A 72,089-nucleotide genomic window follows, 5' to 3' on the forward strand; every position below is an offset into this window, starting at 1 on the left:
TTCTCCCGATCTCTCGGCTGCAGATCGAAATGGACGCACGGTGTATATATATATATACATGTATGGCAAGGATTTTAAGGTGCAAAATGATTTGACGGGAAAGAGAACAAAGGGTTCTGAAAATGTTTTCAAAAAGGTGCTGATAAAATAGCTTTATTCGATGCTCTCTTCTTCTGCGCCTTCTGTATATAATGCGCGCGGACCGCGTAGAGAACTACTGTTCTTCAGAATAGCTTTTGTTGAAGTTTGTGTTTTCTCTCGTGGGTTTTGGTGCATTATCTTGGGAACTATTGGGGCTGCAATGATTATATTATACCATTTCATAGCTCTCGTTCTGCTCTACAAAATGAGGCTATAGGGTTTTATGTAGCTGCTCAAGAAGAGTGAAAATCATTTATTTTTCTGTTCATTTTTTTTTAACAAAACATGAAAGAAGTGGAAGAAAAAAGGTGCTGAAGCATCAAAGAGGGTGTAAACATGGGATAAATGTGATAATCCCACGAAAAGGTGCAACAAAGTGTGATCATTTTACTTGATTTCATGTCCTAAAATACATATCTCAAACAGTCGGTATAAAAGCAGCTATATTTTTGGAAAGGTGCTGCACCTTAAAATCCTTTTCCTACTCATGAGTTGAGTGCATTGATTAAAATTTGCGGTGAATAAATCTTCATATATGTAGATCCACGTGAGAGAAATTTCCACACGAACATTAAAAGCTAACGATTTGTAGGATCCATGAGTATTACCGTGCAAATTGTCCATCACCATGTTCGTGCACTTTATTTGACCCAATAAGAGCTTCAAGAATTAAAAGAAAACTCAAACAAGCTGTTGACTACTTCTTCACCAGCATACATAAAAGTCCATGGCTTAAAACACATAGGATGTAAGAGAAAAATTAATGAAAATAGTCATGGACAATTTGCACGGTAATACTCATGGATCCCACTGTACAAACACCAGAGCCTGGTTAGTGTATGAGAGTTTAGCATTCATGTGCCTTATGAAAAGTTGTTATGTTCTAGTTTCTGCATGCCTAAATAACTTACTATGAATTAAAATATGGATTTAATGAAACATTCGTTCTTAATTTCTTAAACGATGAACGGAAGAAGTTTGCGAATATTTTATTTAGTTGCTCTACAAATTCAGATTAATTCAGTCCATAAATATTTAGTTTCAGATAAGTAGTTCACATTTTTTTCGTTGTCATATTTTAAACTAACGTAATAGGTCAATTAGTATGATGCTGTGTGCGAGGCGCTACTATTGGTTAGCATTTAAAGTTCTTTATTGAGCAGCCTTTATGGAGTCTAATGGAAACGATGAAACTACGAAAGTAATGTAATTTATGGTGTCGGTCTACCTGTGTTTAGCGACTTGACGGATAGGTACAGCTAGGGACGATGCTGGGGGGAAAAGACAGTAGGCAAGATTTAGATTTCCATAGCAACGAATCAACAACCTCATCGCTACGGAGCAGCACATAGACTGTAAATAGAAGTCAGAATCCAGACGAAAAGACACCAAGAATTATGATATTTATGCGTTGTCCAGGCGCCAGGCTCTCATCAGCGTGTAGTTGTGTCTTTGCCAAGAAAGATTACCCTTTACATCCCAAGCCTCCGTAGCATAAAGAGTAGATAGTGTGAGGATTGTTAAGAGCAGTGTGAGAAGTGAAGGAGGGAAGCAAGGGAATTTAGCCATCCCAGAATTCAACATTTGTAAATTCTTTACTTAAAGGAGGGAGAAAATTTCCAACTCTAAGAATATATGCCCTATTATCTTATTTTGTTACAATTCGTTAGGAATTTAACTAATATAATTAACTATCAGTTAAAAGAAAGGAGTAACAGTATTACTGGCACATGATATTCCTGGAACTACGACTAAAAGTGTTTTTTTAATGACTGTGGCATTTCACTAATATACGACAAATACCTACAATTTGCTATTGCTATTACATTGAAACGAGTTTGGTTATGCTCGTTAGGTTATAACACTTTACAGAAAACATCGAAAGTAATTTGCAAACTAAGTACTGAATTTCCACCACCATGCAGTTCCTTCAGTAGTAACGTTGGTAATGAAGAGACGCCATACATCTTTTGCTTACTTGACCAAAAGTTGCAATCTTATGGAATACAAGCAGATAATCATACCACATAGCGCATACCTACTCCATACCATTCATACTGACAAAGAAGCAAGCGAATATCTTTCTTATAATAATTTATTACATGTGTGACTGAAATGTTTGCAAAAATCATACAAATATTACAATGAGAATGCTCAGAGAAATTATTGAGTTCACTGGAAAAGAAGTTTCCGTAGGGTGAAACTTCAGTAACAAGTTCTATAAACTTGAGTTTTTCTTTAAATGGAAATAATTAGATTTTACTAAAATTTCAAAATAGTGCTTATTTTTTCATAGGTAATAACTTGCACAGAATTTAAATTGTTTGCAACGATCTGTAAATTCTGAGAATATATAATAAATATACATACTAAAATTACTTTTCAATTTTTAATTATGAGGTTTAGTTCGTTTTATTATTTTATTCACAGTAAAATTATGTATATTAGTACACTATGTAAACTTGTGCTTATTCAGGATAGATCACTATTGTAAGTTATGATTTAATACTACGTAAAAAAATCTCTCAACGATCTTTCTGATATTTAAAGTATATGTTCACAATGGCGTTTAAAAGGCACAGAATATACATTGAGGAATTGTCTCTTTCTTTTAGCGAAACAGATATATTTCACAATCACATTTTTCTAAAATAAACAAGGATATATTTAATTAAGTAGAATTAATAAGTTGAAACATTTTTATACACAAGATTGTCAGAGAATAACAAAAGGTTTATAGCGCGCTTTATTGTTGTAATTTTTGTATACGTCTCGTTGATTTTTAACTCGTAATTTCAAATTCGTAATTATTCTTTTTCCATCACGTAAGGTTTCTAAAGGAAAATATATTTCTGATATGAGGATGTCGAGGATTTTACCAAATTGAGTTACATGTTTGATTGCAACAAATATTGCCGATATTGGTCATTAATAATAATTCACCAGTAAAGACTAGAGTGTAAGTTAGACCAAAGAGAAGGGAAGGAATAAGACTATTCAATTAGCCTCGGTGAGCACAGTATGTAATCTTCTAGTAGTGTAGCAGCACACCAGCAGATGTCTCTGCCTGTTATCTTTCTTTTCTCAACGGTGAACGTGTAACTATTATGCACATATTCTGTTATAGGAAAATGGAAAGTGTAGGCTACTGAAAGATAAAACATAGAAATGTTAAATTGATGTTATTTCTACGTCTGTACATGAGAAATGGTAGCGGATCTTCCTTTGTAGTTGCTCATGAGTCGTCAGTCAGAAATGCGATCCGGATATAGTTTCGTGCCTCCACGCAGATGGCACCGCTGCAAATATGATACGTTTGGATATATGAAGTAAACTAGAATTGAATAGTCTTATTCCTTCAACCTTCTTTGGTATAAACTCAGGGATGGTGGGTGACATGGCCTGGATTTTTCGCTTAAGCATTCAGAATATATATATTCTTGTAAAACAATAAATGTTCGTGTAGTAATATTTTAAACCTCGCGCAATAAAAATTCAGACACCCATTTTGAATTCTTTACAGTTTTGTATAAAAAATAACGTTAAAAAAACAAACTTCAGACTTGTCTTACCAATACTGGCATATATTCTGGGTATAAATTATGAAAGTGCTTTTAAATCATAAACCTGTACAAAACAATGCACTTTTCTCATTATTGACACATCAATCTCACTATTTCTTGCAGCAAAGTTGTCCCAAGTATAGTCTTAAGTCTATCTACATTGTCCTTCGTGCTCCTTATGATTGCTTTAATACACATTTCTCTCGGCTCACTGTACGAAAGTCACCGAGTTCTACGTATTATAGGCCATTGGTTGTGTACTATCGTATAGTTCACTCGTTAATCGTGAGATATTAATATTTTATTCAGTTATTCACTTGGTTATGTCACGTTAGTGTCCATAAACAGCTTCTGCATGACCTTACAGAGACGAGTGACGTCAGCACAGCTGTGAAGAAAATGGAGGCACTGGTATGATGTGAAGAGGATCGTACTGTAAAGAGAAAGAAATGAAAAGTTACGTTATGTTTACACGAAGTTTGCAGATACATTTATAATTTTTCCTTACATATGTAATATATAAAAAAAATTATGTTTATTCTATTGTTCTAACACTGTATAACCAAAATATAGATAATGAAACGAGACAGTAACAGAATACATAAGAAAAAGAAAACAAGGAATTTAAAATTGATCGTTATGATAAAGATTAGTGGGAAGCTTCAAGCTAAAAAATCTAAAGAAAATCAGTTTTGTTTTTGTAGTGATTTTCTCATAAATAGATTCAAAACAATTGAGAGAGAATTCCATTCTCTCTTTCACAACTAAAAATACCACACTTAAGTGTCGTGTACTTTCCAAGCTGTGTAACGACATTGGATGATGACGTAAGTCTAGTGGCATAGCAAAGAATTCCATTTGGGGGTCGGGTAATGACGTTTATGTTATTATTTCTGACTTTAAACATAGTGTGTGTATTCTTCACAAATATATATTGTGAAAGGTTTTCCCGGAACCGTAAACTCTTTTGCTAGTTCCACCAAAAACGTTCATTCGGTTATTCCAAGTTGCAGCTTTTCACTTGCATGTTCATAATAGTTTACTAACGGACTTCTTATGACACTCGCATTATGTAATTAAAAATTGTGAAACTTCCCCCTGTTGTAAATTTTGTTATCCATGGAATATCAATCTCTAAATTTTTATGACAGGTACTTCTCATAGAGTATTCTTTAAATATTATATTTTCATTAGGTCCCCTAGCAGAGTTATTGTGGCTCAAATTTAAAAAAAAAATTAAAACTGGAATTTTCAGAGCTATAACTAAAAGAGGAGAGCAGTGACAGTGATCAAATATTTTCTGCTAAAACTTTGGATGTTTGAGTTTCCTCTAAAAAAATCTAGCTCTGATATTACATTAATTCCCTGCTACAAAAAGCCCTAAACAATTTCTCAACGCAGGAGCAATGCAAGCTGCTGATTACATTGCCCACTCTCTCTCCGTTCGCTTACGGTGGAAAGTTCGACTACAGCGCCACAGGGACATTCTTATCTTGGTCCAGCTGCAGAAAGTAATTTAACGTGACTAGCCCAGATGAAGCAAGGGACTTACTCTGCAACAAGGCTTCCCTGTTCCCGAGCACGTGTTCGCTGTGGCTGCCCATGACGCTGGCGGCGCTGCCCTTCCAGAAGTCGAAGGAGATGGTGGCGACGCACAGCACCTTCATGTTGCCGTCCAGGAAGTGGCGGGGCCGAGCGTGGAAGCGCAGGCCGAGCGTCGACGTCACCAGCCCCGTGTGGTGGTACACGGGTTCGTACCTCAGCAACGACCCAGGGCCGACCTGCGAAGAAATGGGGGGAAATCAGTGACGTAACATTAAGGTTTCGGAGTTTCTTCTCTGTTTACCTGGAACTAATGGCCCCACTGAACGAGGGTTTTCGTACGTGAATGGTTTGTGGACAAGTGGTAAGAACACTCTTTCGGTACAAACTTTGAAAGCTATGTCGATTAATAAGGTGACGTTTAAACACATGTGTGTAAACTTTTTACAAAATGCTATTTGAAATATGTTACAAGCATAAAAACACAGTTCTTGTGATGTTTCAGGAGAACGTATGCTCCCTTCATCAGACATTTATTTTTAGTTTGCTTAAAGATACAGGTATAACAATAGTTAAATTTATTTTAACAAAAAAGAATCAGTTATATAGTGGAACCACGAGCAAAACAACCTGCGCAGACCCGCGAGTCCTGTGCACCGTACCCCCGCGAGAAGGGGAGGGGGAGAGTTGACCATGTTTCCTTATGGCCCGAGGTGGAGGGAAGAAGGGAAAGTTGCGCGGGGACTTCTCGTCCCAAGGTTTTTTTCCTTGTGGTCGATCTATACAATCGATGTTGTCAATGTTACATTGTTTGGAAAGGAACAACTTAACTGTGAAATAAAAAGTCTCTTTTATTATTATTTAAGATGAAATTTTTTATCACATTTAAAAAAAAAAATAATCCCAAATAGGCTATCAGGCAATTCAAAATCATCATCCCTTTTACAGAGATTCTTAATGTTTTCCGTTAGATTAAATTTTAAAGATGGTGTCTTACTCCACTTGTAAAATTAAATCTCCATAGTAGGTCTATGTTGCCATTTTCATTATTTAATTTCTTCCATTGTTCTTCCGCAATGAACGCAGCTTACCAGACATTCAAATCTATGTTTCCCGCCACTTTTTTCAAAGCCCTTCTCTTTTTAATCAAATGCTGCTACTCATGACAAACCCGTTCGTTCATGTTATTTGAAAACAATGATGTACTGAAAAAGATTTTAAAAAAAGGTAAAGTGCTCCCCTCTGCTTAGCACCACGCCGTGAAGGCGTATAGGGGGTGTGGGGGTAACGCGCCACACTTTCTTGATCCGGTCGTGAGTAGGGGTGATGTGATCAGCATCACGCCCCTGACCGCCTTTACCCCGCACGGTTTCCCCCAGGTACCCATGTCATTCGACGCATCGAACCCGGGACCTCTAGAATGGTAGCCAGACTCGTTACCGACTGAGCCACCGCGGCCAAATATCAAATATCAATGAATGATTTCAAATTCTAAGGGACTGCTTGGTTTGCGTACAGTGTATATTACCATATTATGTAAGTTATTTATACAGTATATATTTATTTTATTAGTTTTGAAACATAAGTATTTATGGCGAAACGGTATATATTTTAAAATGTGTATATTTTGCAGGCCCGTTTTGCCATCAGGAATATATGACAAATGTCCGAGGCCTGTTGTTTAAAAAATCTGGTCACTTTAACTTCGCCAAATGTGACAGAAAAGCAAAGCGAAATTACTCACTAATGCAAATTCTACTGCAATTATTATTGATATTAATGCAATTACAATTACACAATTTATGTAACAGAAATGAAAACAGCATATGTTAAAATGATATAAAGTAGGAATGGTATAGAAAAGCACGTGACAATTATCTAAATATGCAATTATTCATTACTTGTTTTTCAAAGCAACGGATATTCCGGATGACAGGATAAAACTAATATTAAGATGTGTGACGTATACATTCTTATCTGGATTTAGATTTAGCCACAAGAATTAACTTTGTAAATCAGTAGAGATGACCACTTACCTCTTCATCGTTAATAAACCACTTCAGCTTTGATTCGGGGAAAGATTTTCCTGACGTGCAGTTTAAATTGACTTCCTGATCGACCTGCGACAGATTCCTCAGGCCTATGATGTGGGGATCATTCTTTGGAATTACTGCGAAAAAATACGGAAAATGCATCAGATGATTTGTGACACGTTGACAACGCACTACATTATTACAAGCACCAAAGTGTGGCACGTTGCTTAAACTTTGCAATTTAAAGAGTATCACATATTTTTTTTTCCTGTACTACGAGGGATGATCGGAAAAGAAGAATACAAAAGCCTACAAATTCCAGTAGGTATTTATTAGACGAATACAAACGGACTCACGTAAAAGAACACTTCCTATACTACTTCTCAACATAGTCCCTCCCAGGTTCCGGCATCTATCCCAGCGCTACAAGAGATTCATGATCCTTGTTTCATAGAACTGTCCTGATGCCGGAGCTCAACCCTAAGTTCTGGCCTGGCGGGTTTTGGGTGGCATGTGCTCCATCATCCAGCATACAACCCGGACCTTGCTTCAAGTGATTACCATCTCTTTGCCCCTTTGAAGAAGCATCTCAGAGGTTCCAGTTTCACTCTGATGATAATGTCAAGAACGAAGCAAGGGTTGGGCTCCGATAACAGGACCCCGAGTTCTATGAGACAGGCGTCAGGAACCTCGTGTAGCGCTGGGATAAATGTCAGGACCGCGGAGGGACTATGTTGAGAAGTAGTGTATGAAGTTTCCTTTCACGTGAGTCCTTTTGTATTCGTCTAATAAAGACCTACTGGAATTTATACGATCTGTATTTTTTTTTCTATCATATGTAGTACAAACTTCGACAACTTCTGTTTACCACTTGAGACGATATCAGCTTCAGTAATATTATCAATGCTACCATCATCATTAATATAATATCAGATTGTGTGGTTCAAGTACTTGCCTTTATTTCATATCATTAATCGAGTTAAATTTTACTTAGTTTAATGTAATGCTTTTTAAAAGTTGAATGCAACGTAACGTTCGTCCGGCGTTTGGTTTGGTGAAAGTTACATTTAGTTTAGTTTCATTGAACGCAATGCCATCTAGTAGAAATAAATTGAACCAGAAGGTTTCCGATACTCACCGACAACGACCATGTTGCCTTCGCCGTGCACCGACGCGAAAGAAGGTGCCTCGGCTGACACTTCGCACCTGTAGAGGCCGCTGGTTTTCATGTTCACGCCTTTCAGCGCCACCACGTTCTTCGAGGACAGACGGTGCTGCAAGACAAACAATAACCTATGAGTTCTTCCTGCAAATTCTTATAATTAGTTCAATACAGCAGCAGAAGCAACAAATACATAAAAATAGCAATTACAGAAAATCACTTTAAAAAATCTGTAATTGTTAAGTACCAGTCACAGTTTAACCCGTGATTTAACCCTTCTTGGACGAGTGATGGTTATAGCCCGTCGTTCACTATAAAATTCCATCGTGAATGAATCGGACCGCGTCTCTTGTGCAAGTGTGTTGTAACCGCCTATTTCAAATTTCCACCGCTAGATGTCACGTTTTCTTCCTTGCTGAATTTTACTTGTACTCGTGTCGAATCAAGTTGCGCTTTTGTTTATACTTTTGAGAACAGCTTTTAATAATTTATATCCACATTGTGAAAATTTCTTCGGATTCGCAGTTAGTAATGATTTCGATCCTAATAGAAAATTTTTACGTTATTCTCATGAATTAATTTTATTTTACATATGTCAAAACTTGTCCCGCACCGTGGGTGTTCGGTCTAGAGCGTCATGCTTTTGGCTCCGGCCATGGGACACGGCCAAGTTCGAGTCTCCTGAGATTTCGGCCAGTGTATGGGAGGGACCACCCATCATCGTGAGTAAATTGGAGAGCTACAACGGCGCCTGGGGGTTCGTCGTGACGACCACGCGTAACTGTTGTATTAATCTGCCACCTCGGTAGGTGGGAGTGAGCATTCGGTAGGTAGGCCCTCGCCCTCACGGGCTGTTCCGCCACGGGTTATTATTTAATCAAAATATATTTTCAGCAACTCTTGTGCGGTACACTTTTTTGCATCCTAAAATCATGGCAAATTGTTGCTTCCAATGCACCATACTGCTTGATTACGGCGTTCCACTATGCGTCCTGAAAGTTCACGAGCGATAGAGTCAGTGCTGTCCTCCAAATTCGGAAATACCTTTCCCGTTTAAGATCACCGAGGGTCAAAACTACGACAGGTGTGAAAGAATATAGAGTGCATTCATTTTGGTTGTGGGCCGAAATAACGCGTGACTGCAAACGGCGCGGCATGTTGCGGATGCCGGCATTTTCGACTCGTGACGTCCCGCTTATTTCTACGCACGTATTTTTAGCATGCAGACAATTCTATTTATATTGCATAACGAGTACTAACCTGTGTTATAACAATTGTTCGAAGTGATAGCCAACTGCATTCACACATTCCCGGTATGTTTTGATCAAATTTTTGATTGACACGCAAAAGTTCCCCTTCCGTAATTCTTGTAGTTCTCTTCGTATATTGTCTTTCAGTTCATCTGTAGTGTGGGGATTGTTTCTATAGATCTAGTTTTTAGGATTCCCCACAAATAATAGTCGCACACGGTGACAGTTAGTTCCTCAGTTCCGCTCCCGGGTAAATTTCATCCAACGCGCCCTCATACGTTTCAGTTTGGTATTCAAACATGTTATTTTTTCCTCCTTTTTTATGAAATTTGTGATACAATTCAAACGTTCAAAATTAATAAAATTATATTAATCAATGATGGTATTACTAATTACATGTCTTAAAACAATTAAAATTCGGACTTAAGAAGCAATTTTCTTCTGGGAATTTTCACCCAGCGCGCGTTCTGTCGGGTTAACAAAATTTCATCAAAAGATGCTGGGAAAGTGTGAATGCAGTTGGCCACCACTTTGAAAAACTCTTAAAACACAAGTTAGTACTCGTTATGCAATATAAATAGAATTTTCAGCATGTGTTTAAAAATGAGCGGGGCGTCACGGGTCGAAAATGTCGGCATCCGCGCTATGCCGCGCCGTCTGCAGTCACGCGCTATCTCGGCCCACAGCCAAAACGAACGCACTGTACCTGGAATACTGAGGAAGAAGAGGATTATATCGTGAAACGTAGTTAAATATAAGAATGATTAGTCGGCAACATTTAGCTACCACTAAAATCCAGCAGTAAAGATTGAGCGTAGTGCAGCAAATTCCTCATCAAGAGCTCTTTTCCTATTTACGGAAGAAGAGCAGACGCAGCTCCCTCTATCTTTCGCCGCCGCGCCGTAAACAGCAGCTCGCATCCCTTTAAGGCCCGGTCGATGGGAAGATGATGGGATTAGCTGGAGGTAAAACTGATGCAATTGCCGGATCATTCTCGAGGGAAAGCCGCTCCGTTACGTCACATCCGTCCCCATCGAAAGCTGTTCCGGAACGCCGGGTTTAAGACCGGCCGACCGTAACGAATCTCCGGCCCAGGTGAAATTTGGGGGAAAACTTTCGGACCCGTCTCTTAAATTCCCGGCAGCGGATTTGCAGAGGGACTTGTTATCGCAGCGTCGAGATAAGTCTCGCTTAGAGGAACGAACCGAGGTCTTTTAGGATCGATCAGTGGGTCGACAGGTACTTATAGGTTCTCCGTTCATTCCGTTTAAAGGGAGCTGACATTGTTCTTTGTCCGCCCTCTAAAGGTTGTGTTTCCTTAATGTAGTGCCTCCGAGTGGAAGAGTCGTCGCTTTGTAATCAAGGGGTCCCGGATTCGATACACATTAGAGGCACCTACTGTACGTAGGTTGTGAAAGTTCGGTCCCCCTTTTCCCTCGTTTCTATCCGGCTCTCTGGATTACTTCCTACTTTCATCCCTCAATCTCTCCTTTCACCTCACCCTGGGCGCCAAGGGAGCAGGAATTACAAAAGGAGTGGTTTCACACAATAATTTATATTTTTATGTCCCTGGTTCGTTTACACATGTACAGAAAATGAATGTACAACTTGTTAAATGGACAGTACCGTAGTTCTTTAAATCATAACATTCTAGTAGGATATATTGGTTTATTATACGTAGTTATATATATATACATATTTTACATAGCGTTTCCATGTGTGTCTTGCATAGACCAAATTAACAAATCTCTAAATCAATATAATTGCGCACCTATGGCATAACCATCGGCACTTCCTTTACCGCATTGTTAGCATAACTATCTCTGTGGGCCTATCCTCAGCTTAAATGATATTCCGTTCCTTACAAATGCGTTTCCTTACGCCTTCACTCTTTCCTTTGGGCATCAATTATTCAATACGGAAATATCCACATATTTAAAGCTTTTTCTAAAAGGGGACTTGGGACAGCAACAGGGGCTGGCATAACCAGATGCTACATTATTATATCCAGTTTAGCCACCATAAGTGGACTAAACTTGAGGAGACGTTCCTCTTTCGTAGGAAACACTGTTTTTGTTGCTAAAGCCCACTGGCCTTTTTTATAGTCGGGGTAAACGTCCGTGGACGTGGATCCCGTAGCGTTGGAAAATTCCACTGCCAACTGTTTTTTGAAAGACAGCTAGCTCCCCCAACCGGGGAGGTAAAAAACAGGGGAATCTAACATCCAGCAAAGCACAATCCAATAAGCAACATGCAATAATAACATAAAAGTATACTCATGCAAACATATTACTTAACCCTACACCTCGTAACTGACCAGCAATTAATAAACATATTACCAAAACCAGTAATGGTCAGTCCGACCGTTACAAGGTCCAGTCCCGATTAGCCTTACTGTGCACAAACTTTATCATTCTTTTTAGTGTCAATGTGCGTCTTCCATTTTCAAAACCTTTTCGCCGACCTCCGTGGCCGAGTGGTTAGCACAGTGGTCCCTGTTTCGAATCCTGGTCTAAGCATCGGTGTTCTTTGCGAGTCCCTTTATCAATTTCATCTTCGCGATCAGTCAAAAATGCCAGAAATGTGAAGTGAAACTAGCGAAATCAATCAATCAAATGAGTGATTAATTTTAAACATCAATGGACGGAATATCCCTTTATATAAAACAATCACTTGCGTACGCAGGATTTCTTTTCTGGAGGGGATTGAATTGTAACTGTTGATAATACCACAGATAATACTAGTCTTATACTCTCTGATAATGCATTGCTGCTCTGTAGGAGGGGTGGAGGAAGGAGATATAAAATATAAATAATAAAATACCTCGTATATTGAAGATTTTCCTCTCCAAAAAATGGCAAACGTGTATCATTTTAAGGCAAGTTTGCATTTACAGTACCACCCTGATTTTTACCCGAGTTTTCACTGCTTTTCTCAAATCTCAGAGGGGGGCTGCAGCCCATTCAACCCCACACCTCTACGTACGCCAGTGACAACAATGGAAGAATGCATTGAACTCTAATTTAATGCGCTCCCCAAAGTGGGCTTTAGATTCGATTAAATACGGTATTAAATAAACTAAATTTTCCTTAAGTTTTGGAAAGGGCTCAGTTGCCCACATCACTACCTCAAATCTCGTGTTTGCCTCCTAGTACAACAAGATATGTTGTTATGAAGGCCCCGAATGCAAAACATAATGTCGCTGCCCAATTATATCGATCCAGCCGTTCTGTGCTTGCGTGCAATGATGTATTGATGGACAAGCAAAAAAATCTGCTCGAATTCCTTGAAGACATTAAAAGAGAACACACATCGGGACTCAAGAATTGGATTTTAACAACGCACGACCATTTGTAATACATTTGGAAGCGGGAACATTTCCCCGAGAAGCAATGTTTGTCAAATTCTCTTTCGGGACGGGGAAGGCTTGCGTGCGGCATATCTAATGAACTCTCTCGCACAGAACCGATGCAGAAATATGTCTGGGGTCGAGAGTTGTGGAGAAGCAGAGCCAATCATCGATTGAGCGAGGCGTGACCAGATTCGAAATAAAGACATTTTGCTGCCGACGGTGACAAAGTCGCCCCCTCCTTTTTTCACGACCGAGTCCCGACTACACTGACAGGGAAAGACCGATGCAGGAAGGACCAGGCAATGATTCATTCCCCGTAATCGTGGCGGAATAGTGCTATTTCAAGACTTTTTTCTGATAGATCGGAAGTGGTGTATATTCTCATATTAACTTTCGTATCGTCATTCAAATCCTAGATGGCAGAGACGTCGCCATTGACTGCGCGAGGGCCACAGTTCGCCATTAACACTCGTATTTGAAATTCCTAACAGCAATAATTTAGATCGTAATGTTTCAGTGGACTTTTATAGTAAAACGAATGGTCTATTTCAAAATTACTTGTGTGTTTAGTACATTTTTGTAGTTTCCTGCTACAAAATTCTGTGATTTGTTTGATCTTATTAATAAATTAAATTATTACAATAAACGACAACTCAGACGTAGCATAAATTGTCATAGCAAAAACGGCCCTTCTCAGGACCACAACCTCCAGTTAATTACTGAACTGCCAACACAGGCCGAACCTCAAGTGACAGTTTCAGGGGTAACAGAAGCCCAGTCATCGCATTACGCCACTATCACAACTCTAAAGCAGATGGAAGTCAAGGAAACAGTACTTCAACATGAAACCTAAAGAAACATTCATTCTAATCGCAACGACATTACTTTTGTTCTGAAAAATCAGTTTTTATAGTAGTGCAGGAAAAATGCGAGACACGGGTTCGATCCCGGCGGGGAGAAATGCAACTTTCTTTCCACCTTCTCAAGTGGCTCCGGCGCCCACCCAGCGTCGCACAAAGTGTGTACCTGGAGGATACTCTGAGGAGTAAAGGTGGCCAGGGGCGTGGTGCTGATCACATCACCCCCCACCATCGGCCACGATCAAGAAAGTGGTGTCCTAACTCCCTATAACTATACGCCTTCATGGCGTGGTGCAAAGCACAGGGGAGCACTTTACTTTTTTTACTTTACTGTGGACAAACCATACTGCAATATGATGTACTGTGTATTATTGGTAGTTACAGTAGAAATTATGTATTAAAATTATGTATTTCAGTTAGAAAGAAACTAACGAAGGACTAAAATTAAACGGTGTGACTCAGTTGTTAGCATATGCAGATGATGTAGACTTACTGGAGGATGATATAAATACAATTAAGAATAATGCTAAAATATTTTTCAAAGCAGCTAAAGAGATAGGTTTGGAAGTTAGCAAAGAGAAAACTAAATATATGCTTACAGGCCGAAACCAAGCGTTAGGTAATAATCAAAATCTAATTATTGATAACAACTCGTTTGATCCAGTTTCCAAATTCAAGTACTTAGGATCAAGGGGTCCCGGGTACGATACCCGGTGGAAGCACAAGTGGTTCGGATCCCACTTTAAACTGTAGGTCCAGTCCCGATTAGCCTTACTGTGCATAAAGTGGACTTAAAACACCAAATCAAACAAACAATCAATTACTTAGGAGTAATATTAACAAATGAAAATTATATTAAAGAGTAAATAAATAAATGCAGGCTTAATTCAGGAAATGCATGTTACTTTTCTCTTCATAAACTTTTGTCGTCTCGTTTAAAATAAAATTTAAAACATACAAAACAGTAATTTAAAAAAAAAGTACAAATTAAAGTGCACCCCTGTGCATAGCACCACGCCATGAAGTAATGCCCCACACTTTCTTGATCCGGTCATAAGTGGGGGTGATGTGATCAGCATCACGCCCCTGACCGCCTTTACCCCCAGGTACCCATGTTATTCGACGCTGGTTGGGCGGCGGGGCCACTTCGAACTTTAGAAGAGTTCCCGGATTTGAACCGCCCGGGGATCGAACCCGGAACCTTTAGCATGGTAGCCAGACGACTGAGCCACCACGGCCACCAAATTTTGCCTGTCATATTATATGAATGGGAAACTTGGTCCCTTACATTGAAAGAGGAACATAAATTGAGAGTATTTGAAAACAAGATCCTTAGGAAAATATTTTGGCCTAAAAGGGATAAGGAGACAGGTGAGTGGAGAAGGTTACATAATTTGGAACTACATAATTTGTATTCATGTCCAGATATTATTAGAATGATTAAATCAAGAAGACTTAGGTGGGCAGGCCATGTGGCACGAATGGGAGAGGAAAGAGGAGTTTACAGGATTCTTGTTGGGAAACCTGATGGTAAGACACCTGTAGGAAACACAAGACGAAGATGGAGGGACAACGTTGAGATGGACCTAAAGGAAATCGGTAGGGATGGAAAAGAGTATATAGATCTTGCTCAGGATGGGGACAGATAGAAGGCCTGTGTTGCTGCAGCCATGAACCTTCGGGTTCAAGAAGGCTAGAGAGGTAGTTAGTTACAGTAGAAAATGTATGTTGAATACACTAGGAAAGTATTTGCCACTTACTTGCTTGTTGTACTTTCTGGGGCGTATTTGATATTTATGTATTATTTATGCTATAATTATGATTTTACAAAAATATAATTCTTAATCATTAGCTAATGGAAAAGTATCACATAATGCTGACTTGTGACACCTGCTTCCCTCCCCCATCCAATAGTTAGTTATTGCTGAGTTTCCGTTCTCTACATTGAAGTGGATGTTCTAAAACTTCGTTAAGTGGAATTTTAAGTGTGACTGTTTAGCTAAAATATAATGACCTTCTTCTAGACATGTTCGTGTAAACCACCAGCCTTAATGATTTGGTCGGGAAAATTCTGGTTCGTGGTCTGAGCATGGGTGTATAAAACGCCCTACCCACTAGACCACGGCGGCTACTCCCCCATAGAGTTCGTTGCAACAATCAATATCACGTGACCTTTCCATAGAGCATAAGCTATGACCAGGGCCGGATTATGCTGGGTGCTATTGATGCTGCATCATTGGGCCCATTCCTGAAATAGGCCCGGATGAAAACAGACGAGAATTTTCCGAAAGCTGAACAGTTTTCTTTTGCTATATTAACCTGAAAATAAATCTTAGAATGAAATTTGGAGTCCCAATTTCGGACGCCTAGGTACACCGTTACTTATTATACAGTTACTATTATTCTTTGTGCTGTGTCGTAACTATAACGTCGTTGTGTTTATTGTTCACCGAAGATTTCAAGTTAATGCTATCAATTTTACGTTAAACAGTTTACATAGTAATTTAGCTGCTATTATTGTTCGGTAAGTGCGACGTAGTAAATTTTTCACCTTGAAAGTTAGTTGTACAGAAAAAAATCGACGGTATGCAGCATCAGGCCCAATTTCGTCTTAATCCGGCCCTGGCTATGACTGTGTCCGAAAGGTACAAAGAGCAGGCCTTTAAGTATGGTCTTCACGGAAGTGACGTCACCTAGTGCAGTTTGAAAGGGCCAATTAAACGAGCAATCGAGCCCGCAGGACGCAGCCAGCTTCAATACAGGTTTGTTTGAAATTGTGGAAGTCGAAAGTCAGCCATGTGTTGGTTGAACATTGAATGTAAGAACTTTCAGAAATGTTATTTGATTTTTCTATGGGCGAAAGATAAGTGTAACGCGGGAAAAGCAACGTTGACTTGATTTAATTTGATTCATTTTACATCTCATTTCTTCCACCTTTGGTAATAGCGAAGATGAGGGTGAGTGATGATGTGATGAAATTGATGAAGGAACATTTACAAAGAACAACCTTACCCAGGCCTGGATTCGAACCCGAGACCCCTGGCGTCGTAGGTAAAAAAAAAACTGGTCTTAGTTTTATCTACTGACCGCAGTTGGCGCTCCAGTCGAAATGCATTTCGAAAGGTTTCCGCTTCCTGTCCCAAGGCTCGAATGGTTCACGCGCTACGACGCCAGGGGTCCCGGGTTCGAATCCCGGCATGGGCACGGATGTTTGTGAGTGTTCATTCATCAATTTCATCACTCATTCCCATCTTCACAAGAAGCGAAGTAAACTAAAGCAAATCAATCAATCGAAGGGTTCATTTCGGACACGGCCCATACTAGGCCAACGATATTGCGCACGTGACGTACTCACCTCGACCCTGACGCCGTCTACCTTGAAGCTGGAGATGGGTGGCTCGTCCCGAGGGACGAACCTGAAGAACTCCTCGTTGTCCTTGTACCACTTCACGGAGTAGAGCTTGTTGTTCCCGATCTCAAACTCGCACTCCAGGATGGCCAGCTCCCCCCTCTTCGGGTAGCGGGGGACGTGGATTTTGGTCAGCCTGAGGGAGAGCACGCCTGCAACGAAAAGGGGAAACCATATTTTTAAACAGCGCGGTGAAATGTGTGGCAAGTCACAATAATCGATAAGAGATGGCAGAACAACACCTTTAGAAACTTTGAGACAAAATTGAACAGAATCGAGAAAGAAGTTATATATAAAGGTAGAAATAGTTTGTGCACCATATCACATTATAATGTACGCTAAAATAGGATTCAAGATAGATGAGGAGCGAGGAACTAATAATGAACTATAAGTTAGAGTGCGCAAGTGAAAATAAGTGTTGGGCGTTAAAATTAGGAACTGAAGAAGAACATCTTTCAATATACAATTTTCTGTTTTTTTATGCATCTCGTTGATTAGAAAAATTGACATCACATGAGCTACAAATTTTCTTCATCATGTCTCAGATCAAAAATATAGGAAAGAAGGGTCAAGATAGGTAAAAATACCGAAATATGTTGTTTTTATGTAAAGCAAATTAGCAAATATGTGAAATATATAATATCCTGACAAATATGTAACGTAAAACTTATGCAAAATCATGTCAGTTATACAGGGTGTCATTTTAATGACGCCCACGGACCACGGAAACGTATAGAGGACATCAAAACAAACAACTTTTCTCAGTAACATTTTTCTCGTTGGTGCGTCGTTTCGGCGCTACAGTCGTTCAAAAAAGCCCGTTTTGCCGCCTGAATGCTGGCAACCACACAAAACATTTGATTGCATTGGTGACGTCATATCCCGTCATGAAGCGATGCGTTCCAGGGTTGCCAGGAACACACATACTCTTTGAAAAATGACATAGCTACAATCAACCACATTATGTACCGTAACACAAAACGAGAAAAAACGTTCTGTAACCTAACAGGAAGTAAACAAACGATACGAAAAATAGTAGAAACAAAATAGAATTCAAGTGGAAGTGGTCATATCGAATTTTGTCTCAGCTTACATGTCAAATATTTGCAAATCTAGTTACAAAGTTTGGCATCTACAATTTGGTCTATCCACTTCGTTTTTCTGATACTATTTTTATGTGACACGCTGAACAGATGACAAAATAGAAATGAAAGAACTCAAAATTCCAAAGGTAAGCAACAGATAATATAATGTATATTCAAAGCATTATGAGGCAAGTGGCAAAAATGATTGAAAATACAGGGATATAAGTAGTAGTAATACAAGCTCTAAGACGACTATGTGTTTATCTATGTACCGGATACACATGTGATAGTTTGCAACAGGGCAGTATATTCGCTACTTATTGATCATTACATTGTTACTGTGGTTGTACGTGTTTTAGCCGTAATGTAACAACTTGCACCTCGGATACTTCCGTCATTAGCACAAAAGTACCACAAGGCATCTGGACACAAACCTGTAGATATCAACCTTGCAACGAGATTTGCAAATATTTGACATGTAGCTGGGCGGAAACAGCCACGTGTAAGCTGTAAGTCCAATAAAATTTATTGTTGTTGATATTTTAGATCTAGGTGAGACAAAATCCGACATTGACATTTCATTTTGAATACGTTTTTTTACCATTTCTCATATCGTTGGTTCACTTCGCCCTTCCCCGGAGATTACTGCTGATCTTCTGGCTGGTAGGCTATGATGTTCGGTCTTCTGGACGCGTTTCTCGCTTTGTTTTACAGCTAATAATGTGGTTGGTAGTTTGTCATTTTTCACAAAATTTGAGTGTTCTTTGCAACCCTGCCGTGAGCTGTTTCGCCGCAGGATATGACGTCACAGGTACGATCAAATGTTGTGTTGGGTTGCCAGCATCCAGGCGGCAAAACGGTCTTCTTTGAACGGCTGTAGCGTCGAATCGACGCACCAACGAGAAAAATGTTACGGGGAAAAGTTGTTTGTTTTGATGTCCTCTATACGAATCTGTGGTCCGTGGGCGCCATTAAAATGACACCCTGTATAATTCGTTGACATTTCCCTGTCCAAGTTATGTATCTAGAAAGGAATAGAATATGTAATTACATACAAATCCGAGGTCTAATCATAAGACTGCTTATTGTTTCAAGAAATATGCCCTGAAACAGTTTACCTCCAGAAACATTGAGCAGCGTTATTTGTGTGAATACACACACACACACGCAAACATTAATATGTTCCTACGAGTAGATTGATCGATTGAAATGTTGAGAAAAGTACATGATTGGCTGGTTATAAAAACAACCCATAACCCTGAGATAACGCATGCTGAGGCTGGTAAAAGGGAAGATAGCAATTGTCCTGGGAAGATCCCGAGGGTGACAACTGCGTACTAACTTCATCTATTACACCGTTAAGCCTTGTTTCCATGATGTGAAAAACTCAATATGCTGACCAAGGCAGTAATTTATTTTATTATAAAACATAAACTAAACGTAACGTTTCAACCTTCTAGCAAGGTCCTCTTCCGACGCTGTACCAAGTACAAATGTAACAAGGTACAAAACAGGACGATATATATACACAAACATTACTCCCCTCCAGAGTATTAGAAAGTTGGTCTGGAACATTCTAGCATCCTTGTCAACTGTACTTTCACGTAAAAGGCTTAAACATATTTTCTTCCATCTAGAATGTGGTTGGACTCTTTATCTCCCACTCTTTTTCCTTCATTCTTCTTCCTTCTTCTCTCCTCTTTCTCTCTTGTCCTTTCCACTCTTCCTAACACCTTCTTCCATTCTTTGTTTATCTTCAGTCCCCCATTCCAGTTCATTGTGTCTTCTTCGCCTTTCTTCCCTATTTCCGTGGCCTCCTTCCATTTTCTCACTAGCATTCTCTTATCCCTTTCTATCTGCTTAACCTCATCCCACTCTGTCATGTCCTGTTTCTCTCGTGTGTTTAGATATCGCATTTCTCTCCCTCTCTTAAGTCGTACATCATCCCTATGTTGTTTCAACCTGTCTTTCAGCCTCTTTTTCGTTTCTTGTATGTAAACGCTCTGACATTCTTTACATTTTACTAACTTCATGTGCCAAATGGTCCCAAGTTTGGTGAACAATAGTTGAGGTTGGATGCTATTGACCACTTAACTTAAACTTTTGACAAGAATATTGGCATTCAGGGGATGCAGTCTCATTTTCGTCAAAAGATGGCGTTGGTCCTTTTAGATTTAAATCACAGAAATAATTAACGGAATCGACGGTACTCTTTATCCTGCAAGTTGCCTTATTCTCGTATCCTCTTGGAACACCCCTCCCCTCCCCAGTGTAGTACAGGCGTTTGACCCGTAAACAAATTAAAATGATGAAACAGCGAAATCCACTCCCCTATTCTTCCATCTTGATCATTTCCTTCAAGGTCAGGACAACAAGAGCATCAAATCGGGCATAATCCGGAAACCCTCTGACATCCTTTCTCGGGCTGAAGGGAAATTAATTAAACTCTTGGAGAATGACAGTAGGCCACGTGACGTTGCATGACTCGTCTCGCTTCCGTCGATGACGTAACGCAAACTAATCATTTGATGAGAACGGCTACGCTTCTAAAATTCAGTGGATGAAAATATTGTTTTGATATTCAGAGAGCACAAAACCACATTGTTTCATCAGGCACGTGCCCAGGGAAGGGGCCATGGAAGTCATGACCCCCCTCCCTCGAACTATGAAATATTTAAAGGTGAACTTATAAATTTGTAAAAAGAAAAATCAATTTTGTCCTCGCATAAATGAATGTGAGGGCCTCCCCGATGGCGCAGTGGTATCGTCGTCGCCTTGTAATCAAGGGGTCTCAAGTTCGATACCCTGTGGAGGCACATAGTGGTTCCGATCCCACTTCAAACTGTAGGTCCAGTCCCGATTAGCCTTACTGTGCATAAAGTGGACTTAAAACACCAAATCAATCAATCAATAAATGAATGGGTTTGTTGTGTAGAGAGGAAGGCTCCAGAAGTCTGCAGTCTGAAACATTGCGTACTTTAAATTTTATAACCACTGATGCAAGGCTGCGAGATTTACCGATTTAGTTGGGACAATTCCTTCCTTTTAATCCCTGTCCCGACTTTTTCGAACTACAGTTTATTTTCGTTAACTCGCATTTACACATGTTATTTTTTACAATATTAATTGCTAATACGTATAATTTAATTTATAATATACTAGCTAATTGCCCGGCGTTGCCCGAATATTTATTTATCCCAATCTTCTATTAGACAGGAAAATAATGAATTCTAACTATAGTGGAAAATGAACTTGAAGTTGAACGGCATCGGTAGTGTCACTATTCATCTTTGCGACCCCGAAAACTATAGATTCCACACTAATATCGGTCGTTTTACATGTCACCCCTTCCTACCCCCACCTCTAGGGGTGCCAGGGGTGTGTTACCCCCACAGTATTTCTTTCCATATTGCAAGTGATATGTGTACCAAGTTTGGTTGAAATCGCTCCAGTCGTTCGAGAGATATGGCTGAACAAACACACACACATCCATTTCTATAAATTAGATTACAAATTAAATCATACGCCAGGGGTTTCGGGTTCGAATCACAGCCTGAGCATAGATGTTCTTGCGAGTGTATTCTTTCATTAATTTCAACATATCATCGCTCATCTTCATCGCTGCGATTAGACACACTTGGCAGAAAAGCAACGTAAAATAATCTAATTCAATCAACCTTGCAGCATTTCTGAAATCTATTCCCTCCCCTTTAAACACGAATGTAAGACTAAGCAAGAATTAAATAAAATGTAACACTTAATAATAAAAACTTTTAAACTATTTTATATGCATATGTACATAAACACATCTGGGTGCGGGCCTGAGTTTTATTTAGTATCCATGATACTGTTGTGCCTATTAAAGAGCTGCAGCAAGAACGTTTCACTCGAGAGCCCGGTAGTTTGCACGGACGACATTAGATTGATTGATTTGCTTTACTTTACTTCGCTTTTTGTGCCACTTTTGGCTAATTTGCGAAGATGGGGATGAGTGATGACATGATGACATGCCCAGGCCGGGATTCGAACCCTGGACGGCAGTAGATAGCGTATGGGATTAAGAGCTCATGGGTTGCCATGATGTCACCAGCGAATGACTCTTGACCATGCACTCGAAGTCCAGTAGTACACGTAAGCTCACCTCACTTTGTACTCCGCCAGTTTGTTTATATGCAGATGATACAATTCAACCTACAATTGTATCAATACACGCTGTATAAGATACACCTTATTTCTAACTTCGTTGACCGTACAACCGCCATGTCCGTGGTATTGGGCATACAATAATAGATCGTGAAATGAAAGATGCAGTGAAATAGAAACTTAAGTGAAAATATTGATTGATTGATTTGGTGTTTTAAGTCCTCTTTATGTACAGCAAGGCTAATCGGGACTGGACCTTCAGCAGGAGCGTATATTCTAGGCTAATTAGGCTGTCTTCGAAGCCTGAACGCTAGAGAATAAAATACAGGAGAAAAATCGATCAGAAATTGTATATAAAATTATTCATATCAGTGAGATGATGATGGTGATTCTGGAGTTGGCAACATGATTTCCTATGAGTTGGCAACATGATTTCCTATGAGTTGGCAACATGATTTCCTATGACTTGGCAACATGATTTCCTGTGAGTTGGCAACCTGATTTCCTATGAGTTGGCAACCTTATTTTTTAGGAGTTGGCAACCTTATTTCAATTCATAGCCTAGGACCAGTGACATAGTGAGATAGCACAGATATTGGACTCAGTATACGCTACTGACCTTCAGTTTAAAGTAGGTATCGAACCCGAGACCCCTTGATTATAAGGCGACGACGCTACCACTGCACCATCGGGGAGTCCCCGAGCGTTCTTAGAGCATGCGCGACTAAGATGCTATTACGACCATCCTGCATTTTTTAAAATTTATGCAGGGTGCAAATTAAGGGGCCTGCCGGGGACCCCCCCCTCAAATAAATATCCCCGGCTACATAAAATTATTTTTATCCCTCCCAGCAATGTCTTTATCCCCCTGAAAGAAAATGAATTGAAAGCATATAGCACACCATATCTTAGCTATGTAGCAAACACAATTGAAAAATCATTCGTGCCCGTTAATGGTCTCAGTCCTAAAAGTTTTCCCTGCCGAAAAGTAGGCCTATGAAGCCTCAGGGATTAAAGGAGGACATCATTCTGCAACTGACCAACCTCACGGAGCCGAGACAACAGCTCATACTTTATATGTATTAAAGTGTTCACAGGAAATTGTACGTGGGTTAGAGGGACGTTAAATTTGAACTTGGGAAATTTTCAGTGTTACCAGTTCGATAGCTCTTTTTGTGTATGTGTAAATATACGAAAACATTAAAATGATGACCATAACGTATGAAAACGTATACAGTAAACAAATGTTTTTAGTGTATATTTTTATACAATAAATTTTTCCTTGGTCAGCATTTTAATGTTTTATTAACATGGAAACAAGGTTGAACAGTGTTATCATTGTAAATATACTGTTTATAAATTACGTGTATGTTATCATGCGATTTGATGGCTGATGTTAGAACCAATGTTCTAAGCTACTTAGAAGCAGAAAGCAATAGTTAAGTATATTCGCTGGTAACATACACAAAATTTGCGTACCAAATAAACATACTTCTCCCAAAATAAAATCACAATATGCTCCTGAGTGAGAATCCCTCCCAAAGCAAAAAAAAAAAGTAAAGTGCTCCCCTGTGCATAGCACTACGCCATGAAGGCGTATAGGGGGTGTGGGGGTAACGTCCCACACTTTCTTCATCCGGTCGTGATTGGGGGTGATGTGATCAGCATCACGCCCCTGACCGCCTTTACCCCCCAGGGTTTCCCCCAGGTACCCATGTTATTCGACGCTGGGTGGGCGCCGGGGCCGCTTCCATCGTTAGAAAAGTTCCCGGATTTGAACCGGCCGAGGATCGAACCCGGGACCTTTAGCATGGTAGTTAGACGCGTTACCGACTGAGCCACCCTCCCAAAGCAAAAAGCTTAATTGACAGTGAATTTATGTATCCATTTTTTCTCATCGAAAGCCAATAACTGCACAGCACATTCTGATCAGAACTAAAAGAAGAAAGTTTAGCTTCTTCCAAATCGTAAATACGCCACTGAAAGTGATTGATACATTTTCTTTTCGAGCATTTTTCTTTCTTTTCTGTCTTTTTTTCTTTTTCAAAAGAGGTGGGGGGAAGTCACACTAAAGGTCTCCTCGAGACCCTCTGGAGAGAAAGAACAAAGTGTTCCCCCAATCTTTATTCTCCGAATGTTCCTCAGATCTTGTTAGACCTACTTAAAAGTGATGTCGTAAACAAGTTTTAACGCGGGTCAAACATCGGAGCTGGCCTCTGTGTGTGTGAGAGAGAGGAGGAGAAAGAAACATCTCTATTGATCTCTTCCATAAGGTCGATTCCCTGGACGCAGACAACAAGAAAAACAATCCTAAGACCGTCATCAAATACGCGCCAAGAAATGCGAACAAAAGACTACGTGTTTTGTCTCCCGGCTGTTTTTTGTCTCGTTTTTCCGATAGATGTCTCTGTCGTGACCTGAGTCTGCGAGTTGCCGTTTAAACCCTCCGAGGGGGACGAATTTTGAAACTTTGTCGGGATAACTGCGAATTCTACCGATCAAAAAAACTTGCCTTTCTTCCCTCACTTTCTACCGCCTGTGTTGTGCGGCTAAAGATGTTGCAGGGGAATCCACACTCGAGTATGCAATATTTGAGATTATATATATATATCGTTTCGGCAGTGGTTGTGATAAACTTGAATATCATGAGTATTTCTGTTTAAGCTGAATTTTGGCCAGTTCCTAGAACACTACTAAACGCATGGTCACGAAAGTAGGCGGCTGGGCAGAATGGATGATATTCAGCGAACAACTTCCCCCACAATTTATTGCGCGAAAACACGCCCGCCGCCGTGATTCCGGCAAACGTTTCGGAGCGTGTTGGAAACGCGTTTGATAATCATTGCGCTCACAGCTTTTGTGGCAGTGATTCAAGGTACAAATATAACGATTACATGCCAAATGTAGTCTTTCACATTTTGCTAAGACTCGTAACAATGACCAGAGTATCTAAAAAGATGCTATTACCACAAAACAACGTTGTATAAAGCTACGTAACATACGAAAAAATACAAGACCGTTTATCATGGGATCAATCGGAACTATCCGAAAGTGCAGTGGCTAACGCTATCGCCTTGTAATCGAAGGATCCAAAATTCGATTCCCTGTGGAGGGAATATATTTTAAAGTGAATTAAAAACAAACTTTGTCTCGTGAAAATCATAATTTATAGAAATGTTCTGAAGTACAAAATTGTGTACTATTTTTTTCAGACCGTAACGTATCGTTGTCACTTTTCATATTAAGACAGGCATAGAAGAATGCTGAAATACAAATATACGGATACCGCGAACGCATCCGCTGATCGATAAGCATTATTTCAAATTTTCTGTAGACATTATTAAAAATCGTACAGCAACCACACGCATTGCAAAGCATGCGGATGTAAAGAGTAGCATAAAAATCATATAACGCTAGCCAGAAACACAGTAGCCTACTTGCCTTTCAAATACGACTCATATTTCATCCCGCATTGGAAAAATTAACCATCGAAGAAACTGTATGAAAGTATGATGTTCTCTCACAATTAATACATAAAGAATGATACACACACACACATACATACATACATACACAACGCATTAATTCACAAAATAACGAAAACTTCATTTGAAAATCTACAATAATACAATTAAAAATGTTAAGCATCGGGTTATTTCATGCACGCAGCATTTGCTTCGCTTCACGCAAGCCATGACTTGCCGAACCATGCGGTTTTGGCCAGATTTCCCATCATGCTCTGCGCCGCTGACGTCACATTCAATATCATCCATTCCGCTGGTGCCACATGTGGGATAAGCAAAGCGAGTGCGGGACAAACGTCGCTGGTTCCCGCGCAGTGTGTGGCAACGTCAACCGGGCTGCGTTCCCTAGTTCGAGCGTCAGACCGAACTCTCTCCGGGGCAGTTTTGTGTCATCCCTGACCTTTCGAGCAAATGTCAGTTTGTATCACGTGGATTACAAAGACCAACTCTACAACGAGATCATTCATTCTCTTAAACCTCCGAACACACGGGGTTGTGCTCCGACGTGGCAACAGCGCCAACTTCTGCCACCCGCCTCATTTCATGGCAGTGCGTATAGTAGTGCAAAATTCCAAAAGTCGCCGCCCCTCCCCGCGGTGCTTCACCCAAGCGCCCCCCCAAACATTAATTTCGCAGACACCCAGTTCCTGATATATATCTCCGTAATCGATGGTCGTAGGCAGATAATCTTTTTGTAGTCTTAATCCTCATCACGTGGGCTACAAAAAAAAGTTCTGTTTACTGTTTTGCCAGAATTTAAAATATAAACTTTAAAATGTGAAATTTTCCTAGTACTACTTTTAAAAGTTTTGTGCGTACTGTGATACCATTGCACGCACCAAAAGCGTTCAGTATTGAAAAACGGTAACAACAGTAACGTGGAATTATCGATCTTATAAAATGTTGTTTTAGTTATTCAAATCCCACGCGGTATGACTAGATACGCCGTCGATGCTACAAAATGTCAAAGAGCGGTCTTCACGAAAAACAAAAAGAAGTGGGGCAACTCTTGCACAACCTCCCCCCCCCCCCTTGCAGGAGAAAATTATCCATTGCAAAATCGATATGTGGAGTCACGGTCTATTTGCCGTCGTCCCCACCGGTGTGGAAAGGTCATTTTCCATAGATCAGCGCACACCCGGAGCCAGACTCTCGCCGACCGGAAGAAACTCCGGGCTAGGACTGGAAGGGGGACGCGAATGATGGAAACGGTTTTTCTTTCTTTTTTCCCCCCACCGGAAACGCTCGCAACTTCGTTACAGTCCAGTGAGCACTGCGAGCACCTGTTGAGTCCGGTCCTACCTTTTCTCCAAATTCACTTAAAAATATCACCGGAAATTTGTCAGCACCAGCTTCTGCAGTCCTTAAAAACACCGTTAAAAACTTTTATTTGATATATTTTCTTGATAGTCACATGAATCTCTCACCTTCTTTTCCGAATGCCCATCCGTTTCATATCTAAGCAGCAGGGTGTGGGGTGTAAGGAGTGACCCTTTCTAAAGGTACCCCCAGTTGGCCCCCGTGGCTAGTACATCGCGCTACGACGCCAGGGGTCCTGGATTCGAATCCCGGCTTGGGCATGGATGTTTCCAGACTAACGAGGGTCTGGCGTCTGGAGTCAGCCAGCAAAATCCTCTGTGGGGCTCGTGCCGTGTCGTCCCTCCATCAATGTCATCATATCGTCACTCATCCCCATCTTCGCGATTAGCCAAAACTGGCAGAGAGGTAAGAAAATCACGAACATGCGGTATTTATTTCTCGTTGTTGAGCGATCGATTTCGTGTATTTTACTTCGCTTTTCTGCCACGTCTGGCTAACCGCGAAGATGAGAATGAGTGACGATGTGATGACATTGATAAAGGGACATTCACAAGGAGCACCTACAGTATAACCAGTCTGGGATTCGAACCAGTGGTTGCTGGCATCGTATCGCGCTGTGGTCACGGAGGTTATTCCCTTGTATAGCGAAACGTCGAGAAGACCTACTATAACGGCTAGGGATACGTCGGGCTGACCCCCCGACTATTCCAATACTGGTTGAAGATCTCCACGCTTAGAGGTGACGAAGGAAAGTGTGGGAGGGAGACCAGCAGTCGGTAGGTAAGCCAAGGCCCTTCATGGGCTGTTGCGCAACGGATTATTATTATAATAACGAAACGTGGGGTGTAACGTTTTAAATTATTTACTTCTTGTTTATACATATTTTTATGATGCCTATAGCCGGCTCGGTAGCAGAAAGCGTTAGGTGATCAATTTTCGATCATTCCCTGTTAGTTTGCCCGGCCTGAACGTCTTTTCATCAATTCCATCTAATTCTCACCCTTCTACATCATTGCGACTAGCCAAAGGTGGCAGAAAAGCGACGTAAATTCGTTCACTCCACTAGGGGTCCCGGGTTCGAAGCCCGGCCTGGGCATGGATGTTTGTGATTGTCCATTCTTCAATTTCATCATGTCATCACTCATCCCCATCTTCGCAAATTAGCCAAAAGTGGCACAAAAAGCGATGTAAAATATAGCAAATGAATCAACCGTTCACTCCATAAATAGATTGCATAAATAGATAACACCTAAAAATATTGCATAAAGACGACCATGGTTCAGGCGCTCGAGGACCTCGGCCATCTAAAACCCTTCCCTATCAACAGTACGACCGAAACTCCCCCGCGAAGCCCCCCGTTACTCCTCCGCCTTTGCAAATGAGGATCTACATTTAAATCTCGCTCATTAGTATACTGCCTGCTTCACGAACCATTTCCGCGTGCATTTGCATAGTCGCTGCACGGCACGGAAGGATCAATGCAGTTTGTTACTCGAGATGGAAACCGCCTGCTTTATGTGGATCTGCATAACGGGACGCGTGCGAGAATAATAACTGCAGGCCGTAAACAACCGTGTACAACGGAAGCCCCCCGTTACTCTTGCAAACTTCTTTTTTGCATCCGAGAAGAGATAATAACATGCTTGGTGCTTCTTTAGTGGCGTGGTCGTGTAACAACACTTTGCTAACTGCTTGTAGGTACTAAAAATTAACTTTAGTAACTTCCCAACCAGCGCGATAAGCAAGAAAAATGCTGCAGCGCGTTGATTTTTAACAGCAAGTAACTTTTACATTGTTCTGAGTCGGGACGAGATAGTGTTAAGCCATACCTTCGAGAAGCACAGACTATAAAGTTGTAAAGGAACAGTTCTGCTCTTAAACTCGAAATTTCTTTCTGACCCTAACCTATAAGAAACATCTTCTTGACAGTCATTTCATTTGAAGAGTTTTCCGAATCTCGTTTCGAACTTTTTTCTATTTTAATTATTGTAATGTCCATTTTTTATTTCTCAAGCTGATTTAGATCAATTCGGTTTTCCTTTCAAACACAAGGTGAAATAAAAACTTTTAGTAAAAATATCACTTCTTCCCGAAATAGAAAGTTCCTTTTGTAGATCTTCACTTAATGTTACTACAAAATATTCTCTTGTGATGGACTGTGATAGGAAAAGTAGCTTTCTTGTAGTAATAATAATTTCCGATTTGTTGTTTGAGATCTTTTGTATATTATATCTGTATTAGAAAACTATGCTTCTGTGGGTCTATGGATTTCACGAATTCCCCGACATCTACCGTTGTTAAATTGAAATTTTCTGAAGCAAATGGTGTAGGTAAAACACATAGAGGTTCACCCGTCGGACGTTATTTTGAAGTTTTGTCCGTGAAGGCTTTTTAAGAATTATTCAGCGTGCGTTTAATATTAAAAGAGGAACATACCGTTAAGAGTATTTGAAAATAAAATCTTTAGAAAAATATTTTGACCTGAAAGGGATGAGGAGACAGGTGAGTGGAGAAGGTTAGAACTGCATAATTTGTAATCATGTCCAGATATTATTAGAATAATTAATCAAGAAGACTTAAGTGGGCAGGCCATGTGGCACGAGTGGGAGAGGAAAGAGGAGTTTACAGGATTCTTGTTGGGAAACCTGATGGTAAGAGACCTTAGGAAGGCCAAGACGAAGACGGAGGGATGACGTTGAGATGGACCTTAGAGGAACTCGGTAGGGATGGAAAAGAGTGGATGGATCTTACCCAGGATAGAGACAGAGGGAAGGCTTGTGTTGCTGCAGCCATAAACCTTCGGGATTAGCGTTAGTTAGTGTTGAATATGGAAATAATAACACAAAACTGAGAATGAAAACAGTTTTCTGTATACAATCAAGGACAATTACGTGACACAATTTAAACGCATGTCTTGAATGTTTGACACGGGCTCCCCTCTACATGTTCCTGCTCTGTAAATGATACATGTTTTACAGTTGAAGTGACGTAAAGGAAACGAGTGAAATAGATTTCAATGGAAGTAGATAGATTGTTGAATAATTGATTTAAATAGTAATCATTATCGCACAGGAATTAAAATATTCCCCTTCATTTTCCCACTTGGATGTCGCATCGAGCCACATCACTTTCACAGATTGAACGAGGCAACGGGACACATTGACAAGTCCATCTTTCCAACTTCTCTTTTTTTTCCCCTTTGTTGCAATCACCCGCATGACCACTCACAGGACGCGGACCGCCGCGAAAGCCGGCAGCTGGGAACAAACATTCCCCATCGTGGTTATCCTTTTGTTTCGTTTGGTCAATGTGTCACATTGAAAAATTGCCTTTTCCTAGTTTATCAAGGTCTTCTTCGCGCCACGTTCGATCTTTTTTATCCCTCTTCGTGGGACGAGAGGAGACGGCGCTTCCGCCCCCCTCCCCCCCGATCCCTTCCCACCTCGTGCGAGATCTACCGGCTGGGAGACCCTTATCTTCCGACGACTTTGGGTAGCAGTGTTTCCATCTCTGTTTGGACTAAAAATTACATTCGTGTAACTCGTCTTTACTTCCCAGATCTCTTTATCATTTTCGGTAAGCAATTTGGGAAGTTATAATCTTCTTCCATCTTGTATCATATTGTATAATTTTTCAAGTCTTCAAAAGTAACAGTGAATAATTAGTACACTGCGGAAAAGTAACAGTGTCCACCTCTATTTTCATTCAGTCTGTTTTCCACAATGCGAAGATCATGAATTGTCAGAGGACAACATCTGCTTCACAACAAGAGAATTCCATTCCTTAGAACAATACAGGATGTAGAATAACAAGGAATAGAAATAGTGATGAACAATTTGCAACTATTAATCTTTACCGCTGGCTGTACCAGGACGAGACATGGGTGTGATAGTTGAAGAAATATACCTCAAGGAATAACTGTACTTCACCATGCTACGTCATCAGTCAAAGCAAGTGATTATTTACATGATTATATGGAGATAGGTACATGTTTCCTTTATATTAATTACTAAGGGAAAATTGCAAGCCTGTCCTGCGTGGTTGTTCAAAGGTTCGTGGCGTGGAAACGAGGTGTTAATCGGAAACTTTATTAAGAAAACTGGCAAATCTTCCATGAAATTTTTTTCTCCACTGCCCTCGGGATGTGGACAGTTTTCGCTACTTAAGTTTGCACACATTCAAGCACATCTTTCCTTTTTGTTATGTGATAAATCGTATCACTGAATTAGCCCTAATCTTAATTAGTTAAAACGCACGAGGAAAAGTGTGTTGTACTAAATTTAGTTTGTTTTTTTAAACAATTTGAACTGCATGTTTACGTATTATTCTTTTTCTACAAAGCTTCAGAAATAAGCGAAACCCTTCCTCCTCCATTAACACCCGTGGCTCGACAGCCGTCGAAGGGCCTTGTCCTAATCTCCCTCCCACACACAATCCTCCCTAGAGGTGTGGAGCTCTTAAACCGGTAATGGGGTGACGTAGGGTCAGCACGTCGAACCCCCAGCGGTTATAGGAGATTTCAGAGACCGGGTTACGCTGCCCACTCGTAGCTCCCCAACGTGGTGGGTCCTATACACAGGCCGAGAACCCAGAGACTGAACCCAGGTGGACTCGAACCCATGGCGTCCCGCAGTCGGAGCACAACGCCTTAGATCGCACGGCCATGGAGGAGGAAACCTCCCCCCATTAAAATTTAAAATGTTTATGTTAGAAATCTTTGCGGCGGATGAATAAATGATACAGTGTATTAATTCAAAACTTAACAATGTGGTTATTAGGGACTTCAGTTTTGATATTCTGGAACTAAAAGTTTTTGTTGTTTCAAAAATTTGATTTTTAATATATTTTGAGATTAATTTCTTTCGTAGAACACCTGTCTTTATTCCAATTTTAACGGTCTTGACTATATATAAGTCGGATAACGAAACTCCATTTTAACTGTAACCTTAGTAACAGATGTATTCTTGGATCAAACCAGACAGCGCAGGAAGCAATTTTTTATCCGAGTTTGAGGAACAATTTGTGCAGTATCTCGATAAGGATAACAAAAGTTTAGGGTTCCTACGTCTGGAACATGTATCGCTCTGTCTTATCTACCTCCGATATTTGTGCGTTACCCCCACACTCCCTATACGCCTTCATGGCGTAGTGCTATGCACAGGGGAGCACTTTTTTTTTTTTTTAACCTCTGCCCACCATGATACTACAACTGGCAAGGATAATTCTCAAGGACGGTTTCTCCAGTACCAGTGGCACAGTTGAAGTGGTTGCGAATCTCTTTGTACATATTCAGACACGGTAGCTCCTAGTTACTTTACTTGCCTTTAGGAGTTATAGATTTTTACTAGTAATCGAATATAGGGTAGACCGGGGCTATATCGATCATTTCACATTGAACAATACATAAAAAATTGAAAAAAGCTTTTCCTCCCAAAACTATTAATTTATTCTGAAACACCATTCTTTTGGCTACAAAAATTCACAATTTAAAATTATATGTTTATATTTCTGATAGTTGTAAAAATGGAAAAACTGAAACACCACACATTGCAAGATTTTCCTAAAATACGGGGTAATTTTGATCATTGACGGGGCTATTCTGATCACTTGCAAAATCACATGTCTAGATACATTTTCCACAACTAAATTGTATCTTACCAAAGCCCCGTCACATATGTATTTCATGAAACCAAGTGTCGCATCGTTGACATCGTATCCAGTCACCTTTAAGAGCACTTTCACTAGTACAACTGACCGCAAAAACCGCAAGGGATATTGTCTTTATCGTTACCGACATTCTTAATTTGCTGTCGTTTTTTTTATTTTCTTCCCTACAGGCGTATGCTCGTCAGATAGCATGCTCCCACTTTTCTTCTACATCGTTTTGCCTTTTCTGACTGTTTGGTGAGAGATGGGATTATTTCAGAGAATGGTGAAGTGGAAGAGGATCGTAATGATCGTAAAAGCCCCAAAAGCAGATATTTCTTTCATCGGTTGGCTACATTGCGCTATACAACTTTGGCGCCACGAACGTGTATGACAAACAACTAATATACCTACCCCATTGTTACATATATAGTTACCCACTTACTAATAATAATGTGGGTGGTACAGGTTATGTTCTGAAGCTTATCTGTTTAACTATGCGAAAATGCACATGCAGAGTACATACCTTATTTCCAAAACTATTTTTTTACAGGCACATTAATTTACAAACAGCAGCAATGTCGTGCGCATCTCAACCATGTAGGTTCTCCTTCTCCACTGATGCCATGCAGTTTGCCAACCAGAGCATTAACAATGCGCTAGAATCGAATATTCTTTCGTCGATCGATATAGCCCCGTGATCGATATATCCCCGGGCTACCCTATATATAGCCCCAATCCCACTGACTCACTGACATAAATGTTCTCCATGAAGGAAGCCCCGGAGGCAAAAAATGCCCGATTACGAACCCCCATGAAATCGTCCCAAAAGGCCGGGAAAATTAAGAAAATCGCTCAATCGGCCCTTCCTTAAGGGCGATAATGTCCTTTTCACGTCCTTAGCAACCGTTGCCACGGGCATTTTTTTGCAGCACACATTGTTTCCTTCAATTCTTAATTGTCTAGCTACATTATATTTCTCACAGATCACACACAGATGAATCAACTCCTGCTTTTGAAAAAGTGCCTCAAACAAGGGTGACATCTACATAAGAAGAAGATTCAGTCCAGACACAATTACGCATATATTATTATACTCAATGCAAAAATATCTACATCGTGCTTGTTTTAACTAAATGTTTAGATCTAGCCGTGATTGTTGTTGTCCATGGAAACTGACGTTGCTAGGGAACTTGAAGAAAGTTTATTTTCAACCGGAAAACTACTGCAAGAGAATTATGCTAGACTTTTCGAATTTCAAAACATGAGCATCAGAATTTATTACAGAGGAGAGGTAGGAATTTGATGGGAAAAGACGGAAAACAATTATTTTTCAATTACGTTTACAAATGTCAAAATGACAAAAAGACGAATATTGCTTTTTCAATTTAGTGTCGCTATTGAATTCGTTTATACAAGAAATATAACTATCTTCAAACGGTTACTGCTTACTCACTTTATTATTAAGAAAATTGGCAATATTATTTTGAATATTTGTACCATATTAGAGCCCGTACATATGTAAAGTTACTTTAAAACTTTCCAAATAAGCGAAGCACGTACGCGAGTCTGTGTTATAGGCCCCCTTTTTGTTCATTTCCTGTGGTATTACATATTTGAAACACTTTTACTTAGGATAGAATTATGACATTTCTTTACGATTTGAATTGTTTTTGTTCCTGTTGTTTTGAAGGGAACTGAATGATGGTAGACATTCTAACAGACATATGAAAATATATATTTTAGTCAGTAAATTTGCAGAAACAAGGAGTGGTATTCCATATTTAGATACTTTCCTCTATTAATACGCCCGTTAACCTTAGTAATGACATTTATTATTATTATTAATATTATAATTATTACTTGTGGGACACTTGCTAAGTGTAAGTGTAAGTTTCGGAGCGACCTAAGGTTTTTCTTTAAAATAACACTCAGGAAGAATGTGGGCTTCAGTCTCAGAAGTTTCAATTTTAATTCACTGTAGTTTACTAGGTAAATAAGACAAGCCCTTACACTACATCCTGAAGTTGTAACTTCTATCCTTGATTTTTATTGTGTTTAATTGTATTTCCATATTTTATGTAATTTATAATATATTATATTAGTATCTTCTTATATATACAGTAAAACCTGTCTATCCCGGAACATGATGGTTCCGAGCAAAATTTTCCATTTAACAGTTTTCCTTCTTATACAGGGTTGACTTTAAATACAGTATAGAGCGCTGCAGGAAATAATGGAAAGACAGATTTACATTTCTCATTACTTATAATGTAGAGTACTAATGCATGTACGTACATGAATAAAAATGCGATACAGTCGCAATAAGCATAGCAGGGATTACAATTATGTAACTACACAACATGTTGGTACACTTTTTACAGTATTGTAAGAACGTACAGTATGTACTATGTATCTTTTCGAACCCGGGACACCTGGCGTCGTAGCGCGATGTGCATAGAGGGAGAGAGAAAGATTGAAAGATGTAATAAAAGAGAGTTGAGGAAAGATTGAGATAAAAGTGAAGAAAAAAAGAAAGAAACAAAGAGAGATAACGAAAATAGAAAGATGACGAAAGAACAGAGGAGAAACAGACAAAGAAAGGTGGAGAAAGAGGGTAAGAGATGAAAGAAAGAAACGGAATCGTAACAGCTATGAGTATTGTAGCGCATTCTTTCATATCGACAATGTTACCGATAAGCGATTGGCAACAGAGGCGTGTTCCACTTACAGCATTGCATTGTTTTCTTGCGAGCGAAAAGAAATAAAGGAAGAAATTTACGTCTTACTGAGAATAAAAACATCTCGTTGGTCTCTAAATGGTGTTTCGTTTCCGCCTTAAGCAGGTCATTTTCAGGTATAAAATCGGTCCGTTCTGGGGACTTTTTTTCCCCGTGTTTACAGGTTTCCTTCTTATAGAGGTTCCGGGATATGTAGTTTTTACTGTATATATTTTTACACGTGGTGGTAAAGATCTGAAATACTGAGTGTAATGATAATACGTTGTTCATTGTAATATTTGAAATATTGCATTCATGTAGGCTATTTTTGTACATAATAGTCTGATATTTCATTCCACTCTCTTCATTTAACATGTATTACTATAACTCGCTATGGTAACTATAATTTCTGTTGTACATACATTGAATTTAGCATTGACATGTTTTATGCTTATTTACATTTCTGCAAGAATATTTCTTATCATGAAATCCTGTGAACTTACAAACCCAAAAGCAGAAAATGTAGAACAGTGTAATTGGGCATTCACCTGTTGTGTTCCATAAATAAATAAAGCTCTTTTCGTGGCAGAGAACTTGGAGAAACTGCAAGAAGGTAGCAGTCAGCGTTTCGAAACTACTTTCTAGAAGCAACTCACTGATAGCTAAGTTACTCTTCTTTAAACGTGACTGAGATTTCGTTCTTTGAAATGGTACTTGTCTAAATGTAACTCGGTTGCCATGTTATTACAATGGCAATTACGTTATCTTAGTTAAGCGCACGTACGTGTCAAAATTCTATTCTAAGGAAAAGTGTTCCAAACATGGAATAGCACAAGAAACGAACAAAACGAGTTGCTTTTAAATAGTAGTTTCGAAACGTTGACTTACTTCTTGCAGTTTCTCCAAGTTCCCTGCCATCGGAAGATCTTTCCTTCGCCCCCCGCTTCTCCGAAACTTCCACGAGCGCAGTTTCCGATCCCCGCCGCTTCTGAAAAGTGTCTCTCAAGCAGCCTCCTATTTCACTCGTCACTTCTTCGTTTTTTCCTCCTGCAGCGAGATTATCCGGTTGCAAGTGTTCACTATTGCAACGACCTGGCAGTAGATCTCCCTCGGCTCTTCCCAGAATGCAAATGGCCACTTTTACCTCTGGCAACGGTTTTTCTTCCCAGAACTGGGAGGATATCTGTTACGTTCTCTCCCCCGGCCGTGACTTGCAATGATGCAGTGGTACTAACTGTATGAGAAGGTTACTAAAACTTTCACTCGTTCGCGACGAAAAATAATAGAGTAGAACTCAGGTGAAGAAGCTTGAATGAAGGAAACATATTTTTATAAGAATTCTGGAGACCGTTCCATGCGCTCAGAATATTTTCTGTCAATTCCGCTTTTGTCAATCCTATACATTCTTTCTCTCTTCTTAACCATCTTTTCCCAAGCTTCTCTCACCTTTGCATCTTCTTCCTTGAGATGACAGGCAGGGGACGAGGAACAGTTTGTTTCCAGCCAGACACGAGGTTCTGGAGAAACCCTAGACAGCCCCTCCCCCATCGACCTTTCTTTCCCCCTGCAAGCTGTGGAAAGACAGGTCTGTGCGCTGGATTGTTGTTCAAGGGGGAGAATACTTAACCTTACGCTTGTGGGAGTATTATTTTTACTTGTTCTCTTTGGAATATTCATTCATTTATTTATTAAACAAATGATGCCACAGAATATTGTTCTATTAAGGTATGCGTACAGTTGGTGCATTACTTACATTTGTGTATAACATAAATTGTTTTGCTGATTTCTTATTACTAACAGACGAACCCCTCACTCCTTTCTCCACTCACGTAGTAAGGCTCTTTGGAATGATTGAAGTGACAGACTGTTTATATCAACGCTCGGATAATTTGCTACCACTTCAATATAATGTTTACCCATTTTCCACATCGCAGATATCGTTACATAATTTGTTCTAGATTTTGGTACATGAAACAAAATCGGTGTGGTTCTCATTTGAGATACACGATATTGCAATGCAGATACTAACTCCATAGAGTCTAATTTGTTATTTGCAATTTTTTATAGCGTACTCATCAAATTTACATTAACCTTTCTTCATTTTCTTCAATGTTAAAGTGCGATACAAGTTCAGAGTAAGGAGTGAATTTAGGATACACTTTGTCTTCTTGGCACTTTATGTACCTCAAGAATTTGGACTGAATCGTCTCTTTTTGCGTCATATGTTTTTATCCAAGGGCTGCCATATTACCGATGCATATTCTATGAGTGACCTTACTTGAGGGAGATAAAAAGTTATTAATATTGATGTACTTTCCAGATCTTCCCCACATATTTTTATGAATCCTAATTTCATATGCGCTTGGTTAACGATATGATAGATATGGATATAATATCAACCTTCCGATGGTGTAGAAAAACACATGTACGGAAAGAGGAAAGGTTGAAAATTTTGTTTGTGTTCGGAAAAGTTAAAACTTCCATTTGATTAGCCGTAACTTGAAGTTGTTTGTCCATAAGGAGTACTCATTCATCATATTTTTTACAGATCGTATATAGCTTAATGATATAGTTAAAAAAGAAACAAAAAACAACATCCACTTGCACCCTGGGGAGAAATTCATGCTATCCTGTGCTATGTTTCTTTCAGTAGCAGTGCCCATTCCGGCGATATTGGAATTAATACATAGACCTGATGCGAAATTGTCACTCTTCGCATTTTGATCTCGCCACTGAATTCTCGGGTTCGAGTCTTGGCTTAGGCGATCTTTGCGGGTGTGCATTCGTCAATTTCTTCTAGTCATCACTCATCCTCATCATTGCGAATAGCCAACATTGGAATAAACGCGACACTAAATAACAAAAATCATACGCACGTCAAACCGTTGCTTGATTGCGAAGGTTTCACTGGGAAACCTTACCCCACATCCCCTCTACAGTCTGGACTTGACACCAATTCATTTCCATATGTTATCTCTATTTTAAAGGAACAGGTGTTCAGACACTACGTACAGAGCAATGAAGATGTGAAAATCTATGGCTTCCTGTGGTTTTGAAATCCTGCAAAATTGTGTTCGGCTGGCATGAACAACGTAATCTTATTGATTGATTTCGTTTATTGTACTTTGCTGCTTCGTTTCATTCGTGGGTAAGTTAAGATAAGGCTCCACGTTATGGGCGCCACTATGCTACGACCCTGGGGGTACGTACTTAAATGTTATTTACCACGGCTACAGAAATATCTTAATCTCAGGGGATAGGTTCTTTATTCGAGAATTTCAAATAAGAAAGTGTTTTATAGCCAAGAGGATATAGTTAAATGCGGATCTATATTCTGAAAACTGTACACAAGCGAAGCTTGTACATGTACATTGAATATATATGAATAATTGAAAGGAAATCTTCTTTCTTCTCGTAATTTTTGGGGAAAATTCTTCTTCTTTTCTTCCTTCTATTTTTGGAAAAGGCTTCTTCTTCTTTTCTATTGTTGATTAGTGAAAAGGCTTCTTCTTCTTTTCTTCGTTCTATTTTGGTAAAAGGCTTCTTCTTCTTTCCTATCTTTGATTAGGGAAGAGGCTTCTTCTTTCTATTTTTGGAAAAGGGTTATACTTCTTTTCTTTCTTCTAATTTATTGTCCTTGCCTTTAAAGCGTAATCTTATTTATTACATGTATGCGCTCGTTTTCCCCGCTTCTTTGGCATTATACAAACGACACAAGCTATATTTATAGAAAGACCCATGCGAGGTCGGGATTACATCTCGAAACCCCTGACGTTGTAGTGTGTTGTGCTAACCACTCCGGTACGATACGTGTTTCAGCAGGAACAGTGATTATGTGGACCGACCACCCCACATTCATTTCCACACTATAAACAGTACCCTGACATTTTCAGGCTCTGTAACTCTTTTCCTGATCACCTCACGTAGTTGCTCGAGCACGAATTAGGTCAAAAGCGCTTATTACGTAATGATTACGTACATTTTAAGTAACCCTCGTATTTTCATCTGGCGTTCGCGCAGCGGGCGGGAAGGAAATTAGTCTGCAGTGAAGAGGGTGTTATTCTTTCATTTGTCTATTAAACGAAGACGGAGCAAATATCCGAACGAAGGAGAGAAAAGGACCGAGAGTCGCGTGTTGATTGTTATCTGGCTGCCTAATTGAAAAACGGAAAAGCAGAGGGCGCAGCGATCGCTCATCCTCAGGAAGCCTTAATATCCATTCTGTGACAAATTGAGATCGGGAAATGAAGCCTCACTTTATTTTAGAACTCGTCTTCTCGTCGAGGCTTCAGAGTTACAGCATTTTTTCCTTGTCTAGAACATAGAATGTACCTAATTTGTTGCGACGTTCGCGGAAGTTGCTCTGAAGTATCTCGTGCAATTGAGTGGTTCAGACTGGGGGACGGGAGACAGAAACCGAGCTATACAAAACAAAAGTTCTCAGAATTTAAAAGTTGTTAACGATTCTCTTACCCAGGCTTAATCTCGAATCCTAAATTACTTATCATATCTTGAAAGGACGACTCTGTACTTGATTCTCGATACCAAAATCGAAATAAAAAATCACGAAATCTCAAATCCGAAATTCGTTACCGATTCTCGAAGTAGAAATCGTTACTTCATTCCTGAAATCTCAATATGTTATCGATTTTGGAAAGTTAGTTCCTTACTTCAAATATCCATTACTTCAGAATTCAGATCTTTCTATTTCGATCTGCCGATCTTTACGGGCCTGATTCAATGTTCGACAAGTTATTTTTTAAAAGTAACCAAGTTTCGTTTCAAGTTCACTTTTATACAGAGATAGGCTGATTGGGACTGGACCTACAGTTTAAAGTGGTATCCGAACTACTATGTGCCTCCACAGGGTAAAAGTGGGCAATTCAAGTATACCATAATCTTGCATTCAGTACACATGGAATGCTCGAACTACAACAACTGGTGCCGTAAAAGAAGCTCTAGAGGCATAACGCCTGATCGAACCTGGCCCTAGGATCCACGATTACATATTGCTGGAGCTAGAGGTTATGCTTGTGTACGCATGTGGGCAAAGGGACGTAAATTATCATGATTCAATGCCGTAGCTGTGTTTTTCGAATTCCTTTCTGTATCGCATTTCAATTACTGACATTTAATTCTCCATTAATTGCAAGGAAATTACATTACATGTTCTCCCCTCAGGGTGTTATTTCAATGGTAATTACAGTCCCGATAAAATAAAACAAAGCGAAGGATACTCGTAAATTCTAATTCATGAATGTTTCAGTATTTTCTGTGAAAAACCTGGAGTATCAGGAGTATGCTTTTGTACTGACAATTTCTGACACTGAAACAAGCATACATTTATGTAATCAGTGTTTAGATAATTCAGTAGCAGCCTTTAGAGAGATGACGCATATCTTAGTAGCACCTTACGCTTCTAACCACTTATATGATTAGTAGCTACAGATTGGAAATGAATGATATAAATATATTATTTTGATTGCCAACACTATTTTCTTAAATTATGTATAGCGTGATATTCTTCATGAAATATTTGAGTGCCATCTGTTATCCAGAATTGAAACTAAAAACTGACTTTTAGTGGGACCCATGAGTATTACCAAGCAAATTGTCCATCACCAAGTTTACTCTCGTTAATTTACTCAATGAGAGTTTCAAGAATTCGAACAAAACGCCAAATTGACTGCTGGCAACCTCTGTATCAGCACAAGTAAAAATTAATTCCTTAAAGACTAACAGGATACAAGAGAGAAATGAATGAAAGTGGTCATGGACAATTTGCCGAGCAATACGTTACTTGTGGATCCCACTGTACTTTTAAGCTAGCGAGTTCTGGAATGACGCATGGAACCATCTATGATGTTTCATGTTGATTAGCCATTTTCGGTCTTATTAAAACCGATAATTACTTTGTTAAAGGAAACAAGAAAGGAAAGGATATTGTTGACGCTTTATACAGCTTTAAAGCAAGTATTTACGGGAACTTAAGTTTTGTTATGCACAGGTTCAGAATTGGATTTAGTGCTCTGTTATTTTCAGAAGATCGTTGGCTTCGTACAAATGAAGTTCATTATAACGATAATTAATCTTAAGTTCACGCCTAGCTCGGAAAATTATCTGAATATACAGGGTTAGTCTAAAAGAAATATACACTTTCAAAGTTTTACAGAAAGAAGAGTTTTAATAATAGGGCTGAAGTGCTTACATGGTTTGAAGAGTATGTCCTGAAGTTTAGATTGGGAAGTTACAAGTGTTCTATGGGTGACCCTTTTGTAACACGACAGTTCTCTCCCCGGTCTTTTGCCCTTGCACAGACAACCTGTTTCCTTAAATGTCTTTCTCCAACCGTAGATTTACTGCCTTGTGGGTGGTTGTCTACCATACCGTGTTCTAAAACGACGCTGCACGATAGACAGCGTAACAAACAGAATTTGTTTTTGCAAATTCAATCACGCAGAAAGCCTTGTCCACCTGGCTAGCGGCCATACTGCTCGACTTACGTCAAGGGCGCTCACGTGATGCTGACGTCACGAAGACAAACGAAAAGCGGAGGTCGTAAACTTGAACATTTTCTCTATACAACAGTACTTAATGCTTAATACTTAATGATGTAACAAATTCAATTTATAAAGCATTTAAAATGTCTATTTCTTTAGACTAACACTGTATAAGTATTAAAATCATAGTAGGTCCTATTCTTCTTCAGACGGTCCCACCTCCATTAATTTCACTTTACGTCAGTTTTCAACTATGGTAGATTTGGACTACAATTGTTTATCCGAGAGAATACCCGGTTACATCCATATATAGCAGTCCTGACTAATTGTTCATGTTGATTAGAACGCTTGTGAAATGCATTCAAGAGGTTATTGTGTTACTGATAAATCACCGTTCTATCCCCTGTTTCTTCTGCCTATATTTCAATGCCACATTGCACTGCTACTCGCGAATCGGATGACAAGAGGTTTCTCTCTACGCAAACGCGACCGACGAAGCCTCCATTCCGCTCCTCTTGCAACGCTACTCGCTCAGCAGTCCACGTGTGCATAGGAGAGGAAAATAGAGAAGCGGGAGAGAGAGAGAGAGAGAGAGAGAGAGAGAGAGATAATAAGAAATAGAAAAGTGAGAGAAGGAGAGAGAGAGAAAGAAATTAAGAAATAGAAAAGCGAGAGGAGACAGAGAGAGAAAGAGAAATAGGGAAGTGAGTGAGAGAGAGTCTTAAAAGAATAGAGAAGCGACAGAGAAAGGGGGAAGAAATAGGGAAGTGACAGAGGGGATGAAATTGTAAAGCGAGAGAGAGAGAGAGAGAAGAAGAAAGCAATAGAAATGAGAAGTGAAGAGAAGAGAGTGAGAGATATAGGGAGACTTAGGGAAATATGGAAGCGAGAGAGAGAAAGAAAGGAATAGAGAAGCGAGCGAGAGAGAGAGAGAGAGAGAGAGAGAGAGAGAGAGAGAGAGAGAGAGAGAGAGAGAAGGAATGAAAGAAATAGGGAACCTTAGTGAGAGAGATAATTTAAAAAAAATAAAAAAGCGAAAGAGTGAGAGAGAGAGAGAGAGAGAGAATTAAATAAATAGAGAAGCGAGAGAAAAGGAGAAGCGAGAGAGAAAAAGAAACATAGAAGAAATACAATCAGGAAGAGTGAGAGAACGATGAGAAATAGTTGAATATCGATAGAGAGAAAGAAGAAAATAAGATGCTCACAGAACATGTAAAGGCAATATCCTTCGGGGGTATTCATCCTCCTTTTCACGGAATCTTCTATTTCTTCGTGTACTGTTACTCTCGAATCGTATGACGAGAAGTTTCCCACGCGATCGACAAAGCCTCCTTTTCGCCCCTCTTATAACGCTACAGTACTACTGCTCGCTCTGCAGTTCGCGGGCGACCTGCCTCGGTCTGTATCCCTAGGGTTAATAGAAAATGAAACTTCGAGGCTGCTTATCAATCTTCGATAGGTAGGGTCGTTTCCAATTATCAGCAGCACATCAAGAAAAGTTAACGTAATTATTCCGAAAAGAAAGAAACTCTCCATTAATGGGTTGCCATGAGAAACAGAAAAAGACTGACGGAGAAAGGCTCTGAAATTAGTTCCACGTGACTTGAGCGTTATTAAGAGGGCGCTGTGGTGAGGGGCCGTCAAAGAAATCACAGATGTTGAACAGCAATTAGTGCGCCACGAGTAAAGAGATGGGAAGATTATTATAGAGAGCACGCGGCGAGGCTTTTGATTACGGAGGATACAGATTATATTTCTGACGGCGTCTAGACTGTAGACCGCGACAGGGTGTTCCAAAAGTAATCTGAATTAGACTGAGGTTAACAATAGTTAGAAAGATATACAGAAGTGGATATGAAGCTGTGTCTGTGGTCAGAACTCGTCTCTGAAGCTCGTGGTTCATTTCCTATCCACTTAATGTGCCTCTTCTCTAATTGAACCTCCAATCTTCCTCGACGTCGCGATTAGCCGCTTTGCTAAAATAGATATACTATGTTCCGATTATCTCTGGAGCAATCGAACGAAAGCAAGTCTCTGCGCAAGTAGTGACGCGAGACGGCTCCACCAATGAACACCTGAGAGAGGACGGGATTGCGTGGAGGGGGAAAGCGACTTCGGTTACCAGCCTTCGCAGCAGCGTGTGCTGCTTGGCTCTGCCCACTCGATTTCCTCCCCTTCTCTGCCGCTATGCGCGGCCTTGATCCGAGATCGCCGGGACAGGGTTTAGCACCCCCTGGACAAGTGTTGCCATATGAAGCGAAATTTTCCTCGGTGCTGGGAAATTCAAGTCGAGTTTTAGTTGAAAAGGGAAAAACTAAGAAAATGCAGAGAACATGGTTGAAATATAAAATCCCAAATCCAAGCAGAACTAAAATTTTAAATATCGCTGCCCGAACAATTAATATCTTCCTATTAATTGTAAAAGGTGTATTTTTATTAAGGTGTAAAATTTGAAATTAAAATTCTGCATTATTAATTGATTCATTTGGTGTATTAAGTCCACTTTATGCACAGTAAGGCTAATCAGGACTGGACTTACAGTTTAAAGTTGAATCCGAACCACTATGTGCCTCCATCGGTTATCGAACCCGGGACCCCTTGATTACAAGGCGACGACGCTACCATTGCGCCATCGGGGAAGTCCTCCATTAGTTAATTCATTCAATACATCCTCATATATTTGTGAATGACTGTATTCTATGAGTCAGTGAAAGTAATAACAATAATAATGTGATTACGAACGGAAATTTTCTTGAGATGGGGGAAAATTTAATGACAAAGGGAATTGTTGCAACTTTCAAAGGGAAAAACGGGAAATTGCGCTTTCCGGTTATTGCAACGCTGCACTGCCCTGTTACCTATAAGAGTTCTGGGACTGCCTTATACACCGAACCAATCAAATTGACCCATCTTTTCCCGCAAGACCATTTCAGCCTTATTTGCACAGCGCCCCGATTAAAGACACGAGAAATGATTTAGGAAATATGGAAACACATTTCCAGTCAAAACGGAAACAACATTCGTGCTTACAAATACGCCCATGTAGCAAGGAATTCTGGGTAAATAAAACTGGGCGCTCTGCACGCAACATTGATATTCGACCCTTGTTATTTTCTCTTCAAAACACACGTTATTTACAGAGCAAGCAAAGGTTGGAGATCCCAAGTGAGCATTCGACAGAGTCACGCATGCGAGAGGCATATCATTATATCAGGACGCGAGTGGATACTTGGGGAAAGAAGTTTCCTCGTAACACACCACATGTAATTGTTTATTCATTGTTTCCTGACAGACTCTTAATCAAGGGAATCCGCACGGAATATGTGGAAGCACGTGACCGTTTGACCTCTTAATGTCGTGTATCGGGTCAGCCACGCATTTCGAGACGGGATCCGGGAATTGGCGATTAATGGAATCGGTTGTGCGACGTCATTTCCGGTCGTATCAATCCCTTGCAAAGTTATTTATTTTGTTTTTTCCCTATACTCAGAAATACTCTACGTCTTTACACCTAGAATCGCTTTCTTTCTTAGATTCCTTTACTCCTTATACTGTATTCGCCATGACGTCATAATTGCTATTGCCTTTGCTTCGTTTCTCTACCAATAATTGCCTTTACCTTTTATGCTGTACTCATGATAGCTTTCGCAATTCATTCTGAACTCAGAATTACTTTTTCCCATTATTCTGTACTGATAATTGGTTTTGTCCTTGCTTCTGTACTCAAAATTGCTTTTACCCGTTGTTGTGTACTCAGAATTAATTTTGCCTATGTATGTATGAATATATGTACGAGGGCAAGTCATTTTTTTTTTCCAATTTTGCCACAACTTTTCTCATGTTGGCCACACTGCGTTCAGCGCTTGTGTGCTATAAGGTTGTACTTTTATGGTCATGTGGCCGAGGTTTGACCTTAATCGCTCCATTTTTCTTTCTTTTGTTACAGATTAAACATGGCAGCTCCACTGGCAGTGTGCACCAAGGAAGAACAGCTATCAGTGATCCGATTTCTCTGATCTGAAGCTGTGTCAGGGACTGAAAGTCATCACAGCCTTTCAGTAAAATACAGGACAGCGCTTTACCACGTAGAATTGTGTATAAGTTGATCGAGAGGTTTAAAAGTGGCTGGACTAGCGTTAAACACGAAGCGTACGATGCCCATCGACCTCCACCACTGATGGGAAGATTCAACAAGCTTGAGAGATGATTCTGATGTACCGATGGTTACCCATCATCCAAAGAGATTATTCTGACATCATCTGATGTACTGAAAGCCTGCGATGAATTTCAGTCCCTGACACAGCTTCAGACCAGAGAAATTGGATCACTGGTCGCTGTTCTTCCTTGGTGCACACTGTCAGTGGAGCGGCCATGTTTAATCTGTAACAAAAGAAAGAAAAATGAAGCGACTAAGATCAAACCTCGGCCACATGACCACAAAAGTACAACCTTGTAGCACACAAGCGCTGAAGGCAGTGCGGCCAACCTGAGAAAAGTTGTGGCAAAAGTGTAGATAATTTTTGACTTCCCCTCGTGTGTGTGTGTGTGTGTGTGTATGTGTGTGTGTGTGTGTATATATATATATATATACACACACACACACACATGTGTACGTGCGTGCGTGCCCGCGAGCGCGCTCAAAATTGCTTTTACCTTTGATTCTGTACTCAGATTAAAACTTTCCTACATTCTCTTTTCACAGCCCCTTTGCCTTGATTTTGTAGTAGAAATTGCTCTCTCTGATTCTGAATTCAAACATTTTCTTAATCATTATTTCTGAACCCAGACTTGCATTTGCACCATTTTAGCTCTCGACTCTGTACTCAGATTTGCTTTTGTTCTTGATTCGGTTCTCAAAATTTCTTTCCCTTCATTCTGTACTCAGAATTTCCCTCGCATATCTTCTTCACCCAGAATTGAATTTTATCTTTTATACTGTACTCATGATTGCTTTATTTTCTTTACTCAGAATTATTTTTCCCTATTTCCTGTTCAGATTTGCCTTTGTTCTTGATTCTATACTTACAATTGCTTTTACACCTCATTCTGTACTCAGAATTACTTGTAACTATATGACTGTACCAAAAATTACCTTCGCCTTTGATTCTATAATCATTGTGCCAACCTTCGTTGCGTTAGCATACCGCGCTACGACGCCAGGAGTTTCGGGTACCAATCCCGGTCTGGGAATGGATGTTCTTTGTGTGACTTCATCACTCTGCATTCTGCACTAATTAGAATAAAATTTCCCTCTAATTTCTATTCCTATTTGCTTTTGTCCTTGATCCTGTGCTCATAATTGCTTTGCTGTACCAGGAATTAGTTTCATACTGACTGCTTTTGTCTCTAATTCTGTACTTAGAAATCATTCCCCCCATGCTGTTATTAATTTCATTTCACGCTTGTTTCCACATTATCCTTTTCATTTAAACGCCTTCCGTAGCTGTGCTACTTCCTTCACATCCAGCTTCTTTGCGCTTCCTTCTCCACCCTTTCGGAGAAGAAAGCGACGCTCCTGTTCTTTGATCTTCCATATTTCTCAGAATTTATTCCTAAGATAGTAACCAGACACTGCAGATGACAATATATCTCTCTCGCGGCTTTTTCCGCAGCGCCAGGGGATAATCCTTTCCTTCTTTATGCCTGCTTCATCTTTCTTTATCGACTTCTAGCACCGATACTGTTGAGGAGAGGAACGGAATTGTCCACCGAAGAAATATGCCGCTAGCAGAAACGGAAAACGTGGGCGTTGATTCCTTTTGAATGAACGACACTTACGTGCTACTCGTTCGGTCTGTAACTTTTTCCATGTTTTTAAACGCAGGATTTCTTGTAATGCTTGTTTTTTGACGTAAAAACACATTTTTCTTAGTTTTTTCAAAGTTCAGGGAAGAGAGAGGCGATAGTTTGTCTAGTAAACTACCACAAACAATTGAAAGGTTAAGCTTCTTTTATTGCAGTATTCGTGGTCGGGAATATTGAGTGATAGACTGACGATCTTAACAGTCACCGAATATTATGACATAGAGAAACCATGGAAGTGGATAAGATGGTGATGGAGCAAGCAAGAAAGACAGAGAGGACCCGAGCGAGAGAGAAAGAACCGTAGAGAAACATAAACAAAGAGAAATAAAGCAAAGAAGAAAGAAAAAGATACAGAAAACGAGGAAGAAAGAAGGAAAAGAGAGCAACCTTGAAAGAAAATGAAGATAAACGGAGGAAAAAGGAAAAAATGGAAACCTAGCAGGAAAGAAGGAACAGAAAGAGAGAGAACCGTGGAAGGAACAAAGAAAGAACATGAGGAAGAAAGGAAGAGATGGAGAAATTGTGAAAGAGAGAAAGAGTTAGGGAAACCGAGGAAGAGAGAAGAAAGCTATAGAGAAAAGTGGAAGAAAGGATGGGAATTAAAAAACGAGCAAGGAAGAGATATACCGTGGATATAAGAAAGGTACAACTTAATAGAAAAACAGGGTGAGAAGGAAACCAGAGGGAGAGAGAGCGCTGGAGAGAAAGATGCAGAAAGAGAGAAGGAAAGGGAGATAGAAAGAAAGTGAGAAAGGGTAATCTTAAAAGCCAGTCGTGACCACGGGAGCAGGACCGCCCTGCAAATTATTCCTTCACCCTTTATCTCAGCCCAACGAAATTCGCTAGCGACCGCTCAGTCAGTTTCACCGAATCATCTTTGTAATGTACTTAAGGGCAAGAGGAACAGTTTCCACGTCCAACCAGATAACAGGACCCTAAACTGCTCCTTCCCCACCGACCTTTTCCCACGGCGAGCTGGAGAAAGAGGCCTGTGCGCTGGATGGCTGTAGGAGGGGGAGAACTTAGCATTGCACTTATTGGAATATTATTTTGCTTGTTCTCTTGGGAATATCAAGCTTCCGATGGTAGAAAAACACATGAACGGAAAGAGTACAGGTTGAAGGCGGAAAAGTCGAAACTTCCATTAGATTAGTCGTAACTTGCAGGTGTGTTTGTCCATAAGTCTATAAATAATCATTCATGAATTCTTTTGCAGATCGTATCTAGCTTTATAATCAAATTTAAAAACCTCTTCCACTTGCAACATGGCGACAAATTCATACTCTCTTATCCTATGCTTTGTCTTTTTCAGTAGTAATGCCCGTTCCGACGAAACTGTCCCTCTTCACCTTAAGGGAACATCTATGCCACGTTGGTACGGTATGTCAAGGTACGCCACTTAGAAACCGACCCTTTGGAAAGTAAATCGGATGTGCTGTTGTTAGCGCACCCTTAAACTTTCCACCTTGTTCAGTACGTTCGAGTCGCTACCGGAAGTTGTTGTGCTAAAAAAGAATCGATAATCGATTCCTCGGTTAACTTTGTTTTGTTTACGCCTCGATAACCTCGATGCTAGATAAAACTTGTTGAACCGAAACAAATATAAAGTACCCTGTCTCCCGGACCTTTTCCATTACTCACCGCCTATCTGGGACCTCATCGTCCTTGTAAGAGTCAACGCTGGGGACGCAGCCCCCCTCTCCCCCTCGCACGTACGCCATGCATGTTCCCAAGTTGTTTCACACGCGCTTCGAAGACGGCGCTTCAACCCTTCCTCCAGAACAAGTCGATAAGAAGGACATGGGTTAAAAGTTATGGATTAAAGGTCGACCTGCTCTCTCGTCGTGTTGTGCACGAAAACGGTTTCTCCCCTCCTCTCTCCTTCTGCTGTAGAAGATTCGTGTTTTGGTGGATGGTCTCCCTGCACGAGATATATTTCACGAGAACAGCGTTTACCTCAGCTCGGGTTAAACGCTGAGGCTTTCTTGCCGTGGGTTGTTGGCGCGCATAATAACTTCTCACACAATCTTGGCCTTTTCAATTCTAGCGTTCTCGTTCCGTACAGAAAGAACTTAAAACCTTTAGGGATCGGCTATGTTCAAAGGCAGAGTTTCCAACTCACGTGTCAATAACCAAAAATTAGAGATTAACAGCAGGAAACTCTTGCTCATGAAGAAATCACGGGTGTGTCGAAACAAGAACGTCACAGGACTGGTTCCTTACCACACCAAACATACAATGACTAGCGTATTATGTACTTTTCGCTTGGATTCGTTCGTTCTCATTAATGTAAACAGTTGCCTACACTTCTTGTAGCAGCGAGAATAATTTAAACATATACGAGTATACATACTGTCTACTCTCCATTAAGAAGTTAGAAACGTTAGGTTTTTATGCATATTTCTTACATTATAAAAGTTAGGCTTGGTCAGGATTTTAATGTTTTATTAACATGGAAACAAAGCTTAACAGTGTTATATATTTTATATTTATATTTAATATTTATATTCGACTTATGCATAGATTTCCGCAAAACAAAGTGCATCGAGATGTATGATACTCGCAGCGTCACCTGTTGAGGATTTTAGTCGTTTCAAATGTGAACGCCGTGTATTAACAGTAGGTGGTGTAATTGGTGTGCCTTTCGTGCTGTATATATTACACACCGCAATCGCAAAAGCTAACCGGAATGTTCCATGAAATGCTTCCGTTTATAAAGTCGAAGCTGAACGTTACGTTACGCCAGCACTGCTTTGGCGCTAAGTTCAAATCGTACTACAGGGTGCAGGTCATCAGACAACGTAAATAAACGTCCCTAGTGCTCAATGGGTTAATCCAGATTGTACAGTCACGGGCATTTCTGGCTTGTAATAATCTCATTGAAAGTCGATGGGGTTGTTACCATCCCGAAGTGTTCGTGACTGTGTAGACAAAACTTGGTAGATGGTAAAAAAGGTCAAGTTTAAAGTGCATTTAGCACCCTTCCATGAAGGCACATTTAGGGGATGTGTGAGTAGAGACCCACACATTCTCGATCGCAGCCATTTTAGAAGTGATGTGTTCAGAACCATGCTCCGAGCACCTTTATCCCCCAGGGTTGCCCCCAGGCACCCATTGATTTGAGGCTGGGTGAACCGCAGAGCCGCTTTCTGCACTGGAGCAAGGCCGGAAAAATCCCGACTTGTTGTTTTCTTAAAACTTGGTAGAAGTAAGTGATAAAAACAAGAAAAGTATTTCCTCCAATTACACGATATGATTACGTAAGCCTACACAGAAAAACACATTTGTTTGACCTAACGAGAAAGCATAGTGTAGAGTTTCTGGTCTCTTCCGCTCATCAACCGCGCACTAATTTCACAGCATTACTGCACGGCTTTACAATTGACTTTTTCAAACCATCCGCTTGACGGCGCTAGTAACTTCCGTATTAACTTTTCAGACGTAAGTGACGTATCCTATCTAGCGCATCGCATGAAACTCTCCACAAACATTCCTAACTCTACATGAATATCGACAGCACTAGAAACGTTTCGCCTGAATTCGTCGCTGGAAATGTTAGTAGCGGTTACCTAATTGTTATGCAACCCAACGAGATGCAGTGATCTGTGGGGTGCCTACCTCTCAGGCGCTCCATCCCTCCGGGATTGCTTTCGGCCTGTGAATCATACCAGGCCGCATCCTAAACAGACATGCACAGGTAATTTCATCCGACATGGCAGTATGTTGCATTAAACCATATTTCAACTGCACAAATGTTAATGTGAAGCTATAATAGTTGAGCTTGAAGCTCTTTATTGTAGTTTTGCACAGTCGCAATGAATATGTTCGCAAATATGACGCTGAGAATGACTACGCATCTGTTGAAAAACGCTACGACTGTAAATTATGAACAAGAAAATACTGAAATACAGTAAAACTTCGTTAATCCGGACCCCGATAAGCAGAATGCAAGGTTTTAAATTTGGCTAGAAGTCAACAATCGCATTCGTCGTACTTACTGCATTGTATGTACAGTATTGCCTTACATTTTACTGTGCTGTATAGTGTATTTAGGCCTATGCCCTTTAAATACACCATAATAATTTTGTTTTGTTAATATAAACGGAGTTTTAATGCACTTTCTACTGTTCTTTTAGGTCATTTCAGTTAATCCGGACTTCCGTTTAACCGGTCAACCTATCCCTCCTATTAGTCCGGATTAACGAGGTTTTACTGTAATTAGATTGCGTATTTTTCTTGAGAAAAGTAAAGTAAAAAAAGCGAGTCTTGCACCACAATGTCCTTTTGATATGATTACGATTACAGTGTATGATCATTTCTAACTGCAAGTCTAGTCCGTGCTAGACTTTTACATACAGAGGAAGCCATATTTGTTATTCCACTTTCTCCATTTTATTTTCCTAAATCACATAATTATATTTTATTCTCTTTATGTTTTCACTTCTTTCTTCTCTGTTCCAGCTTTCACTCTGTTATTCTACTTCAAGCATTCATCTAATTCCTTCTCTTTTATTTTCTCTCATTTTCATCTGATCCTTTTCAAGCTCTTTTATTTCCTTTTTCTCATTCTCACTTTATCTGCTCTGTGTCTTCCTTTATCTTCCATTGCTTACTTGAACTTTCTTCTCTTTGGCTTGCTTATTTTCTTTTTCTCTTCATGTATCGTCAGATGTTGATTTTGTATTGAGTTTGCGTGGCTTCTCTGCCACTTTCACTTATCGCGAAGATGAGGATAAACGGTGACAAGACGAGTTGCATGAAGGGACAATCACACGACACAACAAGAGCCTCACAGTGGATTATAGTGACTTTGGTTCCGTGCGCCAGAGCCTCGTCAACCCAGCTGTGATACGTGGACGTGAGGTTCATAGACGGTGACCACTTTCGCATACTCGGTTGAGAAACCCCTCTCTCCCCCTCTTGTAGGATTTTGTCAATAAGCACTAAAGTGTATATCGGAGTTCAAGAGTTAATATACATGGTTTGTAGTCTGTAGATGTTCTTCAACCCAACCCCTTTATCTCCATTTCCCACTGTATTCCTCTCTCTCTCTCTCTCTCTCTCTCTCTTTCTCTCTCTCTCTCTCTTCTTCTTCTTCTTCTTCTCTCTTTTGTCTCCTTCCCTCCCCTCTCTCGTCTTTCTTTCTCACTCCTTTCTATCCCTTCTCTCCCCTTTCTCCCCTCTCTCGCCCCTTTCTCGCTCCTCTATCTCTCCCCTTTCTCTCCTCTCTCTCCTCTATCTCTCCTCTCTCTCCCATTTCTCTCCTCTCTCCCCGCTTTCTCTCCATTCTCTCTCCTCTCTCCCCTTTCTCTCCTCTCTCCCCTCTCTCCCCTCTCTCCCCTTTCTCTCATCTCTCTCCCCTTTCTCTCCTCTCTCCCCTTTCTCCCCTTTCTCTCTTCTCTCCCCATTCTCTCATCTCTCTCCCCTTTCTCTCCTCTCTCCCCTTTCTCCCCTTTCTCTCCTCTCTCTTCTCTCTCTCCCCTTTCTCTTCTTTCTCTCCTCTCTCTCCTGTATATCTCCTCCCTCTCCCCTTTCTATCCTCTCTTCTCTCTCTCTCCTCTCTCTCTCACACCTGTCTATCCTCTCTCTCCCCTTTCTCTTCCCTCTCTCCGCTTTCTCTCCTTTCTCTCCCCTTTCACTTCCCTCTCTCCCCTTTCTCTCCTCTCTCTCTTTCCCTCCCTCTCCCTCCCTCTATATTCCGCGCTTTCTCCATCCCTCTCTATTTCTCGCTCTCTCCCTCCCTCTCTCTTCTTCCCTCTATTCCTCTCTCTTCTCTCTCTCACGTACGTTAGGATGAGAAACGCAGGAGTAGTGTGTCATTAATTTCTAGCGACCGTTAACACGATCCATTGATTGAGAACCATGAATGCTGGTTGCCTCATATCTCTCCTACAAAGGCCTTGAAGAAACAAACTCATTACAATTCCGCTTCCCGCGCCACAGGAGAAAAATAAAATTATGAGCCGAGCGGAGAAGTAAATGGTAAGCAAATACAAAACGAATTTTACGTAATTTTCCCGCCGGCGTGGCGTTAAATGAAAGTAGTCCCGAAACAAAAGCCGATGAGAATTTTAAAGCAAAGCGCGTGTCCCGGCGGCTATTCAGCTGCCCTGCTGTGTACACAGCGTGTGACATGTCGGATGTTTGGCTTTCATTTGCCAGCGTCGTTATCGATTGCGCCGTTTCCTTTTTTCTCTCTCTCGACTTCCTTCCGCTCTTTTGTTTGTCTTCTTATTCCTTGTTTGCAATTTCGTGACTTGGCGAGGCCTGTTTAACTTTCATTCACGTGTGGCGTTTCAGTGTTATGGTTGGCACACAGAATATCAGTTGCGTAAAAGAGTCGCTGTTAAGATTTAATGCAAGAAGCATTCGCGCCCTTAAATGAATGTGAAAGAAAATGTATAATGCAATTTTCAAGCCGCCGTAACTCGGTCGTTAGGGCGTCTGACTATCATGCGAGAGACCCGGGTTCGATCCCCGGCGGGGGAGATCCGGGATTTTTTCCACCTATTCAAGCAGCTCCGGCGCCCACCTACCGTCGTACAAAGTGGGTACCTGGAGGAAACTCAGGGGGGTAAAGGTCGCCAGGGACATTGCTCATTATATCACCCCGACCTTCGGCGTGATCAAGAAAGAGTGGTGCCCTACACGTCTTCATGGTGCGGTGCAAAGCACAGGGGAGCACTTTACTTTGCTTTTACCGACGATGGTCCAGTCGTGTCATGCTAAACAGTGAGTCCGACACATTCTGTTGTTCGTCCGTTGCTCTCTCGTACACAACAATTGATCGGTCAATATAATGTGTGCTGCAAATCATGTAACGTTGATCCGGAATACTACTGAACATAGTTTCTTCACTGTCGCACCAAAACTTTCTGAGACATCGATTTGTCACGCTGTGGCAATTTGCCCTGATAAGGAGACATTCGATTATTTTTTGCTGCATTTAGTAAGCACTCGAGTTGATCAGAGTACATCCTTGTTTGCACACATATTAACTTTACAGATTCCAGCCATAATACTCGAAGTTAACAGGCCTCGTCTAAAATGATTCAGTTGACATTCGAAATAGAGATTAAGTGAAACGTCTCCGAGTGGAATAAGATACATTACACGAATATAATAGGTGCAATGTATCATAAGCACGGAACGGATCTATATGTAAATACATACCTATATATAATACTAAAATCAATGTTATTTTGTATTATCTTTGCGAATCGTGGTATCTAAGCTCCAAAAATGTTGTTTTTATTATCCATATTTTTACATATATTGGCTTTTAGCACATTTTTTATATATTTTTGTTATTTTAACGTATAATATCCATATTTTTAAACATTTTCCGGCATATATGCCATTTTCATGCTAATACTACATTTTCTTTCTTGTGTTAAATACCAAAGGTTTACAATTCATCTGTATTCTGTTCCTTTTAAATCTTGACAGTAGACATTTGTCATTGTGACATTCTTGTCAACAACAGAACCCTTCGTTAGCACATCGCACTACGACGCCAGGTGTCCTAAGTTCGAATCCCGGCCTGGGCATGGATATTTCTGAGTGTCCATTCATCAATTTCATCATATCATCGCTCATCCCTATCTTCGCAAATTAGCCGAAAGTGGAACAAAATGTGAAGTAAAATAAAGAAAATCAAATCAAACAGAGCCCTTTCCAGATGACCTATGACGAACTGTGCATATCTTGGTAGAACACCCACGCGCCCATCACGGAATACGAAGAATGCAAGCTCAAGCATTCGCTTGAAATTCATTGCTTCATGTGATATTGAACGCAGTTTCAGTCAACTTGATTCTCTCTTCAGGGACAATAGGAGATTTACGATTCAGCACTTAAAAGAAATTTTGATAATCCATTTTTTGTGTTTGGATTTTGCATTACAGTTAATATCATGTAAGGATAATATATTTTATTCATCTAGGTCTGCAGATTGTTTAATGAAAATTGCCATTTTTGACAATTGTAAGTCCATATTTAATTCTATATTTTCATTAAAATAATTAAATATATATTTACATATCTTACACTTTTTTAATACATATAAATCCATTCCCTGGTCATAAGATTTAACAGGAGTAGAATCGTGCTGCAAATGAACATCAGTTAAGTTTCCCCAAGCGCTCGTTAAATTATACCGCAAGGAAGAACAATCTTGAAACCCGTGTTTAGTTCAGGCTGATTGTTTCACATGTTTAAGTTTATTGCTTGACATAATTATCCGGCTGAGCCATTTATGTCAGTATTGATATTTCAAGAAACTACAAGAAGGATGAAGATAAAATCTGGTACCCGTAAAAGTCCCTCAGGCTGTTACTCAAAACGATATAAATAATATCGATCTTTCGACTAGCTACAGTTTCAAGCCAATAATTACATCACCCTGCATTTTGGGGAAAAAATTCGGCTGATTTCAAACCAATACGTGATTCTGGAAGTATTTTGAATGCTGAAATGACATCCATCATGTCAGGATTCTCCCCTAGATCAGGACTTTTCCTTTCCCCGCGTCATTAAATTCAATCAACCCACTACATTATAACATTGACTTTTGAACATTTTTTTGAGGGATTTCGAAAACCTAACTTACGTAATCAAAGTTTACAATTTGCATGTCAATGTGTTTTGTGGACATAAAATGTGGATTAAATGCTTTCTATTCTTTGTGCATTTATAGTTCAAGATTGGAGGATTTGTATTGTAGAAAACTAATATTTTATCACCATCTACATATACAGAGCCATCTACTTGGGAATTATGGAACTACACATTTTATTGTGAAATTAAGGCAGTTAATATATATTGCTATTTTCAGAAAGAAAACTAGACGTGATGGGTAAAAATGGATTTCATTTTTGGAATCAGCATTTTGAAGTTATTCAGAGACTGCGAGTCGTTCAAACCCATACAGGGTGGTGTTATCATTCGTGAATAGAGTTCTTCACAATTAGATTAATGTCAGTCATTCACTTTTAATTTAAAGTATCTGTGTAAAGGATCCGAGAAAATTGCCCAAGGTTGCACAGAATAAAATCAACTCTAATTCTGTACACTCATGTCCTCCGGCATTTGCTTATACCCCTTCCTGAAGGGGGTCAATGCTTGATCTGTACAGCGGTACTCTTTAATCGCAGGAAATTAGTCCTCTCGAGGTTTTTGGGTTAGAGTACCGGCTGGGACACAATGTTTCTCTCTCTTCTAATCGTTATTCATCCTCATCCTCGCAATTTACCTGAAGGGGCAGAAAAAATGGCGTTCAGTTATTAAAATGCAAGTACTCATAGCACATTGCTAATCTTTTCGTAAGCACTGCATCTAGCTTTCTGTAGTCTTTATTCGTGTTTTAATGTTCTTTTCTCATCTCATTCGTTTTCACCACAGTTCATCTACAGTTGTAGAAACTGTCAAAATGTCTTTATTTACATTATCGTTTCAGTTAATAATATGTAGCACCCTGTCAGTATATCAGGATGCTACAACACTTGGAGAGAGATGTACGACTGGCTTAAACACATAATTTCCTAATGAAATGGTATGATAAAGTAGCAAGCACAAATATATTATAGAGAACGATATATGTAACTGTATTCACTGTGTATATGGACTCTGTAATTAGGTATGTACAGTCACCGGCAATACAAACGGGACACCTAGATCCTGAAATACCCGCTTCCCTGCAATGTGCCGTGTGTGTTGCCTAACTGCAAGGCGATATGCGAAATTCCATAGTCACTTTTCAATAAGTTCGGTTATCGCCGCGAAGTTATGAAACACATATAACTCCATGGAGGGTAGCGGGTATTTATAGGTATCCCATTTTTATTGCCGTTGACTGTACCTGTTCAATAAATCTTTCTATATATATAAAAATGGATGTATGTGCGTGTATGTTTGTTCCGCCATAACTCTCGAACGCCTGGAGCGATTTCAACCAAACTTGATACACATATCACTTATAATGTGGAAATAAATACTGTGGGAGGAAGGCACCCCTAGGGGTGGGGGTAGGATGGGGTGACATATAAAAATAATCGAAAACCACCTATATTAGTGTGGAATCTATAGTTTTCGCGGTCGCTAAGATGAATAGTGACACTCCCAATGCCGTTCAACTCCCAAGTTCATTTTACACTATAGTTAGAATTCATGATTTTCCTGTCTAATAGAAGATTGGTGTAAATAAATACCCGGGCAACGCCGGCCAATCACCTAGTAAATACATAAATATCAAAAGCCTGTTCGTCAAAGCCCACGATAAACATTGATAACAACGTATCCATTGAGGATGTATGCTCCAAGTATGGTGCCATAAACACAGTTCCAACTCTCTTGACGACACACGTGTCTAAACCGAGTTAATAAGAAAGCACTGCACTTACCTTGCTGCAGGACAAATATGCACAACAAAGGAAGATGGAATATTATGCACATTCCAGTCATTGTTTTTGTATGAATGTGGACGCCAAGTGTTCGTACACTATAAGTTATGCTCGAAAAACACCGTCGAAATCACAACGACAATAATCATTCAGTTCATGTCGTAACATGAAAACCAAGTATTTCCAGTCAGTTGCAAAGGTATAGTGCTTGTCTTCACATTTTTCTAAACTAGGTGTTTTCCAGCTGTTTTTAAAAGTAGTTATCAGTTTTCTTGTCTTAAGTTTTGGAGGGAAGGTACAGGGGTATGTAATTACAGTACCACGCTTATTTATAACAGCTACAGGTCAAAATTCACACGAAAAAGTATGATTTTCTGGAGACGAAAAACGTTAAAGAAAAAGGCCGGTTGTAATGTGACGATTATTGGCACTAATTCCCCACTGTCACAATCAAACACTTTGCCACCGAAAAAATCGCCGATACTAATTTCATCTACCTCCGCACCGGGAGAGCGACAAAAAAACAATACCGCCAACAATGATCCGACGCGCGCAATAATAGAAAAGCCAGCGCGACGGGACCCGAAGCGTGACGAGCGCAGCCGACGGTGCCACGAGGCGGAACACTCTTTCGAAACTGACCCAACTACGACACCATCGCGAGGGGATTCCTACGTGACGGCTGCAGCAGCGCCACCTCTTCAAGCGCCACTCGACGCTGCTTCAAAGAGTCGCTCAACCTGTGAGATCGTTGTGGGAAGGGAAGGGGGGTGAATAAGCGATACTCTCACGCATGGCCGTTGCACAAGGCTTCTCTCTCTCTCCACCGTGAAGACGGTAACTGATTTAAGCGAGCTTTCCGTGCGGAGTGTAGGAATATTGATGTAGGCCTCCCCGGTGGCGTCGCTTTGTAGTCAAGGGGTCCCGGTTTCGATACCCGGTGGAGACCCGTAGTGGTTCGGAGACCTACTTCAAACCAAGATTATAGGAATCCATAAATTATAATGAGATATATTGGGTTCCGCCGCAGGACCGGAACCTTTTTTCTCGCACAATTGAAATTCGGTCGAAGTTGCGTTTTGTTAAATTTAAAAAAAAGTTCCTGGATCGAATTTAAATTGATCGGGAAAAAAGGTTCCTGGACCGTATTTAAGTTCGTCCGCGAAAAAGGTTCTAGGACCGTATTTAAATTCGTCCTGGAAAAAATGTTCCAGGACCGTATTTAAATTCGTCCGGGAAAAAAAAGGTTCCAGCACCGTATTTAAATTCGTCCTGGAAAAAAGGTTCCAGGGCCGTATTTTAGTTCGTCCGGGAAAAAAGGTTCCAGGACCGTATTTAAATTCGTCCGTGAAAAAAGGTTCCAGGACCGTATTTAAATTCGTCCGGGAAAAAAGGTTACAGGACCGTATTTAAATTCGTCCGGGAAAAAAGGTTCCAGGACCGTATTTAAATTCGTCCGGGAGAAAAGTTCCAGGACCGTATATAAATTCGTCTGGGGAAAAATGTTCCAGGACCGTATATAAATTCGTCTGGGGAAAAAATGTTCCAGGACCGTATTTAAATTCGTCCGGGAAAAAGTTCCTGGACCGTATTTAATCGTCCGGGAAAAAAGGTTCCTGGTTCCTGGACCGTATTTAAATTCGTCCGGTAAAAAAGGTTCCAGGACCCTATTTAAATTCGTCCGGGGAAAAAAGGTTCCAGGACCCTATTTAAATTCGTCCGGGGAAAAAAGGTTCCAGGACCCTATTTAAATTCGTCCGGGGGAAAAAGGTTCCAGGACCGTATTTAAATTCGTCCGGGAAAAAAGGTTCCTGGTTCCTGGACCGTATTTAACTTCGTCCGTGAAAAAAGGTTCCAGGACCGTATTTAAATTCGTCCGGGAAAAAGGTTCCAGGACCGTATTTAAATTCGTCCGGGAAAAAAGGTTCCAGGACCGTATTTAAATTCGTCCCGGAAAAAGGTTCCAGGACCATATTTAAATTCGTCCGGGAAAAAGGTTCCAGGACCGTATTTAAATTCGTCCGGGAAAAAGGTTCCTGGACCATATTTAAATTCGTCCGGGAAAAAGGTTCCTGGACCGTATTTAAATTCGTCCGGGAAAAAGGTTCCAGGACCGTATTTAAATTCGTCCGGGAAAGAAGGTTCCAGGACCGTATTTAAATTCGTCCGGGAAAGAAGGTTCCAGGACCGTATTTAAATTCGTCCGGGAAAGAAGGTTCCAGGACCGTATTTAAATTCGTCCGGGAAAGAAGGTTCCAGGACCGTATTTAAATTCGTCCGGGAAAAAAGGGTCCAGGACCGTATTTCAATTGATGTAAAACGATTCCTGGACCGAATTGAAATACATAAAGATAAAAAGGTTACTTACGGTACAGAACCCATTTACGCTTGCTGAATTTCTCTCCAGGACGGGAATTGAATTTATTTAAAATTCCTAGACCTTTAACAACCCTGTTTTAAACTGTAGGTCCAGTCTCGATTAGCCTGTCTGTGCACAAAGTTGACTTAAAGCACCAACTCAACTCAATACTGATGTTCGAAACTCGTTACTGGGACAGGAAGAAGGAAAGAAAGAGGCAGGAAGATAGGGAGAGCGAACGAGACAATTCTCTCTCTCTCCCTCCTCTATCTCTCTGTATATATCTCTCTCTCTCTCGCCGGCCCCCGTGGCAGAGTGGTTAGCACATCCTGCTACATGCATACATCTCACGGATTCGTATCCCGACCTGGGCGTGGATGTTTGTGAGTGTCCATTCATCAATTTCACCATATCATCACTCATCCCCATCTTCACGAATTAGCCAAAAGTGGCACAAGAAGCGAAGTAAAATAAAGCTAATCAATCAATCTCGCTCTCTCAGAGAAAAGTAATGTTCGATACTCGCTACTGAGTTTTTGTGCTAAGTCCAGTTTTTGCACAGATAGACTAAAGCGACTAAAATAACTCGAATCAAAATCAATCTATTCAGATTTGTGATATAAGAGAGAGAGAGAGAGAGAGAGAAGGAGAGAATTAGCAATGCAAAGTGAATATCATGGAGGGTAAATTCGAGCGAGGAAAAGAACAGAAAACCAGGTAGAGATCAAAGTGTGAATGAGGAAGAGGGAGCTAAAAGAGCAAGAAATTAATTTTATTTTGTTTCTTTTAAGTCCACTTTATGCACAGGAAAGTTAATCGGGACTGGACCTCCTACAGTTTAAAGTAGGATCAGAACCACTATGTGGCTCCACCTGGCATCGTACCCGGTGCCTCTTGATTACAACGCTACATCGTTACCACCACGGGATGCCAAGAACTTTCTATCGAAAAGCGGTAGAGTCACATTTGCGTTTACTTGTGATTCACCGTCGCTTTTCTTCCACCTTGGATAATCGCAAGAAGCATGAAGATGAGTGATGATAACATTTAATTCATGAAGAGACGTTCACAAAACCACCTATGCCCATGACGGGAGTCAAACCCGGGATTCTTGGCGTCGTAGCGCTCTGTGCTAACCACTCCGCCACGGACGTCAGCGAGATACATTTAAGTTATTGAGAAAGCAACTGTTAAAAGATGCTCTGTTGCAGTAAGTAAATTTGTAACACGGTGACGTAACTCAGCAAACCATTATACAGGGTGTCCACAAAGTCCTGCTACCGTTACAATGAAACTTAACTTCTAAACTATATGAGATAAATACATGCAGTTTTTTGCAACGTGTTCTACAGCTCTCAAAGTTTTATTTACAATTACAACAATTCAACCTGTTCGAGAACTTCTGCAATCCGTGTTTCTTCTCCTCATTGGTCTCTAGATGTGAGGGACCTTTTGGATAGACATTTCCCTGGGAGATGGATTGGCCGCAATGGACCAATCTCCTGGCCACTGCGCTACCCTGATATCACTCCCTTGAATTTTTTTCCTTTGGGGGTACGTCAAGGATCATGTCTACGAAACCCCTGTTCCAGATCTTGTCACACTTCGTACACGCATTGCAGAAGTTCTCTTAAGTTTCATTGTAACGGTAGCAGGACTTTGTGGACACCCTGTGTATATATAGGCACCTCGGTGGTCGAACACTTATTGATCGACGCTAGATATCAGCACTGAAGGTTCCTGGTTGGAGCATAGGTATAGTGAGTATTGTGAGTATTCTTTCATAAACTTGGCCTCTCCGATGGCGCAGTATAATGAAGAGGTTCTGGGTTCGATACCCGGTGGAGGCACATACTAGTTGAGATCCAACTTTAAACAGTAGGTTCAGTCCAGATTAACCTTACTGTGCATAAAGTGGACTTAAAACACCAAATCAATCAATCTTGTTACGTCCTTGCACATTTCCGTAACTTTGCATTATAATTGTATATGTACATTTTGAAAGGAAAAAGATCACCTTGATTTCTTAATAATATTTATAAATGTACATGTTGTATGACTCAGTTTGTGACGTAAACGTGAACTCACTAATCAGGATGCTTATGATCTAATGAATTAACTTTTATGAAATATACTAATGAAGTAAGTTCGTTTAACGCAAACATGCATATTACTATGATGTAAACATAAATTCGCCAATCAAAGTTTGCCAATGTTAATGAACTAACCAGATTGTGATTAGATAATAGCGGAACGTTTAAATTTGTAATTTTCCAAAATGTAAGAAGTTTACCAACGTTAAAGAAATAATTGTTAACTCAAATGAATATGTAAATTTTCTTTGTAAATTACTCAAAGCAAAATTATGTATATTCTAAATATCTATTTGTTATAATTCAGAATGTATCAGAAAATTATCTAAAGGCCCGAGTTCGAGGCTGGAAACTTGAGTATAAATATCGTACGACACATTTGGCTGGAAAGGGAGGTCAGTTCCAATCTAGGAAGAAGTGAAATATATTTACGCCGCTCTTCTGTAAAGCCTAGATTGGCAATCTCAGGTGATAACTCCACGTCTTGGAAGAAGTTTACAGGTTTACGCTACTCTTCTGTGAAACCTAGATTTGGGCCACTTTAGTGTTGATCTTAAAGCTAGTATATTTTTATCTACGAGAAACCATACTCAGAGTTCCTGTTTTCGGCGTACCTATCTACCCGTTGTAAGTATCCCAGAGAAATAATAAACATTTATCTATAAACTATACAACCTTGATTGGATTCTTCTTAAACCTACCTTCAGATGGGTTTCATTGAAGACCATTAGTGTCTCTTACTACTGGAGTAGGATAAGAAGAGTTTTTAGGAACATAACAATCTATCATAAACTTAACCTAATCATCATACATGCTGGTCCGTGATGTGCCGTAGACTATAAGTTTACGTCTACATGCGTTGTCTACACGTAATCTACGCGTATATTACATTGGGTTGTAGTTTACATAGACTACGTAGACAATCTAAAGTGCAATAAAATTAATTTTCAAGGGTTTCATGAAAGGAAAGTGACATTTTCAACTATACTGGTTCCTAACGAAATGAAAATAATGCTATTTACAACAAAATTTCTCTTCTTTTCTATCATCAACTATGGAAGAAGAAAAATAGTATGCAAAAAACAACAACAGATGGCAGTCGTGAGCCAAGAGTGGTCTTTTCCCCATAAAATACTAGAATATTTCTTATAATAGATTTCTTCCTAGGTGAGAAATTGTTCCAATTTGGAAGAAAGAGTATGAAAAGTTCTCCTCACACAACAACAACTGATACGCAGTATAATTTTGTTCTACTTCCATGGCGCCCTTTGCTAAGTTATCATCTTTCGCCATGTTGTTTACATAGATTACGTAATCTACGTGTATAAAATAGTCTACCTGTAGAATGTAGACTATCGTCGTTTACGCGTAGACGCACATCATGGATCCTGGTCGACACGATTTTTCCAAAAGTGGGAAAAAGCAACGTTGTAAATTTTAATATTTAATTCTAGGTCATCTAACTGTAATTGTCAATATGCTTATAGAAGTTTGTAATAATTGGAAACTTTAAGATTCAATCTCCAATTTTCTTTTCATCCTTTTGTTCATTTTTTATTGTTTTTACAGTATTCTCAAGATAAAGAAATAAATTGTTGTAAATACTATGCCGACGTTCAGCCAATTAAGCGGATATGGATTGAGGCTAATAATAGTTGGGATAATTATATTGTTGTTCGAGCCCTTGTTATAGATACTTGTTCAATATCCAACAATTCTACCGAGGTTGATGAAGACTAACAATAGTTGCGATTGTTTCCGTACTACAATTCCCCTTCAATCTATGTTATTGTTTTAGCTGACGTAACAATTGAACAGAGTCTCACAAATAGGATACCCGTGCCATATTGTTGCTCAAGCCTTTGTTGTCTTGATGGCAGAAAGAGCAAAGGAAAAGGTACCAACAATATGAACGCCTTTGTTGCAACCCCTAAAACGTCGAGTTAATTGTTGCCGTCACGGGAAGACTTCTTCAATACCAGACTTTAATTAATAAAAGACTCTTTCCTTTCTGATGCTTCCATCTTGAAATTGAAGTTCAACACAATGATCGAGACTTAAGAAGCAACGACAGCCTTTCCATTGTCTTCAGGTTTATTTTTTAATCTTCCGCCGTCGGAGAAAGAAGAGCAAATTTCATCTTGGGGGAAATAGGAGACGATTAATTTTAAATGAATACTCCGACGTTCGTGCCTGTTGCAATCGATGTTTCTTTTCCGAGAACGAACTCTTTTCGAATTTTCATCGCAACATCCATCTTTCTGCCATTATTCTGTCATGAAGAATGAAGAGCTTGTAATTACGATAATTTTTTTCGAAGACTAGTTGAAGGTAACTGCCCCCTACTCCCCCGTCGTGGTTAGACTTTCTATAGTTCTGGTATTTATGCGTGTGCATCGAAACACGCACCAGCGTTGGAAAGTCCACTTTCCTTGTTTGTGAAGACCAAATTTTCAAGCAGTCTGCTTATAAAGAGTGTCCCGAATAAGACGGGACATTTTGAAACAAAAGTATAGAGAAGGAAATAAGCAGTTGCAAGAGATTACATCAAGGAAATGAATAATACAGAGGATACCATTACATAATTACATACTGCTGAAGTCCACGTTGTGCACAGTAACGCTAATCGGGACTGGACCTTCAGTTTAAAGCGGAATCCGAACCACTGTGTGCCTCCATCGGGAATCGTTGGGACCCCTTGATTACAAGGCGACGACGCTACCACTGATCCATCGGGAGGCTGAGGAGATGGGTGGTCTAGTCGATATGGCGTCTGACTGTCACGCGGGAGACTCGGATTCGATTTCCTGGGTGGGCGATCTAAGGTCGGAGTTCTTCCGGCCTCGTCCCCGCATAATGAGGCTCTGGGGTTCACCCAGCCTCAAATCAATGGGTACTTGTTGGGTAAATTCGGTCGGAGCGTGATGCTGATCACATCATCTTACAAAATGGCCGAGATCGAGAATGTGTGGGACCCTACCCTCACATCTACTAAACGTGCCTTCATGGCGCGGTGCTACAGAAGGTCGATCCGCGTATGTCTGTCCGATTTTGAACTGTCACCCCTGTGCACAGAATCTACCGATCCAAGCGGTTAAAAGCATGGGAGGACGGTTAGAGACTGTAGTATCGTGGCACTATCGTGAGTGTGTATTGTGTGCATCATGGCTCCTAAGGTGAACCTTTTTTGGGAGGGCTACATAGTTCAACTTTTGCACGCCAAATATTCGGTGCCAAAAATTCAGAAACAGTGCAAAGAACATGGTTGCACCTTGGGTTCGAAGACCATCAAGAACATAATCAAGCGGCATAAAAACCACTAGGTTCCAGCTATTCAGTCACCCACCAGGGGGGACGAGGAAGTGAGCGTGCACTGCAGTGATGCAACCCGCGTCTCGGAAGTTGCATCGAATGGCACTACAGGAGAACCCCCTGACGCAACGTATGATGGCTACACGACTCCACGTGGCCCAGTCAACTGTGAACCGCACCCTGTGTGAGAAATTAAACCTCCGGAAGGTTTTTAAAAGCCGTGAACATTACCTCAGTGAGGCCTATCTGTGTAAGATCTCATCACATACCTCTCGTTCTACCCAGAACTTCCTGCAACAGATGTCGACAGACACCGGCATTGAAGCTATTCCATTTCACGATATATTGGTGAAGTCACCCGATGCGATTCCCATAGATTTTCTGTGGGTTTGGGTCTACTGAAACGGGCACTTTACTCTCATCGTGTCACCAGTCTCCGGGGCCTGTGGAAAGCCTGTCAGGAGAACTGGCAGAAGATTCCGCTTCCTGTACTTCATCGTAGCCTCCTACAATAGAAGAAGGCACACGGTGATCACATTGAGGCCAACTGATGGTGGTCCCATGGATTTTCATAAGCTAAGTGCTAGTCCAAAATCGGACACATATACGCGGATCGACCTTCTGTATATGCACCGGAAATTTTACCATGAAGAGATGGGTTGGTTTGTGACTTGATGATGACGTCCAGTACATGACAACCATTCCTGCAGTCGTCGAGGGACATCCTGCATAGCTCGAATGTAACAACGTCCACAGGAATCTGGCAGATTATTTCCTCACAGATCCTTTCGACTCGACCTGCTTCACCTGAAGAATCTCCCAGATTCCTGTGGACTTATGTACAGCTATAAAGGATGTCCCTCGATGACTGCTGGAATGGTTGTCATCTATTGGACATCATCATCTCGTAAACCCTGCCCATCTCTTCATCGGTATCTAATTGTGCAATGGCATCCTCTGCACTATTCATTTCCATGATAAAATCGCTTGCAACTATTTATTCTCTTCTCCATATCTCCGTCTGTTTTAGACACTATTTATTTACACTCCGTTACCCTTGTACGTTTATTTCCGTAACATTTAACTGTTATTGAGGTTCTGTAATACTAAATGCTTCATCGTTACCTGTTCGATGACCTTATTCTAGGAAGATAAATTCTGCTTTTGGAGGGAAAATTCCCCCTGAGTCCCTTCAAACACAACTCTGTACGTACACAGACCCATTAGAAAAAGGAAAGTGCATATTTAGACATTTAATTTACAAAACCAGCACACATGAATTATGTGTTTATATTCATAATAATAGTAACAAAATGGCGAATTTTTAACACTGTATTACTGAAAATGTTTAGGTGTGCCGGGTCGGTAATTTTAACGATGTATCGATATGCCTATCTCGACCGCTACTGATTGTTGTTTTTGCTCCGTCCCAACCCTATACCCTGTCCCACCATCTCTAAAGCAAGGCAGCACATAGCGGGGGAAAATTCACTGGGCATTGCGAAGCAGTACACACTGCTGCGAATGGTGGTCGCTTCCCCCTCCACGCAATCCCGTTCCCTCTTACGTGTTCATTAGTGGAGCTCCAGAGATAGCTGGGACAGACTATGGGGGCGCGGTGTGTGGGCGAAATGTGGGCCCCTATATTTAATATATAGCGTGGGTGTTACAAGTAGGCGGCGTCTAATCTCTGGATTGTGACTAACATTACGGAGTCGTCAAGGTTATGGCACCGTTGAAGAAATTATATTTTTAGTAATGTTTAATTGAATCGTCGCCCACGTGGCGGGATTATCTAGCTGTCCTTACCAAATCTCTGCGCCTAGCTCTAGCAAACGTCTTTCATTTGTTTTCCGAGGCTAAGGCTCTAATACGTTTGGCGAGAGCTGACCTTTATCTGGTCCAACAGGGCTTCACTTCAAGAAGATAAGCGAGTTATTTCTGCAGCTGCGTTTCAAGGGACGGCCAAGATAACACTTTCACCCGGTGTTAATATCCTTGCTACATGCACGAGCGGCTCTAGGAGCGCTCCTAGATAATTTAATGATCGGCGTTTACATTTTCACTTGTGGATGTCTGGAGGAGACGTAATAGGTTTCTTGCATGAGTGGATCGTGTTTCTCGCTCACACACTGGTTACGCAATTCCTTTCTTCCTGGCGGGAAGCCGAGAGCGGCACGACAGGGGTCAAGGATCTCTGCGCGGCTGCTTGTCTTAATATCAACCGCCTCTGAGATTTACCACAAGACAATATCTTACGTGGCTCCTTCTTTAGTATGTGCAAAACCAGCCTCAATTCGTTGAAAGGGCTGCTAAGCGGGAGACCCGGGTTCGATTCCCAGTGTGGGCGATCCAAGGTCGGAATTCTTCCGGTCATGTCCCCGCATAAAGTGGTTCAAGTCAATGGGTACCTGGGGGCTAAGGCGGTCGGAGTGTGCTGCTGATCACATCACCTCCGAATTGGCCGATATTGAGAATGTTTGGGGCCCCTAAATGGCACATTAGAATCAATGTTTAGTATGAATGAAATAGTTTCAGAAATAAACTACTTTAGAAGTTTGTAATTGAAATTCAATAAAGAGAGCCAATTGTTTGCAACGTGCCACCACTTGTAACTCCAGGGTATGGAGATCCGAATTGGCAACACACCGCTCCTTGCTCCGGCTGGTTAGTTGGGAGCACCAGTTCTCACCCAAGGATCGGGATTAAGACGATCCATATTCCTCCAGGAAGGAAACCACCGAATTGCGACACGTGGCAGTAAATACAATTCAAATACTTTATAATTGAAATGTCCAAAATCTTTAATCACGAATCGCGCGCGTACATACTGATTCGCACAAGTTATAATTTGTTGGGTTATGCACCCTCGTAGGCAGTGATAAGCAACTTATTTAACACGAGAGTCCGCGCACCGCCTTCACAGTTAATAGCAAGACTTCAACTGCCTACCTCAAGCGCGAGGCGCAGCATAACAGATTGTTCTATCTTACAATAATACAAACTAATAACATAAAATAACACAAGAAAAACTGATAATTTATATAACACATCAATGTTAATTAGCGATAGTAAGCTAAAGTTCAGGTTGGCATCAATTAAAAATGCCAACGTGGAAGTTTTTACATCGCCAAAAACACGTAGCGTGGTTCCCACACTCCTAACATAAACAGCCAATAGGAAAACGATATTTTATTGAAAGCGAGGGAGAAATACTTTGCTATAATATTACAATATTAAACTATATAGAAATAACTAAACTGCTTTTATCAAATAATTCATATTTGCCCTTGCACATAAAAATGATTAAATAAGGATTTAGTTTATAACGAAGACAAATTACTTCAATCTTGTACATTGTTGAACAAAAATCGATATTAAAAAGAAATGTATTTAACTTGGGCTTAAACAACAAAATTTGCGTGAAAGATAGAAATAATCCTAACCATTTTGGATTTGAAAAACAATGAAAACGTGGCATATATTATTTGGGATAATTATTAGCCTACAAATTCTGAATAAATGTTGCAAAAATACGCAAACAATATTATAACACAAGATAAAACGTAAATATATACATGAATTATGAAAACAATTAAGTATAAATAATTTAATCCAAGTTCTTAACTTGAAAGTATACGAATACGATAAATGCCAATATACGACTGAAATCTGCCTAACATGGCGGTCGTTACATGTTTGAACATAACGATATTAGTCCCGTTATTTTTTGATACACGGTCGTACAATACCGTAACGTCTCAGAAAGAATTTTGTAACTTTTTTTAATGTTTATTTCTTGTAACCATTTGCTTCTTGGAACTGGGGTTACTACAAGCATAGCGTACGCAGTGTAGCGTATCTCTATTTTGAGACCTATTCATTACACATGTGTAGGCTAGAAAGGAATGGCCTTACAGTTAAGGGCCATCGCAACTACCGATATGTCCTCCCACCAGGAATCGAGCTAGACATTTCTTGATTACAGCGCAACAGCGATAACTACTCAGCTATTTGTGAGGTGAACTTGTGAAATACAACTTTATGTTCCACGTGATGGTATAGGAGGAGAACGATTTGATGATCTTTGCCTTTCCAGGTTCGTTCTGCGAGGTCATCGGGGATAATTCGGTGGACATCGGCAGAGGCACGAATCGTGGACCGACGCTGGATTTAGGTAAGTATTATGTTTCTATAATTGCAAGAGCTTCCGTCCGGTGCAACTGCTTTATTTTACAGCAACCCACTGCAACTTCTTCTGGTCTACGCAGGGGTGGTTCGTCCGCGATCTAGGAACATCGAAACTGACTTTTCAATATCTATTATCACTTCTTGAGGAAGAACCAGGGAGAAATACATCAATGCAAAGCTTGTGAAATTATCTTTTTCTTGCATTTTGGGTTTGGAAGTGATATTGTGCACTATAAAAGTTACGGGATAGAAGAATCTTTCTTCAGCATTGTTTTCACTTAGGTACGATTTTTTTTTTTTTAATTTTAGAATTTTTATGTACGTCAGCACTTAAAGGCTATTTTGCAGCCGACACTAGTGTTGCCACATGAAGGGAAATTTCCTTTTGCAGGGAAATTCTTACCGAATTTTTAGCCAAAAGGGAAAAGGGAATTTCGGTGGAAAATAACACAATTTAAGGGAAATTTTAAGACATCTGAGTTTACAATATTGCAGTTTAATTTACAGTTGCATATCCACATTATTTTAATTATTTATTTATTTTCTGTTCTTTCTTATAACTGGTCCTTTCAATCTATTCATGTTTTTGTTAAGTTTATTCTACGTTGCTTTTCTGCATCTTTGGATAATATTAACGATGAACATGAACGATTTCATGGATTCCTTTCCACGATTTAAACCTGACATCTGGCCAGGAAGCAATGAAGCTGACATGTCAAAAGTTGAACATTTTTTATTCATACGAACAGACCAACGGAAATACTACTACTACTACTATTACCACCAGCACCACCAATAATAATATTATTATTAATATTAATTATTATTATTATTATATCTGCTACTGGTGTTGCTGCCATTTTTTTTATTATTATTATTATAGGTGAAGGGAAAAAGTGGTCCAAAAAGGGAAAGTTTGGCCTTTGGAAAGGGAAATTGTCCCCTCAGATTGTAGCAACACTGTCCGACACGGGGTCCAACCCCTTACCAGAACTAAAATAACTGTAATGTCGTTAAGTAAAATGTAAAAACATTCTGACTTCCTTTAAAAGTTCAGGCTGTACGCGTAAAGAGGCACTCAGCACACATAAGGACAAAGCACAGACGCCAGAGCCTCGTTAGTCTGCAAAATGCAGTCCAGGGTGTACTACGTGGGAGTGAGGTTCACAATGGGTATCCTACGTGGAAGGATCTCTCCTTACACCCCGTTTTAAGTTAGGAGACAACTTTATAATAAGAACGTTTTGTATTAGAAAAGAGAAACACTGTTAAGCCTTGTTTCCGTGCTGAATAAAACACTAAACATGCTGACCAAGGCAGTCTTTATTACATAACAACACAAACATAAAGTTTCCACCCTCTAACAGAGTGGATTCTAAGATTTTAGTTTCAATCGTTGTCTGAAGAAGGCCCTGTTAGAGGGTGGAAACGTTATGTTTATAGTGTGTTGTTATGTAATAAAGACTGCCTTCGTAAGTATTTTTAGTGTTTCATTATAAAAGAGCTTCGAAACGAAAAAGAATAATTCAGATCGGATCATTCATTCAAGAGTTACAGGCTAAAAACTGCTTGTGATCGCCATTTTCAAATATGGCCGCTCAAAGTTCATGCTGAAATTTCTACTTAGGTATAAATAACAATCTTGCCAAGTTTCACACGTTTACATATGAAATAACCAA

At 40.2% G+C, this 72,089-nt stretch overlaps 1 protein-coding gene across 1 annotated transcript; it reads right to left on the reverse strand.

The window, feature by feature from the left end:
- Nucleotides 1-2,299: 2,299 nt before the first annotated feature.
- Nucleotides 2,300-59,075, reverse strand: LOC146003939 (cell adhesion molecule 2-like). Its single transcript, XM_083142452.1, has 6 exons — nt 58,456-59,075; nt 17,259-17,464; nt 8,418-8,553; nt 7,283-7,416; nt 5,257-5,485; nt 2,300-4,137 (listed from the first exon to the last, which is right to left on the reverse strand). Exons 1-6 carry the CDS (start codon nt 58,514-58,516, stop codon nt 4,031-4,033), a joined length of 873 nt encoding a protein of 290 aa, XP_082998578.1. The 5' UTR covers nt 58,517-59,075; the 3' UTR covers nt 2,300-4,030.
- Nucleotides 59,076-72,089: the final 13,014 nt, after the last annotated feature.

Source organism: Lepisma saccharinum, chromosome 21, assembly GCF_977018435.1.
Source record: "Lepisma saccharinum chromosome 21, izLepSacc3.1, whole genome shotgun sequence".
NCBI classification, from domain to species: Eukaryota; Metazoa; Arthropoda; class Insecta; order Zygentoma; family Lepismatidae; genus Lepisma; species Lepisma saccharinum.

Bases quoted from the DNA above. Each gene is read 5' to 3' on its own strand.
- LOC146003939 (XM_083142452.1), bottom strand. From the start codon at position 58,516: ATGACTGGAATGTGCATAATATTCCATCTTCCTTTGTTGTGCATATTT. The intron at 17,465-58,455 runs GTAAGTGCAGTG...TTTTCGTTGCAG, and splicing joins CATATTTGTCCTGCAGCAAG to GCGTGCTCTCCCTCAGGCTG. The intron at 7,417-8,417 runs GTGAGTATCGGA...ATTTTTTCGCAG, and splicing joins AGGCAACATGGTCGTTGTCG to TAATTCCAAAGAATGATCCC.